The sequence below is a fragment of the Vulpes vulpes genome, chromosome 7 (genome assembly GCF_048418805.1).
Source record: "Vulpes vulpes isolate BD-2025 chromosome 7, VulVul3, whole genome shotgun sequence".
NCBI classification, from domain to species: domain Eukaryota; kingdom Metazoa; phylum Chordata; class Mammalia; order Carnivora; family Canidae; genus Vulpes; species Vulpes vulpes.
The window spans coordinates 108655924-108714735 of NC_132786.1; the positions used below are offsets into that span (position 1 = coordinate 108655924).

The 58812-nt window shown below is 54.6% G+C and overlaps 2 protein-coding genes and 1 pseudogene across 5 annotated transcripts; all 3 read left to right on the plus strand.

Annotated features, from left to right (window-relative positions):
• Positions 1–955: 955 nt before the first annotated feature.
• On the plus strand, positions 956–15912 carry AQP1 (aquaporin 1 (Colton blood group)). The gene is made up of 4 exons (XM_026019126.2): positions 956–2659; positions 12528–12692; positions 12947–13027; positions 13818–15912. The coding sequence occupies exons 1-4, from the start codon at positions 2270–2272 to the stop codon at positions 13995–13997; spliced, it is 816 nt and encodes a 271-aa protein (XP_025874911.1). The 5' UTR covers positions 956–2269; the 3' UTR covers positions 13998–15912.
• An 18614-nt stretch (positions 15913–34526) lies between these two features.
• Positions 34527–37512, plus strand: LOC112935399 (ribosome production factor 2 homolog pseudogene; annotated as a pseudogene).
• A 421-nt stretch (positions 37513–37933) lies between these two features.
• GHRHR (growth hormone releasing hormone receptor) lies at positions 37934–51951 on the plus strand. Of its 4 annotated transcripts, none has more exons than XM_026019125.2 (13): positions 37934–38108; positions 40252–40354; positions 40474–40581; positions 41136–41233; positions 42321–42418; positions 43114–43246; positions 44616–44769; positions 45005–45065; positions 45513–45582; positions 46261–46352; positions 46960–47089; positions 47738–47779; positions 49475–51951. In XM_026019125.2, the coding sequence occupies exons 1-13, from the start codon at positions 38052–38054 to the stop codon at positions 49598–49600; spliced, it is 1272 nt and encodes a 423-aa protein (XP_025874910.1). In that variant the 5' UTR covers positions 37934–38051; the 3' UTR covers positions 49601–51951. The 4 variants fall into 4 exon arrangements, with proteins under 4 accessions (XP_025874910.1, XP_072618829.1, XP_072618830.1 ...); XM_072762728.1 differs by having other exon boundaries at positions 47038–47089; XM_072762729.1 differs by lacking the exon at positions 37934–38108 and adding an exon at positions 38684–38905.
• The last annotated feature ends 6861 nt before the right edge of the window (positions 51952–58812 follow it).

The following is a 58812-nucleotide window of genomic DNA, read 5'->3' on the forward strand; positions in this document are numbered from 1 at the left end:
CCCCAGTGCTGAGAACAGGATGGCACAGGACACATGCTAAGTAAATATTTGGTGAATAAATTAGTACACCCCACGTGACTCTCATCCTTGTGCATAGTGGCACATCGAGCATCCTCAGCTTTGTGGGCCCTGACCTGGCGCGTGGACCCTGTCGCTGAAGCCGCAGTGTGCCCAGGCTCCTGTTGCCTCTGAGATGCCGTACCCCCCACGCTGGCCTGAGTCCCCTGGCCCTGTGGGTCTAGTGCCAGGCCTCCGCCTGCTGCCTCCAAGCTGAGTCCTCAACTCATCCCTGCACCAGCTGGAGGGCAGGGACAGACGTGGGCCCCATCGGGGCCAGGAAGCTCAGCGGACAGGATCCTGGACACTCTGAATGCCCAGGGCCAGGGCGTGAAGGAGACTCCTGGGGTGTGGACAGCGCAACAAGTGCTGCCCAGAAGAAAGGAAGTGGAGGAAGTTCTGGGAAGTGGCCCCGTCTGGCTGGGTCCCTCTCTTGGATGGTTAATAAGGCACACATGACCTCTGGCCACTGGGGCTTTGGGAGCACGCAGGGCTCACCGGCCACCGTACGGACTCCCTGCCTCGCATCCACTCCATCCTGTACTTACAGGCACTCAAGTGTACTTAAGTGGCCACAGCTACGCCACCTCCACCCCCGGTGGGCCTCCTGCTCCCAGCGAATCCCAGGCTGATCCCTGGTGGCTGCGGTGTGCACTGCAGGGTGTGCACTGCAGGTGGGCTCGGGAGGGAGCCGTAAGGGCCACAGGCTCATCCTGGCCCCGCCCCGGGCGCATGCAGAATTCAGGGATGTCCTTTCCTGGCTGGGCCTCGATCTGCCAGCTGTAAAATGGGGAGACGCCAACACAGCCGTGGGGGACCGGGGAGGCGGGCGGGAGGTGGGAGGAGAGGCCCAGAGAGGGCCGCTCCCTCCCGGGCCTGGCCTCGCCCCCCTCCCGGCCCCGCCTGGCTGCTCTTGCCCTCACTGCACACCGCCTGGGCAGGCCGCCGGCAGGAGCCCCCTGCCTGGGGGAGTCCGGGCGCCTGCACAGCTTACCGGCTGCTGTCGGGCCTCTGGCTGGCGGCGTGCAGGGCAGGGGCTGGGGGCAGGGGTCTGCGGGCCGGCCTCTTCCCCACCCACCCCACCTTTCCCCTCTTGCATCGTGCCTCTGCTGGTTCCAGTGGCGTCTCCTCTGTCAGGTTTGTCTCTTCCCGTCTCTGCTCCCTGGCTGTCTCTCCTCCTCAGCCTGGCCTGAGATCTCGCTCTGTCTCACTTGCCCTTTGACTCTGTCTCTCTGCCTCTCCCTTTGTCTTGTGTCCTCTCTCCTTCCCTCGTCTCTGCCTCCGTCTCCAGGCTAGCTGGCCATTCCTTCCCTCTCCCCTCTGTGGTCTGCCAGCATGCAGCCCTGGAGAGGAAAATCCTGAACTGCCTCTGTTTTCTCCACCTGCCCTGATTTCGTTGGTTCTAATTGCTCCAGAAGCAATGAGGGCTCCCAGAGTGGCTACTAGCCTATCTCGGGCCTGCCCTTGACCACAGAGTGCAGGGTGGGCCACTGACAAGCTCTCTGTGCCTCCTAATGCCTCTGTGTCCCCATCAACTGGGCCTGGCCAGTGGTACTGGGCCCCTGGGGCATCCCTAAGGTGACATCTGGTAGCCAGGCCTGGGCCAGGGTGTGGGAGACCCAGAATGCCCCTGGGGACCCCTGGACCTGTGCTGTCCAGACTAACGCCACTCCGGGATGGGATGGGATGCCGGGCCAGCAGGATCATGGTGCCCCACTTCTCGGGAAGGCAAAGTCCACCTGCGGAGTCCAGCCCACCCACCCTGCCCCATCCAGAGCTTCTGGCTCTGCCCGTGGACACCCCTGAGCTCTGCACATAGGGCGGGGACACCTGGATTTCTCTGGCCCCCTGAGTGGGGCCAACTTGGAGGAATTTCCCAAAGCCTATTAGAGCAGTGGCTGCCTCCCGCCTGCCTCCTGCCTCCTCGGGCTGGGCAGGGCTGAGGGCGGAGGGAGAGAGGGAGGGAGGGGGGAGAGGAGGGAGGGAAAAAAGTTGGCAGGCCGACAGCAGAGCTGTGTCTGCATCCATCGCTGAGAGGAGGCCCGTGCAGTGCGGGGCGGGCCAGGAGCAAGGAGAGGCCTTCCTCCCTTTGTGCTCCCCCCCCTCCTCTCCTCCCCCCGGGCCCTATAAATAGGCCCAGCCCGGGCTGTGGCTCAGCTCTCGGAGGGAGTCGAGCACCAGGCAGCGGTCTCAAGCCAAGCCCCCTGCCAGCATGGCCAGCGAGTTCAAGAAGAAGCTCTTCTGGAGGGCGGTGGTGGCCGAGTTCCTGGCCATGATCCTCTTCGTCTTCATCAGCATCGGTTCCGCCCTGGGCTTCAACTACCCGGTGAGGAACAACCAGACAGCAGGTGCGGCCCAGGATAACGTGAAGGTGTCACTGGCCTTCGGGCTGAGCATCGCCACCCTGGCCCAGAGCGTGGGCCACATTAGTGGCGCCCACCTCAACCCAGCTGTCACGCTGGGGCTGCTGCTCAGTTGCCAGATCAGCATCCTCAGGGCTGTCATGTACATCATCGCCCAGTGCGTGGGGGCCATCGTGGCCACTGCCATCCTCTCAGGCATCACCTCCTCCCTTCCGGACAACTCTCTCGGCCGAAACGAGGTATGTGGGGTGGCCCCAGGTGCTGGGCTCTGGAGCAGAGCACACGCGGCGTAGGTCTCATCCTCACCCATTGTGCAGATGGAGACACTGAGGAGCAGAGAGGGCACGAACTGGCTGGAGGTCATGAGGACTTGGGGCTGGAACTCAGCTACACCTGCAGCCCGGAGCCCGTTTCCTACCAGGCACCATGGGAAGCCGAGACCCAGAGAATTATAGTCCGGCCAGTGTCCCCTGCAGGCTTCTATCGTGGGGAATTAGCTCTGGAGGCAGCTACCATTTGGGGGGGCAGCAGCTCCTCACCCCTCGGCTGTAGCTTCTAGGTCCCCGCTCCGCCTGTCCGGGGAAGCCAGCTCCCTCTTCCTACAGCCTGGACTCTGGGGACACGCTGCCCGCTGTCCCCAGCCCCCCGAAGCCAGGTGCCTGGCACATTGGCGCGGGTCAGCAGCTGCATGAGCAGGACCCATGGGCGGCCACACGGACCCTCAGCCCACCCCACATTCACACAGGTCACCAAACAAACTGCCTTCAGGGAAAAAGCCCCTCCTGCTCCTTGGTCCCCGGAAGTTAGACGAAGCTGCGGGGTGGCGGGGGTGCGGTGGGGGCAGGTGAAAACACTCTCTGGCTGGTTTGCAGGTGGTTTTCCTGGATTACAGTAGGGGTGGTGGCCAGGGTGGGGACATCTCGCCTCCCGTCTGGGCTCCACTCTCTGTCGCCGGGCACCGTGAGGTGTGGCACGTGTGCTTGTGTGTGTGAACCGTGTGTGCACGTGGATGCTGGCATGGGTCTCCGGGCTTGTGTAAGCTGTGCGCTCCCGTGGGTGTCTGCGAGTCTTAGTGCAGCCGTGTGAGTGGGTGGCGGGGCGGGGGGTGCGTGTGTACCTGTGCATGCCCACTGCCCTTGGCCCCAATGGGGTCCGGGCCGGGGGCACTAATGGTGAGCAGATGTTGGTGAGTGGGTGGCAGGCTGCTGCAAAGAATTCCTCCCGGGCCGCTTAGCACAGCTAATTGGCCGTTGGCGGCAGTTGCCTGCTGTCGCAGACCTGGGCTTTTCCAGACCCTCGGCCAAGTGCAAACTCAGACCCAGCCCGGGCCACCGCACAGCAGGGGGAGGCTTGGCCTGAGAGAGGCTGAGGAAGGCTCGGAGGGTGCCTTCCCGGGACAGGGGAGCGGCGCACGAGCACACGGGAGGAACCAGATCTGCAGAATAGAGGCTGCCCTGCACATGGGCAGGGCAGGCGGGGGGGGGGGGGGGGGGGGGGGGGGGCGGGGAGGCAGGGTCCCAGAGACGGCGGCCCGGGATTATAGCGATTGTTGTCCCGCTTCCCAGCCAAAGTTCAGATCCTGGCGCTGCAGCTGCGGGGAGGCTTGGTAAGGCCTGGTGCAGAGGGCAGCTGGCGAGGCCTTGGCTCGGGGTAGGGGGGATTAGCACTTCTTGTGTCACAGTGACACCTTACCTGGCCCCCTCACGGAGCCAACCGCTGCTCAGCCCAAGATTGAAGATTAGCCCGCGGGCTGGAGTTTAGACTTTAGTCGGGGAAGAACGTGGTGGCCGAGGTGGGTGGAAGGGAGAGAGCTCCGGCAGGCTCTCCAGAGGGGCAGGGCCAGGTGACCCCGGGGAGTGCCCCCCGGGTGGGGTCAGGTTCAGCTGCGGCCGGCTTGGTGGGCAGGGCGGGCGGTGGCAAAAAGGTGCCCGTTGGGGAGGGGTTGAATGTCCGCAGGCCCCTGCCCTGTCTTGACCCTCCTTCTCCAGGGACAGGCAGGACAGGCATCTGTGGGCAGATGTCGAGTTCTGACTCGGGCATCACGGGTAGGTGCCGGGAGGGTGGCCGCCTACCGTGGCATCTTCGTCTGGCCACAGCCTGCTCCAGTGTCCCTTCCCTGCTCTGGCCTCCGTTTTGCAGAGTCGCCCAGATGCCTGGCTGGGCGGTTGGCAGCTGGGGGAGATAAAGGGACAGGCTCCTGCCAGGGACAAGCACGCAGGGCTCACGTCCTGTCTGCTGCTAACCTGTTGCGTTTCCCGGAGCTGAGGATCCTGAGACTCCAAGAAGGAGCCTAGGTCTTTATAGATAATTCCTGGCCCTGCCTAAGCCACCAGCAAGCTCACTCTGGGGACTTGTGTTTATCACCCTTCCCAGGAGGGTCTGGCTAAGAGGAGCCCACGGGGGGCCTCGCTGACCATAAGATTACTGAGTGTTGTGGTGGGGTGCAGGCACTGTCCTGTCTACACCAGGGAGGTTTGGGGTTCCAAAGTCTGGGCCTAGAAACAGAAAGCATCTCTCCCAGGGCTCCTGTCAGACACTGGACCTGCGATGTGAAGGCATCTGAAGTTCCTGGCAGGTGGCCCCGATGCCTCAAGAGAGGCAGAGACGGGTCTCTGCAGCAAGTGACACACTTTTTCCCCCAGGCTCAGAGGGAGGCTCCCACAGCCCCTTGGGCCCCGGGCCCCACCCTGGCCCAAATCTAGGTGGAGACCTTTGTTGGCATGGAGATTCCTCAGAAAAATAGGGAAAGAAGAGGCAGGAAGCGGTTGGGGTGAGTCAGGGGGTGTCCCCCGGGGCATGGTGGGGACAACTTTCTTCTCACTGAGTCAGGGCTTAGGATACGCCCTGGAGAGATCACGGGCCTCTGTCCAGCCTGGAGGATCCCGGGTGGTTCTAAGAGCCAAACCTCGATTTCGACCCAAAGTGAAGAGCGTCGGAGGCAGGGGTCGGTGGCCCCGTCTGACCCTGCCCTAGTCAGAGGCTGCCGCGCTTCATGCCAGCACCTAGCCTGTGTGGCCCAGTCCATCTGTGAAACAGGGACGGGCAGGGCGTGGCTGGGCGCTGGGAAATGAAAGACGCTCATAGCCAGCTCTTCTTATTCTTCTCCTGACTCCCTCACCCATGCTCCCTGTTAACCAGACTGGGGCCGATGGGGGCCCCCAGGGGCTGAGTCAACCAACCAGCTCCCTACCCCTGGACCGACCAAGGCCCCTGGCGGGGAAGATAAGCCCCACGCACAGCTGCCCACGATATGGGGCAGGAGGCAGGTGTGATAAGAGGTGTCAGGGCGGCAAGAGAACGTCTGCTTTTGAGCAATGAGGAGGGCCAGGAAGGCTTCAGGGAGGAGGTGCCACGGGAGCCTGAATGGGAGCCCAGGAAAGGGGCTTCCAGGCGGAGAAAGGGTGTGAGCACAGGCAAGGTGGCAATGGGAGGTCAGGGTGGCCGATGGGTGGGGGGACCCGTGGGAGGCTGCGGCTCTGGAGAGTGGAGGGCTGGGGTTCGGGCCAGGGTCTCCCTGTGTCCTAGAGGGGACTGGATGCCTGGCGGTCCCCCAGCCGGTGATTTCAGCACCCCCCTGGCAGGGGGGTGGGGCGGGCTCAGGCCTTCTCTCTTTGGGGTCTTCTCTCAGCCCTGCTGATTCTGGGCCTGAGCCTGGGGACCGCTTCTCTCTGCTACATCGGGGCCTGACCTCAGCCCTAAACTCTCCCCTTCCCCAGTTTCCTGAGGCTCGGTTTCCCCAACCACAGAGTGGGCGGGTCGTCCCTTCCCTGTTGGCCCCCGTCGCCTGCATGGGCCCCGAGTTCTTCCAGGGTTGAGGCCCCCCCGCCCCCCAACCTCTGCAGCCTCCTCCAGGGCTGGGGGTAGCTTAGGGAAAGGAAGGCCAGTTTTCAGATGGACGTGCCCGGAGAGGGGGCTGGGGGCTGGGTGGTGGTGCCATAGCCGGGACCTATAATTACTGTTTCCAGCCAGAACCAGATGAGGGGGAGGGCGTAGAGAGGCAGGAGCTTTGTGGTGGAGACTTCCCTCACCACGGAAAATTCTGAGGCAGTTTCCCCTGTGAGGGCCCTTGGAGCAGCCTCGCCAGCCCTATGCGGCCCACCCCAGAGCTCGGCCCTAACCAGGGCTCACTCCGGGAGCCCCTGCTCTGAAAGCGCAATGCCCTGCGAGGGACGTGCCCCGCTGGAGCGCTCAGTCTGCGGGGACTCGCCTTCCCCCCCGGCCCCCAGGGCACAGCCTCCTGCTCACACTGCTCAGTGCGGACAACTCCATGGAGCACCCCCACCCAACCTGAGCTCAGCCCGAGTGCTCCCCACTTTCTCTGGGGCCCCACCCAGTGGGGGTTCCTTCAGCATTAGCCACCAGGGCTTCCCCTAGGCAGGTCAAACCTGCCTCATGCCCACACTGTGGGGACTGGCTCAGGGAAGCTTTCCCGAAGAGCCCCCGTTCTTGCTGGCGGTGCCTCCCTGGGGGCCGTGGTCCCTGCCCTCTGGAGGCACCAGTGGGTCTGGGGGCTCCTGAATGGCCAGGTCTGAGTCAACACGCTTGCAGGTGTGGGGAGGAAAATGTCATGGCCATTGTCCCCCCCAGCCAGGGCTCCTCCCCAGAATGGTGTTGGGGGGGCTCTCCTTGCCCCACACTGGTGCTCAGGGGGATAAGCAAGGGACTGTCTTCATATAACCAAGGAGCTGCAGTCCTGTGGAGTTAAAACCCCCAACTCAAAAGATGGCCAAAAAGACTAGAAAATGCCCCATTCCCATGAGCAGCTCCTCTCAGGGCCTGAAATCCCACCCCTTGGGCAACTGGAGAGGAACAGATGTCTGCTCGGTGCAAGGAGCAGTTTGTATCTGGGGAGGGGCCACAGAGGGCCCACAGGCTCCCTGTCCCTGGGGGGGCGCACAGGTGACCTATATGCCGCTGGCCGCTCTGGGAGGGAGGACCTGTGACAGGCTGTGGGCCACACTGAGAGCCCGGTTCAGATGGCTCTGCGGAGACCCTGGCTGGGAGGGCGACAGCAGGTCCTGGGGACTGGGGGGCATCCTGGGTTACCGTGCGGGCCAACGCTTCCATTTTACTGATAAGGACACAGAGGCCACCGGGGCACTGAGATTGTGCGGTTGCATGGCAGATCAGGGCAGGGCAGGCCCATGCCCCCAGCCTGCCGCCCGGCCCTAGCTTCTACACAGGCGCGCTCTCTCTCTCTCTCTCTCTCTCTCTCACACACACACACACATGCACGGCACCTGGGCACACACACAGGTCCCCGTAGAGCCACTCAGCCCTGCGGTCCTAGGAGGGTGGTGGTAGGTGCTCCTCAGTGGAGCCTCTTCCTTTCCCTGGCAGGAAGATGGGGTCTGCCCTGGAGCAAGGAAAAGAAGGAGGGAGGGAAGGAGAAGCCATTGCTTTGTGTATTATTCCTTGTCAGGAAGATGAAGTAGCTTCTGGGAGCCAATGAGGGCCCTTTGAGACCTGCAGCTGGCTGGCTGTCCCTCAAGGGGACCTCCTTCCCTTCCCTCCCCCGCCCCTCTCTGCAGGCAGTGGTGGCACCTGTGTGTAACTGTGCGATGCCAAGGGACAGGATGGCACACCCAGAAGTGCCACCCAACACGCAACACGGTCAGGCAGGGCCACATTCCACACAGAGACACCCCCTCCCAACCCTGACACACTGAGCCCACCGTGGTAAGAGACGGCACCTGTGTGATCGGGATTCTCAGAGACAGGTGGGCCACCAGGGCCCATACACGACTAGCTTGTCTGGGTGTCCACATGGGCCAAGAGAGAGAGCAGATATTCTCGAATTTGGGGTGCAGGGCTTTACTTATTTTCCTTACATCAAGCTTGGTAGTCAGGTGGCTCAAATCCTCCCTGTTGGCGCTCTTTATATTGTCTGACTGCTTTAGTCTATCTGTTTCTAAGAGAGGGGTCGGTAAACTCTTTCGTGCTGGTGGAGGATTGATCAGATTCGCCTTAAAACTGTCAATTTTTGTCATTTGGGGGAGGCTGTCTTGTTCGGTGCTTATAGGTTTAGAATTCATGCAGCTCTTTGATAGACTTTTCGTTCAATTATGATGCAATAAGCCTCTTAATGTCTAATGAAAAAGAAAAAGAGAGCATCCCACCTGGACCCATAGGATCAGCCCCAGATCCTGCAGATACCAATCTACAAAGATCCACAGAGGCGGGCAAGGGCATGGCTACCCAGAGGTACCTGCGCACAGGAACACCTAGGAAGGGGTGACACGAGGGACCCACTAAGGTCCCCCTCGCTGTGAGTGCTGAGTCCTGGAGGCAGTGGGCGAGCAGGGCAGGCTTCAATGTCTCCCTTCCCCTGTTCTTCAAAACTGGATGCTCAGAGTGCAGCCAGGCTTGGTTCTGGAACCTGCTGTTGTTCCCCAAGGGTGGGACACCAGGGTGCCCAGGTTCTGAGTGGGGGCCCTGGGCCTAGGGAGCTACCTTGGTCATTCTGTCCACGGGCAGCAGGGATGGGTCGAGGCGTACTGTCTAGAGAGGTTGGCCCTGCCATGTACACAGCCCCTGCCCCTGTCATGCTGGAGCCTGAGTCACACTGGCAGCTATAGGGCCATCTTCCACTCGCTCCTCAGTCCCAGCTAGGAATAGCCAGGTCCCTTGGCTGGACCTGTAGATAGTCAGGATCCTTGACTGGGACAAGGATCCTGGCTTGCTTTCCTTTTTTTTTTTAAATTTATTTATTCATGAGAAACCCAGAGAGGGAGAGAGAGAGAGAGAGAGAGAGAGAGGCAGAGACACAGGCAGAGGGAGAAACAGGCTCCATGCAGGGAGCCTGATGTGGGACTGGATCCTGGGACTCCAGGATCATGCCCTGGGCCGAAGGCAGGTGCTAAACTGCTGAGCCACCCAGGGATCCCCGGATCCTGGCTTTCTTAATTCCTCCTGGGGACTCAGCCTCCTCATCCATTATCTCACAGAGGCTTGCACGGGCTGCCCCATAAGACCCACAAAAACTAATGACGGCCTGTGGCCTCCCAGCCAAAAAGCAAGTAAACCAGCCCTGAACCCAGAAAGCTTCCTCTAAACAGGCTGCCTCTAAACAGGGTGGAAGTTCTAGAAAATTAGCATTATCTACTACTTCGGTCACTACCCAGCTAGTATCCCCTCTGAGGTCTAGGCAGCGAGACAGGAAGGTCTGTCCTCGCCAAGCTTCCAGGCCGGGGGTCCGAGGTACCCACAGAAAAGGCAGGAGGCTTACTTCCCTGCAAGAGTTGCAGGCAGTTCAGGGACAGTGTGATGACATAGCCGCAGAAAGTTCCAGCCAGGGGCCGGAGGAAGCTTCTTGGAGTTGGTGGGGTTTGAAATGGGCCTTGGGCATGAGCTTACATGGGTAGGATGTGAAAATGGAGGCCTTGCTTCTTTCTGATGCTTCAGGTTCCATGTGGGGATTATCCTGTGGTTCACACTTGTATTCATAAAACTGATTGTTTTGTTTTTTTAATTTTTTTAAAATTTATTTATGATAGTCAGAGAGGGAGAGAGAGAGAGAGAGAGAGAGAGAGAGGCAGAGACACAGGCAGAGGGAGAAGCAGGCTCCATGCACCGGGAGCCTGACGTGGGATTCCATCCCAGGTCTCCAGGATCGCGCCCTGGGCCAAAGGCAGGCACCAAACCGCTGCGCCACCCAGGGATCCCCTGTTTTGGGTTTTTTTTTGAAGGGGGCTTAAGTAGTGACCTATAAGGCCTAGGCTGGGCAAAACGCCCTGGGGATGTGCAAACATATACATATATATTTTAATAATAAGTGACCACAACTGAGATTAGCCCTATTTAAGCAATTGCTTCAAATTTAATGGATTATGCACAGTAACATGTTTTGAATTTTTACCTGCTTTTTCCTGGACGTCAAGTGTCAACAGACCCCTAACTATCCCTCTCAGTTCTGAATTATCAAGTCTGGCCAGATGTAAGTCACACAAGTGCATTGGTGGTCAGAAGAGAAGCGGTCGGTAGACGCTGAAGCAATCGGGGAGGCTTCCTAGTGGTGGTGGTGGTGGTGAGGGGTTTTAGGAGAGGAAGTTCGCCAACTCCATGTGGTTCTGAGCTAAAGGCTCTGGGTGGTCAGGAAGGGGTTATAACCCAGGGTTCCCCGGGGAAGGTGGAACCCTCTCCGCTTCCTGTGGACTCAGAGTGCTGGCCATGGCATTGGCCCCCTTGTTCTGCTCACTTTGCATGAAAACCTGTGCCTTTGGGCAAAGCAGGGGCCGGGGTACTCAGACTTGGTTAAGAACTGAGGGAGGAGATGAGCTTGCCTAGGCCACGTCTGTGAGATGGTGGCGATGGGGGAGGAGAGGCGGTAGGAGCCACGTAGAACCAGGGCTGGTTTCAGGACTCCCACCCGCGAGCAATGAGGCTGAGCCTGGGGAGCAGAGGAGAGGGAGCAAGAAGAGGAGTGTGCGGCAGGTGTGAGCGTGACGGGCATCTGTACAAGTCGGCCCTGTCTCACCGGCCTCTCCTCCACAGCCCGTCCTCGCTCCAGGCAGGCCTCACTCGGGTCTCCACAACCCTACGCAGGGTCCTTCCCCTTCTGGTTGTCCGTCCCCCCCCCCCCCCCCCATCCTGGGAATAAGGTGAGAAAGAATCAGAACAAAGCCACAACTGTCCTGGTCCCTCCCACCTCTGCAGCCCTTCCCAAACGCCCCAAGACCCTCCCCACCCCCACTGCCTTTGAAACTCCAGCCATTCTGGAAAGTGGGTGGGGGAAAAGCTATTTTACAGATGGGGGAAACTGAGGATCAGAAAGGCCATGGCTGTGGCATCAGCAAGTCGGAGAGTCAGGACCTGAACACAGGGCTTCTGCCCCTATCACCCAACCTTGGGATGGGAAGAGAACTGGGCATTGCCCAGAGGGCTGGCCGGGCTGGGGGGGGTCACAGCTCTGGGGTCCGCCAGGAAAGGCCTAGAGCTAGGGCTGCCTCACAGGGGAGGGGATGTGAGTCACTTTCCCTGTGGCCCAGGACTGCAGACAAAAGCGGGAAGAGAATTGTTCTTATAAGATGGCCTCAGGGTGGGGCTGAGAAAGCTCGGGGGTGGGGGAGTGGGGCCGAGGAAGGCCCCCCACCTAGGGTTTTATAAAATGCCCTCTGGCTTTGGAGGACCCCCTCCTTCCCCCTTTGCCCCTGGGATGAGACTTCAAGCTCAGGCTCCTTGGGACATAGCAGCTCTGCCTGGGCAAGGCGGCCTACGTGGCCGCATCCGGGCATCTCTGCCAGTGGGTCTCTGCCCATGCAGAGCAGCTCCCCTGTGCGGGTGCACCTGGCCCCTGAGACCCCCCCAAAGGGGAGGGCGAGGGGGCTCCCTGGCGAGGGGTCTCCCTGGCGCAGCTGCAGGGGGAGGAGGGCTCGGGTGACCTCACAGCAGCTCCCATTCCCTTCTTTTTCCATGAGTCATGTTTCTAAAAGTGGCCCAAGAGCAAGTGGCAGCCAGACGGTAGTGGCGGGGCCGATGTGGCCAGGGAGAAGGAGGGGGCTGGTCCAGGAGGGAGAGGGAGGGGAAGACGGGGAGGGCAGAGAAGAAATGGGAGAGACGCAGAACCAGGGGAGGTGGGGTGAGAGGCAGAGGGCCGGAGAGCAAGGGAGAGAGGCCCAAGGAGAGAGGGGAGGGGATTTCAGATGAGCAGGGAATGGGGTGGAATGTTCTGGACTTTTGGGGTGTGAAGCAATGTGTCCAGGTGGACCCTCCCACCCATGTGCTCCGCTCCCATGAGCATCCCTGCCCGTGTCCTCCCACGCGTGGGGCTCGCCCCTTGCCTGGGCACTCTGCTACCCCGAGGTCCTCGGGCCGGCTGGAGCCGGACTCAGATGCCCGGCCTCATCCCAGGCTCCCCTCGCCTCTGGGCAGAGCTGCAGGTGCAGGCAGGTACCAGAGCTGAGTGGCACCTCCTCAAAGGTGTGGACGGGGACAGAGCCTGGTGTTGGCTGCCAGCAGCATGTGCTTAGGTGGGCCTGGCCCCCTCTGCGCCCACCGGGGGCTGATGTGATGGGCTCTGAGGGCACTGAGGTGCCTGGGCCTGGGGGGCCTGGGACACTGTCCCCACCCCGCCTGCTCACGGAACCTTGCTGTTTCCCTTCCCTACAGCTGGCCCCTGGTGTGAACTCCGGTCAGGGCTTGGGCATCGAGATCATTGGCACCCTGCAGCTGGTGCTGTGCGTGCTGGCCACCACGGACAGGAGGCGGCGTGACCTCGGGGGCTCGGGTCCCCTGGCCATCGGCCTCTCTGTGGCCTTGGGACACCTGCTGGCGGTGAGTGTGGGGTCTTCCCGGGTGGGGATGGGGAGAACAGGGCCAGGCACCCTGTCATGGGCAGGGGTGCGGGGGACAGGGTCCTGCTCTGAGAGGGCAGCGCAGGGACCTCCTGACCATCTTTCTGGGTCAGTGTGCCCCCCTCTTTCGGGGTCTGATTGTCACCTCCTTGTCTTCTCCCTGTGTGTCTCTGTGTCTCCTCTTCCTGTCTCTGCTTCTCTGCCCCCTCTGGCCTCCTGCCCTTGCCCTTGCAGATCGACTACACAGGCTGCGGTATCAACCCCGCCCGGTCCTTCGGCTCCTCGGTGATCACACATAACTTCAAGGACCACTGGGTAAGGGGGCGCAGGGATGTCCCCTGGACGTGGTGGGAAGGTTTGGTGCTGAATGGCAGTTCCAACTCCACCCTGCGGCGTCCTCTCCCATCACAGAGGCTCTGGGAGACAGACAAGGCCTGGAAATGGGGACAGCAAGGCCTGACATGGGGATGGTGGGGGGTCACACCTCAGGCCGGGAGGTTGCCTGCCCACATCCCAGCAGCGTGGCCATGAGAGCGAGGCCGGACCGTGGCTCTGCCGCTTTCCCACTCGGTGTGACGTGGGCAGGCTGCTGGCCCTCCTGGTGCCTGCATTCCCTGAGCGGCAAAGTGGGGTGTCGTGGCGCCTCCCTCCCTCCCGGGTGGCCTCTGGGACAAACTGCCTCACCACCTGTAGGTTGAGCTTAGCGCAGAGTCAGTGCTCGATGGATGTAGCGTCCTTAACTGCCGAGGTTTCTTTTTCAGGCCATACTCTATCGAACCAGACACTCCTGTGGCCCTTCTGAAGCTGAGGAGGTTGGGGCAGGGGCCACCCTCAAGAAGGGGCTGGTCTAGTCACACCAGGCCCCCTGGGCTGGGGCACACAGAGGCAAGGAGCGGCCCACTACCAGAGCCCTGGCTTGGGCCAGCTCTGGGGTCACTGGCATCAGGACACTGGGGTTTGGCACTGCCTGCCCTAACCCCAGGTGTGGGCGGGAGGGAGCCCGTGCAACAAGGTGGGGCGTGGGGGGCGCCGGTCGTCAGGGCAGGTGTCCCAGGAGAGGAGGCCTTCCGTGGATGCCCTCTGAGCAGGCCTGCTCTGTTCCTAGATTTTCTGGGTCGGGCCGTTCATCGGGGGAGCCCTCGCAGTGCTCATCTACGACTTCATCCTGGCCCCCCGCAGCAGCGACCTCACGGACCGCGTGAAGGTGTGGACCAGCGGCCAGGTGGAGGAGTATGAGCTGGACGGCGACGACATCAACTCCCGGGTGGAGATGAAGCCCAAGTAGAGAGGCCCTGGCCCGGGCACCCACGCGGGGGTGGGCAGGGGCGGGCGGAGGGCGGGAGGGGTGCAATCACGTCCTAGACACTCTGACAAGCTGGCCAACGTCACTTCCCAACCAGTTCCCTCCGGAACTGCGTGGTCAAGCCTGGTTTGGGGCTGTTTCTATCACTTTCTTTCTCTTTCTCTGTTTCCTGGCCTCTGGGCTTCCTGGGAACCAACATTTACCGATCACTCACTCCCTTGAAGTCACAGAGGAAGTGAAAGAGAGGGACCCACCCTGCTAAGCTGTCCCCTCAGAGTGTGACGGAAGGTGTGCCAGAAAGTCCTTCTCATCCCAGAGTTGCTCAACAGCTCACCTGCTCCAGGTGTCTCGGGCCCCACTGTTACTGCTTTGTGCCTCTGGCCGCGGCCCTCCTTCTTCTCGAACATGCACTCTGCACCCAAGGGTGCTTAGAGGGGAGGAGCCCCCGGGAGGTGCAGTGGTAGGGGGCAAGGGGCAGATGGGCTTCATTCTTGCAGGCTGGCCTCCAGCCCCAGCTCCACGCCCAGACTTGCTGCCTGATCTTGGGATCATCCGTTATCTCGGGGACCCCAGTGACGTCATCTGTAGAGTGGCAGGGACAGGAGAGCTCTACGGGCCCGAGGCCTCTCTATTCTGTAAGCGTAGATACTCCATGCGTTCTAGAAGATGTAGTACGGACCAGCACCTCTTCTTCCACTTGCCCTGGTTCTTTCCCAAGTGCAGAGCCTTGGTTTACGTCTGTGTGAACACACGGCCATATGCATACATGTTTCAAAGCAGAGATCAACAGACGGTCCAGGCCATGAGAGGCCCCTGTTGCCAGGAAAGCAAGGCTGACCCCTATGCCGCAGGGACAGGGTTGGCTCTCGCAGAATAATCCAGAGGGAGCCCGAAGGAGGAGCACCCATGTTCCTTCATGGGGTTTTAGTTGGCCTTTCCCACGTATCATTGCATCATCTCGATCATCATTTCATTCTCTACTTCCTCCTGCCAGTGTAGACCCCGGTCACGCTCATGCAAGTGTGTGTTGGTTATCTGAAGCCCCAAGCCCAAGGACAGATGACCACGATGCGGATCAGCCCACAGAGGCAAATGTCCCTTGCTGGACCCTTAGCCGGGGGACGTGGTTTCTAAGCCCCCAGCTGATGCTGAGAGGCGAGGAGGAGCAGATTCCCCCCTTATTGCTGAACTCCTGGCTGGAGGCATGTGGGGCAGGGGGGTGACCTGCCCAGGCTCCCCGTGTGACCCCAGGCCACAGCCTTCCCTTCTCGTTTGCCTGGATGGGACATTCAGCCTTGGCCTGATGAAGTAGCTACCAATACAGCCCACGGACCCCTCAGAGGACAGAGTCTGCTTTGGGGGCAGCTGTCTAGATGGTCTGTTCAATCCCATCAGGGCCAGAGCAGGTCTCCCAGCATGCCTGTCGCCATGATGGTGACAAAACCCAAGTAACTCCATCTGCAGATTATCTGGAAGCAGCAGGACAACCAGGTAACACTTAATGGTCACCGACCCGTCATGACATCGACACACTCTCTTCTCCATTCCCTAGCAGGGACTTCTAGCTCATTTAACAGATAAGGAAACTGAGGTCCAATGTCCCACAGTGAGGTAACGACTTGGCCAGGCCTAGCAACCAAGGCCATGTCTCTGGCTACTCCCTGGACCACGAGACTGACCCCTCTTACTCCCAGCTGCTCGGTTTCTGCCTGCGTGGTGGTCAGGAGCCAGAAGGGGCGAGGCTTGTGCTGGAGGGGAGAGGGGGGCAGACCCGCTTCCTGCCTGGTTCTGGCTGCTGCGTGCCAGACCTTGCATCTGTCTCTCTGCATATATGTCTCTTTGGAATCAAAATTTCATTATATGTTAAGAAAATAAAGGAAAATGACTTATAATGTCATCTAGGCCTCCAGTAATTTTTCCTCTTTGGGTACCGCGTTCCTACAAAGGATCTCTGGGTTGGAGGGGAGATTGGTACCATTCTAGGGACCCCCACCTCTTGCCCTAAGGATTCCTGGTTTCAGTGGGTGGACACAGCCTCACCCCAGACCTCCACTTGAGCAACACGGAGTCCTGACCCTAACAGGGACCCTGTGAAAGAGTGTGAAAGACATGGGGGAAAGCAGGATGCAAATGTGACAGCCGCATCAACCCCTCTGTCCTCCTCAGAGCATGGCCCAGGGAGCACCAGGGGCTGCTCGGGGGTCTGTCCCTGTGTCTCTCCACTCCCAGTTCCGACCCACCCACATCTGTTTTGGGTAATGGGACCCAAAGTTTGGGCAGGAGTTCACCTCTCAGAACTGAGTGGGGTTATGTTGGGCACAGGTGACACTTAACTGGCTGGCGAAGGGTGACCTGTGGTAGCTAAGTGAGGAAGAGCAACTTAGTCCCTTGAGACCTTGTGCCACCTCCCTCCCCCCACCCCCCCCCCCCGCCCACCTCCCACTCCTGGAAGCAGGTACCACACCTCGAAAGGGTGTGTACTCTCCTGTGGAGAAGGAGTCTGTGGCTGCCCAGGGCAGAAGGGAAGAGAGGTCACAGCGGGCTGGCCTCTGCTTCGAGGGTGCAAAGTGCAAAGACCACTCTGCACCTGCTTTTCCATCTGTCCTCATGGTGTCTGGAGGCTGGTGGGGGCTGAATAAGACTCTGTCCAGCCCTCTTGATCTCACATAAACCCTTCCCACTCGTGGCCTCCCTCAGTGTTGGCCTAGCTGGTGTGGTTGTCCACATTTGACAGAAAGGGAGATGGATACCCGAACTCACGGGACAAGTCTGTCAGGCTGAGACTTGCACGTAGGGCCCTGATACCCACCTCCCTGCCCACTGCATGCACACTTACGGCTGGTTTCTCAAAGCAGGGACAACCACATTGGGAAACTGAGTGCCCCATAACAGGGAACAGGCTCTACTCTCATTAGCGGGCCTGTCCCTTCCACAGAGGCCTAGAATCTGGGGGGCTCTGAGAACCACCAGCCATCTAGAAATCTCTTCAGGCCACAGGTGCAGCTATCAACACAGGTGTGGGCTGATCAGGGAAGGGGTGTCTGGGAGGGTCCTGGTATCCCATCACTGCTCCTGGGAAACACATGGTTCCTGCCTCCCTCTGGTGGAGGCCGGCTGTTGGGAATGCAGAGGCACCCGGCAGGGCCAGGGGCTAGGTCACCCCAGTGAAGGCTGTGAAGGCTGCGTCAGTGCTGTTGCGATAGGCTCTCTGCCTCCAGGATCCACCGGGTCCCCGTGAGAGGCAGCTCTGCTGTGTCCGCCCGTGCAAAGTGCCCCTCCACCTCCCAGGCTGAGGGCCGGCTGGCATGAGTGCAAAGTGATGTAGCTACACCCTGGGAACAGGATCCGGGCTAGCCCACTGCAGCCCAGGCCCGCCCGGGACAGTGAGCCAAGGCTCTCTCGCGCAGCCCTTCTTTGCTTATCTCCTTCTCTTGACCTCGTCCTCCCCAGTGTGGAGCCATCTCAGTCCCCACTATGGGCCCTGGCCACCCCCACCTCAATCCTTGCCCTTCCTTCGCCACCCCTGGCCATCCAGGACAGAGCCTTTCTTGCGGATTATTTAGTTATAACTTCCAGAACCCTAGTGACAAGAGGCAGGACAGAAAGAAGAGATCAGGGAACCGGTGTTTCTTGAGCACTTACTTTGTATGAGACACTTCCCCGGGTCGTCACATACAGACCTTCCGATCTTTGCAACATCCTTGGAAGGTAGAGGTAGATGACTGCCCCCATTTACAGAGGACACCGAGGCCCCTGAAGCTGAAATGATTTGCCCAAGGCCACACAGCAGGGTGGTGGCAGAAGTGGGATTTGAACCCCCTCAGCTTGGCTTCGGGGACTGGGCTCCTTCCACTATGCGGTGCGGGCCTGTTTTGTCATGACCTCCACGAAGCTCGGCTCTGGGCCAGCCCGGCAGTTGGTCTTCCTCGGCCCAGAGGGTGTCCGGAGGGAGAGGGAGCAGGAAGGGGAATGGATGGCGGGCTGGGAGGGCAGGCCTCCTGCACCAGGAGTGCATCTCATGCCGGGGCAAGCTGGACTCAGTGTCTGCTTGAGAAGCACAGGCCCCACCTGACCCCGGGCAGCTCCCCGGGGTGGCCCCACACCAGCCACCCGAGGCCCTTGAGGCCTGACTGCTCCTCCGTCTGGAGGAGGATCCATCCGGAGGAGGATGTCTGATAAACCTGCGTACCCCGAAGTTGCCCCCTCCCATCGGAGTAGGGTGAGAAGGGGATGGGCCATGCAGCACCGAGGGAAGATGATGGAGGATGCAGGAGCCTCAGATGCCCTTTGAGGCCTGGGGGCATCGACTCCGGGGTGAGGCTGCCCCAGACTTCCTCCCATCTCCCTGTCGGCAGGGTTCAGTGCTTCTGGCACCCCAGCTCCCCGAGGTCAGCCCCACTCTGCTCCTGTTTTGTCCAGCCTAGCACAGAGAAGAAGTTTGGGGGTTGGGTTGGTGGGGTAGGAAACTGGAACTGGAGCGAGGCTAGTGGAGCAACCAGAGCCCTTGTCTATTTTCTTCATCAAACTTTAACGGAGACAGTCAATTTCCTGGAAGATTCCATGACTCAGCCTTTGTCCCCTGGCTGCCAAGCATTCAGGTGACTCCACACGTGAAGTGCTTTGGGGGGGAGCGCCCATCACACCGTTGCAGCTGGGTCCTTGCTGGGACTCCCCCCTCCTGTCCCCCGTGGTCCAACAGAGATCTGCTCGCAGAGGTGGCTCCACGGGTCCGGAAGGCGGTGCCCTCTACAGTCGGCCCAGGGGGAAGCAGGATGTAATCTAGCAGCCATTGGATCCTAGAACATTCTCCCTTCATGAAACTCATAGGAGCAAAACGTTGTGTTTCCACAATTGTCCCACGGGTTCTGAGACCGAGGATCCCTGGCCCAGATTGCATGCTTTTCCAAAGCCCTTCTGAGGGAGCGTCTTCCAGAGGCCTGTGAGGATGCCCAGATCAACCTGAGGTTGCCTGTATGCCACACATACGTATGACCTCATGCACTGGGTCACTCCGTTCTGGGTTTCTGAATATCCAGGAATCTGGGATCCTTGGACGCCCATAGTTTCCTTTTCATAGTTCCCTTTCTCTTCCAGGATTGAAAGGATTCTTCTTTCCAGACCCTTGAGGGGTGTTGAGTAGTCTATGGGAGAATTGATCCTTGAAGCTACCCTGGATTGGGGTCACCAGCAACTGCTCAGACATAAGTGCCATGAAGCCTCCATGGGGCTCCTGGTCTGTAACTGGCCACGATCCCAGCATCATTATCCATCTCAAGAGCTCACGTGGGCTCAAAGAGGGCCCAGATGAAAGGGTGTGGAGGTCTTGAGGCAGCCATTTGACACTTGGCCCCAAAGACCATGGTGTCTCTCAGGGAATTGGCAGCTGCAAGGAGGGTTCTCTCCCTTTGGGGGTTCCCGGGCTGATCCTCAGCATCCTTGGAACCAAAGCCAGGAGCTGATCTGGAAAAGCACTGGAGGAACTGGTGCCAGGGGCCCCTGTCCTTGAGGTGGCCCGGCCACGTGCTGACCCATTGGGATTTTTCCATCACTCCTGGAGGTCACACCTTCACTGGTCAGGAGCCTCTCAAGGAGGGGGATAGTGATTAATGTTTTATGGACCAGCTGCTGGGCAGGACGCCTTGTTTTCTTTAGGTTTAGAATACAATGAAGACGATGAATGGAATTTGCTGTGAGCTGGGGGCCAGGGTGGGGTGATTCTTAGGGGCCCGAGGACCCGCAGGCGGTGATGACCACTGTCCTTCCCTCAGTGCTGAAGAGGGGGCAATTCGGGAGGTAGGAAAGGCTGCAGACGATGCAGACGATGCCGGCGAGGCTTTTGCTTTCGGGGCCTGCATGCCCGGCCCTCAAGTGACAGTTGGCTCCCATCGCTCCCACCTTCGCCTTGGGCCCTGGTGTGCCGGAGAACCCCTGGGAAAGTGTCCCCAGAAATGTTAATGAGCTCCTCCTGCTCAGGTGACTCTCCTTCATTCCACTGAAATCGCTTTCTCTGCATATAGGATTCTGCTCATTTTTCTGTTCTTTCCAGCGTATTGAAGGGGGACGAGGTGAGGACAGAGCTGACCGTCAGCCACGTGGGTCAGTAGCATCTCAGCACTCCTGAGCGACTCAAGTGCCCCTCCCCACAGCTGGCCTCCCTGGCTCCCCTGGGCCTAGCCCCCCTCGGACCTCTCCGATCTCCAGCACTTAAAGGTCAACGCTGTCATCCGCACGGGGCCTCACAGATCCTATTCAGGCCTGAAGTCTTGGGGTACTGCTGGTGGGTTGCCACACGTGGCTGCTTTATATTTTGCATATCACCACTAGTTGGGAGAGAAAATATGCAATTCATATATATATATATATATATATATATATGATATATCTCCAAGGTCTAAGAAAGTGTGTGTGTGTGTGTGTGTGAGTGAGAGAGAGAGAGGGAGAGAGGGGGGGGGGGGGGGAGAGAGAGAGAGAGAGAGAGTCTTCACTCCTGCAATACTACTATATTTGGAGTCCTCCTCTGATCTGTCCTGAGAACCTCTGCGGCAATCCTCCGTCCCGAGAGAGCCATGGCACAGCTTTGTCTAAGTACCCAGCACTGTGCCAGCTCTTGCAGCCTGGCCCACGACCCATCCCTGCAGCATAGGGGATGGAGGGAGGAACGTCCTCTGCCCACAGTCATGTTGTTACTTAGAGGTGTCACCACCTGGTGCTATGCTTGGTTTGCCGAAAGCCAGCCTGCCCCCACGTAGAATATTGGCTCAAAAAGGCTGGCCTGGCTTCTGTTCATCAAGGGGGAACCTGCAAATATTTTTCTACAAGCCACTGAGTAAGCGAATGGCCTTATAATTTGGAAGGAGAAAAGTGTTGTCTTTGGGGAGAAAAATGAAAGGGATGGAGGGAAGAAGAGAAGGGAGAGAGAGAGATTCTCAAAGAAATCGATATATGAGTCCAATTCCCCCTTCCCTGCCGAAAGCAAACTCAAGAATTCAGAAAGAGGCAAAAGTTCTCAGGGCTGGGAGCAATCTTGCTCCTTCTAAAAGTGGCCAATGTGTTGCTGGCAACTCATTTAACACAAGCTTCATTTTTAAACTTAGTTTATGTTTTTCATATAATGCAATGTAAATAGGAGTAACTTGTCTTTAAGGAACTCAGCCACAAAACCCAAACACATTGAACCTATAATACCAAGAAACTTAATTTTATTTTTATTCTTTTTAAGAGTTTATTTATTTATTCATGAGACACACACAGAGAGAGAGAGAGAGGCGCAGAGACACAGGCAGAGGGAGAAGCAGGCTCCATGCAGGGAGCCCATTGTGGGACTCGACCCCGGGACCCCAGGATCACACCCTGGGCCGAAGACAGGCGCTAAACCGCTGAGCCACCGGGGATCCCCCAGACACTTAGTTTTAATAACCTAAATTTGAAGGTGCCAACCGAGGTGTTAACATATTTTGACTATCACTTTGGTGTGCGTGGGGTGGGGGATGCTGATGCAAAGCCCGTGAAGGAGGAGTCAGTGAGGTCTGAGTTGCCTGAAGAACTCGCACGGGCCTTCTGGACTGTGCAGGCTACAACGCGTGAGATGACGTGCCCAACGCACGACTTTTTGTTACTTGTTTGATCTCCAAGGAAACTTCCCTGGAATGGATGAGTTCTTGAATGATACGAGGGCACTTTACACAGGCCTGCGGAGAGGACAGGCACCTGCTGCATTCCCAGCAGTGGCTGTTGAACTGCCTGCTGGGAAAAACAAGTCCCTGGGAGTAGGGTGGAGGCCAGGCACCCCTCTTCTCCCTCCCCCAATCAGGTCTGCTTGCTTGCTTGCTTGGATAGATTACACAGGAGGGACTGTAGTGTTTGTGTGTGTTTTGGGTTTTTTTTTTTTTTTTGTCAGTGAGAATTTTTTTGCAGTGAGTAATGCATAATAATTTATACATTTGATAAAAATACTTGCCCCTCTATTTTCACGTATCATTCTTTCTCAGCTGACATTCCTGGGGAAGCCAGGCACTGGGAGGTGAGTTCCACATTGAAAAAGGTGTGGTGAGGGTGGAGCTGGGTTCATGTCTCGCTGGCTCAGGTCATTGACCCAGGCTGGCATTGGAGGTGGCCTCTCCTGTAGTCACAGGGCACACGGCTCCTTAAGTCTCAGCTGGCCACCTGGCGTGTGCCAGCTGCCAAGCGGACACCTGCTACCCTGGAAGAAGCATTGTGGGCATTCACCTTCATTTCTAGGTCCCAGCAAAGACATGGACATGCAGGCATTTCCTGGTCCCCTGGACACCCGGATCGTTTGTTTCCTGCCTTACTTTACTCCTCTCTCCCGTTGGCTTCTCTGCAGACCTGAAGAGGTGTCTCTGCTCCACACCCCACAAGAAGATTCCTGGGCTCTAGGGAGAGAATGGCTCTGTTCAACTGTTCGTGAAGTTCTAGGAGTCACTGATGCGCCTGGATCGTGACTGATGAGCCGGTGGCACCTTCCATCCGAGACGAACTCCAAGAATTTCCGCTGCTGGCAGTGACCTCCCGGGCTGGGAGGAGCAGCTGCATCTGCCTCCAGGAATGTGGGGCCCGGAGACACCTAGCCTAGGAATGCCTCCATGGAGTCCGAAGCTTTAGTTCTAGAAAATTCTGAGGGCTCCCAACTCCCTGCCCATTTCCCTCCTTCTTCCTAAGTAGGAAGTCACCTCAGGCTGCCCTTGAGATGTTCTGGAAATGGAAAATGACAAATCCTAGAGAGTTAAATTTGAAACAGACTTTAGCAGCCGTGGGGATTTCACCAGCCAGTGTCAACCTGCCTGGCCAAGGCCTGGAGTACGTGGGTCACCTGAGCTTAGGTGAGTCCCCTGCTCCCCGTGGTCCTCACAGAGTGAGAACCCCAGCTCCTGGAGCTGTTGACTGGTTTTCACAGGTGATGAGGTTAAGTTTGGAAACCATCTCACCCTCTGATGGGTGGGGAGGACCTTCCTGCCCAGGGTGAGTCTTCCTCTGGCCCATCACTGATTAATCCTCACCTGCCTTGTCCTGCTGCCCTGGGGAGCTTGTATGGGAGCCAGTGGCAGGTGCCTGGGTACAGCCAGAGAAGACCTCCAGGAAAGGAGCTTCCATAAATCATTGACTGGCCTTCCATTGTGCTGGAACCAGCTGGTGCTGGTTGCCATGCCAAGCTCCTGGAGCTGTGGGCAAAGGTGGCACAGGCTAGGGGTGAGGCCAAGCTGAGCCAGCTCTCCATCCAGAGCCTCCAGAAACAGGTCAATCTAGGGCTATCAGGATGGGCTCAGCACACTGGGGGGTGGCTTCCAGCCAGAGCAGGGCAGCAGGACCTCAGATGATTCCCTTCCTCTTTCTGTGCCTCAGTGTCCCCATCTATACCATGGGGATTGCATTTGAGAGTCCCGAGAAGCCCTCCCCAGTCTAGGCTTTTGCTCAAAATCCTTTAAAACCTTGCACCTGGAAGCCTCTTCCCATGTGTTGGCTTTGAGGTCTTATTCATGCCCCAGCTCATATCTCTGCAGCTGTGCCCTGATGCCACCTGGGCTCTGTGCTTGCTTAGCTCTCCTGCGGGGACACACAGGGACAGAGGCCTTGGGCCTGTCCTCAGAAGCTCCAGGATGCTTGGGGAGACCCCACATCCCCTGCGGCTGGCCAGGATCTGGTCTGTCTGCCTCTGGAAGGTGCTGAAGGTGGGCAACGGCCTGCACCTGCTGCTTGTCCTCCTCATTTGCCGGTGTCCCTGCCGTGCTGTGGGACCCTGGGCTCCCCTCCCCCACTGCAGTGTCATAGCTCAGTGCTGGGAGGAAGGCCCATGGTGGATGGCTCCTTTTAGGGGCCCACTGAGGCCACCATTCCTACCCCTCCATGCCCTGCTTCCACTAGCCAAGATGCAGTCCCGACTGCCTGGCCAAGGAAGGAGGAGGTCCACACACCCTGGGGTTTATCCAAGTGGAAGCACCATGTAGTCGTCTCAACCTGACTCTTGGGGGAAGCCAGAGAAGCCCTTTCCCAGGGCTGAGCACCCCCAGGGGGACTGTTTTCAAAACCCCGTGACATCATCAGCCCCATCTTCTCTGGTGGACCCTCCCTGGCAGCTTTTGGAGCCTGATGGAGTGAGGAGGGGGCAGGGAGGGGGCATTGGGCTCCTTAGCAGGTCCGTCTGGGAGCCCTGGGACAGAAGTTACCACCCATGGAGACCGTGGGTCCCCAGGTGCGATGATGCCAGGAAGCCAGAATGGCTGGGGGTGACAGGGAATCAACCCAATCCCCCACACCTACACCCTCATCCCCATTAAAGAGCTGGGAACTCTGAGGCCAGAGAGAAGGAGACTTCACAAAGTCCCCTGGGGGTGTCTTCTTAGCTGCGGCCAGAGCTCTTCCTGCTGCTCCGAGCCTGCTCGGGCCCTCATCTCCGGCTGCCTTTTACTGAGGCCATTTCATATTTGGGCCTTTCCCTGGCCCTGCGAGGTGGTCCTAACCATCTCAGCCCTCAGAGCTGCCCCCAGCATAGTAGCTGCCCGAGGAGGGCCGCCAGGCTCACCTGCTACCTGCCCTGATCCCAGCACCCTCCGCTGGCCCACCTGTGTACCTCCACTGGTTACGGGGGAGGACAACATTTCCTGAGCAAAGGACAAGAGAGGACTGAGATGTCCAAGGGACGAGGCCTTGCAGGCTGGACCCCAAGGGGCAGCCAGGGGCACTGTTTCCCCAGGCGGCAGGCAGAGGATTGGAGAGAACGTGCTGGAGGGGCTGCAGAGGAGGCTGGCCTGGGGCGCTGAGCGGACTCCTTAGGCTGGGGCTCTTGGGGTCTGAGAATTTCGGGCTGGATCTAGGCTTTGGAGATTGAGATCCTGGGCTGGGGTGAGAAGGGAGGTGGGAGCCCTCAGAGTGATCGGTGAAGAGGCCAAGGGAACACCATTTGTACTGTCCTGCTGTGTGCTTGGCACTGGACGGGAACTTCGCCTCTGTGGCTTTGCTTGGTCCTCAAAAATGAGCTGAGAGGTTGGGATTCACTTGTTCATTTGCCTGAGAAATAGGTCCTGAGTTCCTACTATGTGCAAAGCACTATTCTGGGTCCCGACTGTTGAACAAAACAGACAATGGTTACATTTCATGGATGAAGAAACTATAAGTCAGAGAGGTGAGGCAGCCAATTCTAAGTTGCCCAGCTGGGGACGCCTGGGTGGCCCAGTGGTGGGGCGTCTGCCTTCGGCTCAGGGCATGATCCTGGGGTCCTGGGATCGAGTCCTACATCTTGCTCCCCATGGGGAGCCTGCTTCTCCCTCTGCCTGTGTCTCTGCCTCTCTCTCTCTCTCTCTCATGTGTCTCTCATGAATAAATAAACAAAATCTTAAAAAACAACAACAACAACAACAAAAAACCAAAGTTGCACAGCTAGGAAGGGCAGAGCCAGGATTCTGAGCCTGCTCTAGCCCCAAGTTCTCTCCCTTTCTCTTTACTACCTGGGTGGAAAGGTGGTGTGGTGAAGTAGAGGGAAGTTCAAACTGCCTTGCTGTGGGAGAGTGGGCCAGTGACCTCCCATTCTGGGCCTAAACTTCCTCAGTTGGCTTTGAGGGGTTTGGCCAAGAAGTCTGGAACTGCTCCTGGGGCGTAACAGTGGAAATTAATCTTTAAAATGGGGTCAGCTACCAATTTTTGAACGAGTTCTATGCATCAAGCCCTGAGACGGCCCTGAAACTTCCTGAGCAGAGGGAGGGGCCCGGCTGAGCATCCCTGAACTCTACTTGCCCTGGGCTCCTCCCAGTTGTCCAGGACCTCTGGTCCTTGGGTTATCAGGGGAAGCAGCTGAAGCCTTTGGACAAACAGGGGCAGGCAAGGACACGGGGACATATGGTTTATAAATAAGGGGTCTGGGTGGGGCCAAGCTGATTTGGGTGGGGAGGGTGAGGATCGAGCTGCAGAGAGGCCAGAGGGAAGCCTTGGGGGACCCAGTCTTTGCCTTCCCCATCCTCTCTTACCGCAAGGGCAGGCTCCCCTCAGATCATAACTGAGCATCAGCACCTCCTGTACTAGCCCACGGCCCAGCAACTCCGAAGGAGGCCGGAGGAGCCGGGGACCAGAGCTGCTTCCTCCCTGTGTCTTCCAGGCTCAGCCCTGCTGCGAACCCATCACATTCACTTGCACACCAGGTCACCCGGGTGTGCAAATGAAAGCACAGGATCATCAGTGCTAGGTGCCCAGAGAAGAGGGGTGGATGACTGAAGAGGTGGAGGCGAGGGGCGAGAAGAGGGGAGGGGAGGGGATGGGGAGAGGGATTTTACCCCGGGAGGGAAGGGGAGAGCAGGTGGGGACATCTCCCTTTCCCACCTCTCCCAGGACACTAAACTTCTAGTTACACCAAAAGTAACCTAGTTACACGATAATATACGCAGCTTGGTGGAGGGGTTCAGACCACGGGCTTTGCAGTCAGACAGCCCGGGTTAGAATCCGGAGCCTCATATCTCCAACAGGTCACTGGGTCCTGTTTCCTCATCTGGAGAAAGGGGACCCACCCCACGGAGCTGTCATGAGCTTTAAACGAGCTCCCGTACGTGGTATGCTTGTTAAAGCGTCTGCACTCAGTGGGCTCTGAGGAAATAGGTATTATTAGAGAGGTGAATGATCAAGTTTAATAATGCAATAGACCCGGACCAGCCTGTCTCTCACGCCAAGAACTAGAATTTTTCCAGTAATTCGCATCTAGCGGTGAGCACGTGCCCTATTCCAGAAGATCCCTGAGAGGCACGTGCCATCCTGCATTTTCTGTTTATTATTTCTTTGCCTAAAAAAAAAAGTTTTATTTTTTAAAATCATGCATGCCTAGATGCCTAATTAATCTACTGTTTAAAGCTCCTCTTTTTGAGCTTTATAATGATGGTAGCATGTCGTAGGTAATTTTCTGGGATGTTCCCTCCATCTTTGCCTCTGTGGCAGGAGTTCGAATGTAGGGCACTCGCCACCATCGGTTTCTGCCCGGCCACCGTCGCCGCCTCCTGACACCGGCCACCCCGCAGCCAGGCAGATCCCAAGCACCGCGGTGGGCCCGACCTCTGGCCCCTGACTCCTGTCCCCTCAGCCCTGCACTCCCCCTCCTCACCCCCCAGCCCTGCCATCCCAGCTTTGTCCCCTCCCGGTCCAGGGTCCCATGTCATAGGCACAGTCCCTTCTCCTGTTGCTCTGGGAAGAGTGAGTGGCTTGCCATGGGGCACCCCACTTTGCGTCTGACAGGCTGTGTGACCCTGGGTAGGTCCCCTGCCCTCTTCGGGCCTTGGTCTCCCCACCTGTGAGGAGAGGGGGTGGGGAGGATTGGGCGACCCTTCCTCTGCCTGAAGGCGGGGCTTTGCCTCATCCGGAAAGTCCAGGGAGTGGGTGCAAGGTGAGGCAGCGTGTGTGGGGTGCAGCCTTGCTCTGCTCCGTCCTGGACCCCTTTCCCCAAGATGCTCTCACAGAGATCGGGGGCTCTGCTCCCAGCACCTTCATGTGTGCCATGACCTCCTCAACACCAAAATAAGCCACCAAAAATTTGAATCAGAATCTTATGGTGGGGACGCCTGGGTGGCTCAGCGGTTGAGCACCTGCCTCCAGCTCAAGGCACAATCCTGGGATCCTGGGATTGAGTCCCGCATGGGACTCCCCGCAGGGAGCCTGCTTCTCCCTCTGACTGTATCTCTGCCTATCTCTCTGCATCTCTCATGAATAAATAAATAAATCTTTTAAAAAAAGAATTTAATGGTGCATTTTGGTATGTAACTTGGGGGCATGGACAGAACCTGGGCCTGGACACCAGGAGACCTAGATCCCAGCCCCAGCTCAGAAATCAATTTCCTGTGCCACCTTGGCACCTTGGGCACCAGTTTCCCCTTCTGCAAACTAAGGACAATTATCCATGCCGAGTGCGTGCCAGGGACAGCTGGGTCTGTAGCCCCACAGCTCCTCTCGTCAGGCCTGGCTAAGGGAAGCCTGCCTGAGGAGAAGGAGGGCAAAGTCTGTGGTGAAGTTTAAAGTTTACAAAGAAATGAGTTATCCATGCACAAATCAAAGCACCTTCTTTGGTTGGAGGAAAACAAAGTGTCACATTGTTCTCATGCTGCCTGGCTGAAGGCCAGAGCTCCTCCTGCACCCCGGCCAGTCCACACCTCGCCCTGTCCCACTCCACCCTGCCCCCCATCTAGAAGGTGCTCCTGCGGGGCCGTGCTTTCTATTTGGCAGAAAAACCACTTGGGGATCGTGAGATTGACCTAAAAGCCTTAGAACAGAAATGGATTTGCCATTCAGAGCCCAAAGAATCTAAGCATCATTATTAGTGGTACTCCAAGAATCCTCAGCCCTGGTTTTCTTACTGACCGGACCAGAGACTGAGCCCTGACCCAGCCCCAAACCCAGCTCTGACCTTGACCCCTCCATCTGAGCCTCACCCCTGGTCTAGCCTAGACGGCAAATAAATGGCAGGCTGAGCTCTGACATGGGCCCCATGCAGAACCGGGGCACAGGCCCTGGTGGGAGCAGCTGATGGCTCCAGGGGCCAGAGCCCCTGCAGAGCTCCAGTTAGGTGAAGCCCCCTCTCAGGGGGCCGAGGATGGGGCTTCTGTCTATAGGGATCCATTCTGAGGCCCCAGGGCCCCAGCTTCTGTGCTTGATTGTGCCTGTCCCTGAGGGAACCGGGAAAGGGGGTGAAAACTTGGGCAGAAATAGGGCTCACTCTGGCCTAGCTCTGATACCCTCTGCTTATAGCATGCCCCTTGCCCCCATAAAGGAGCTCAGTGCCAAATATCCAAATACAGCTGGTCCCTGGGGCCCATCCATCAGCTATAAGGCCCCCCATCTCAGCTGTGGGCATGTCCCCGGCCACCCTGAGACTTGGAAGAGGCAGTGATTGCTCAGCATCACCACCAGAGGGCACCAGACAGGGGCGACAGAAAAGTCTCTGCGCCTCTGAATCTGGACCTGGTGCTGGGGGCCAGGGGGGCAGTCCTAGAAGAACAGGTCCGCCCCCACCCTCAAGAAACCCACCTGCTTTGTGGAGCCGGCAGACCCACTAGGTGACAGAAAAAACCCCTAAACACTACCTGCTGTGACCTTCTAAGTTTAGTTTTAATAGTATAAGTCAAGCCCGAAAAAATGTCCTTAAACACTAGAATATTGGAGTTAATGCAAATATTCCCTTTGACCACGCCCCCATTCCACCCCTATGAATCTATGAACGTTTGGGTTCAAGACTTTGTGTGAACATATGTTTTTATTTCTCTTGGACACTTAGAAGTAAAATTATTGGGTCGTATACGTGTATGTTTAACTTTATATGCAACTGCCAAATTCTTTTCTAGAGAGGCTGTACCATTTCACATTCCTGCCAGCAATGTCTGAGAGCCCCAGCTGCTCCATATACTTCTCCAAACCCATATTGTCAGTTTATTTACTTGTTAGTCTAGTGGGTGTGTAGTGGAGCCCATGGCGACATATACACCTTGGTAATGGCTAATGTTATCCAGCATCTTTGAATGTTCCTGCTTGTCACTCACACGACCATTCAAATCTTAACCATTCTTTGAAAATCACGTTGTTTTCTATGAAGTGGTCAGAATTCTTTGAAACCCCCACTAGGTACGAGTTCTTTATAAGATAGATACTCTAGAAATATTTTCTCTCAGTGGCTTGCCTTTTCATTTTCTTAATTTTATTGGGTCTCTTTTTAACTTTATATTTAAAAAATACTTTTAGGCACACAGGACAATTGCAAAGGTAGTAGAGAGAGTTCCTCTAATTTTAGCATCTTATATAACTGTGGTACAATTATTGAAAATAGGAAATGAGCATTAATACAAAGCCATCACTAATCTGCAGACTTTATTCAGATTCCATTAATGTCCTTTTTCTGTTCCAGGATCCAATACAGGATGACACCGGGTCCTCTCATTGAATGGAGCTAGAAAATATATAAACATATATTCACCCGTGCATGTTTATATGTACATGTATGTACGCATCCACCTATCTACGTACCTACCTTTGTTCCTATCTCTATATATCTGTCTCTTCAAAGAAAATATGATTTTATTCTAATACCTGTGACTCCGATTCAGCACCATGTATTTATTCTGGCATTTTTTTTCTTTATTTATTTGTAACCTCTCTGGCTTTTATTGACTACAGTATCTTTATTTACATCCTATTACTTATAATATATTTATTTATTTGTCCCACCCTACTATACGTGCAACATATTTCCAGGATTATTAACTCATATCTTTGTGAAAAACAAATTTACCAAAAATGGTACAGAATTTGTGTACAGTTCTTTTTATCTTTAGTCCCACAGTATCCAGGCAAAACATTTAGGTCAATCTCTTTTTTTCCCACTCCCTAGAATGTGGTTATGTATATATGTGTAATATAGTCAGATTCATTTGTTATAGTCTGCACGACATCCTGAACACCCAGGACATCTTGTTGATGTTTTTCAAGCAAGCCCCCCAAAATCAAGCCCCAACAAGGGGCTTGAACTCATGACCCTGAGATCAAAACCTGAGATGAGATCAAGAGTTGGATGCTTAACCGACTAAATTACCCAGGCATGTCCATCCTGGTTGATTTAAGAAACTATTTTCATATAGTAAAATTCACTCCTTGAGATGTACAGTTCAATGGGTTCTGACATGCGTAGAATCATATATCCCACATTATAATTCCTTATAGTTCCTTGATTCCCCCCAAATTCCCTCATGCTGCCCCTCTGTAGTCAGATCCTTCTCTCACCCCCAACCCTTGGGAATTACAGATTGCTTTCTGGCCCTATAGTTTCTCTTTCCTAGTATGTCATGTAAATGGAATAATGGAGTGTGTAACCTTTTGGATTTGGCTTCTTTCTTTCACCCATTAAAATCAATTTAAGATTCATCCATAATGTTGCATGAATCAATAGCCTGTCCCGTTTTATTGATGAGTAATGTCCTACTGTGTGAATATACCATAGTTTGTTTACCACTATCTGTTGCAGGATATCTGGGTCATTTCCATTTTTGGATGATTATGAGTAAAGTGCTATCCAATTTGTGTACAGGTGGACATAAGTGTTCAGTTCACTTGGATAAATGCCTAGGGTAGGGTTGATGGTTAAGCGCATACTTAACTTTAAAAGAAACTGCTAAGCTGTTTTTCAAAGTGGTTGTACTATTTTGCATTCTTCCCGGCAACACGCAAAAGTTCCAGTTGTTCTGCATGTTTGTCCGCACTTGGTCTTGTCGGTCTTTAAATTTTAACTATCCTAATACATGCGTGGTTTGTGGTTTCCTTTGTTTATCTTTCAACCGATCAGGGCTTTATCTTTAAAATGAGTTTCTTGGGGCACCAGGGTGGCTCAGTTGGTTGCGCGTTCAACTCTTGATCTCAGCTTCATGGTTGTGAGTTCAGGTCCCATACTGGGCTCCATGCTGGATGTGGAGCCTACTTAAAATAAAATAAATAGTTTCTTGCAGGTATATAGCTGGGTCTTCATTTTTCTTTCAATTTGATGATCTCTTTAATTGGGGTGATTAGTCCATTGATATTAAATTTATTTATTCATATTGTTGGATTTACCTCTACAGTTCTTCTATGCTCTGTTTGTCTTATCTGCTCTTTGTTTCATTGTTCTTCCTTTCCTTTTCTTCTTCTTTCTTTGATTGACTAGTTTTTATATGATTGATTTTATCTCTGGTATTGGCTGGTTAACTATCTCTGTTTTATTGTTTGATGTGGAAGCTCAAGCATTTCCAATGTATATCTTTAATTTATGACAGTTTACCCTTAAACTATATTACACTGTTTCACATAGCATAGAAACTGTATAAACATATACTTCTGCTTTCTTCTACTTTCATTTTTGCTGTTGTTTTCATGCTTTTTACTTCTATATGTGCCATAGACCCCTCAATGTTTCACTATTACTTTTGCTTTAACCAATTATTTTTTTTCACTCTAAAAATTGTGGTAAAATACACACAACATAAAACTTACAATTTTAGCCATTTTAGATGCACAATTCAGTGGCTTAGGTACTGAAGTATTAGGTATTCACAATGTTGCGCAAGCATCATTACTATTTATTTCCAGAATTCTGAATCATCCCAAATAGAAACTCTGTACCCATGAAGTAGCAACTCCTCATTTCCCCATTACCCCAAAGCCTGATAACCTCTATTCTATTTTCTGTGTCTATGAATTTAACTACTCTAGATCTCTTATCTAAGTGAAATTATGCAGCCTTTGTCTTTTTGTGTCTGACTTCTTTCACTTAGCAGAATATGTTTAAGGATCATCCATGATGGAGCATATGTCACGACTTCATTCCTTTGTATGGCTGAGTAATAGTCTGTTTAAGGTATGAACCACGTTGTGTTTATCCGTTCATCTGTTGATGGACACCTGGGTTGTTTCCACCTTTTGTCTATGGTGAATAATACTCCTATGAGCCTTGGTCTACAAGTATTGTTGGAGTCTCTGCTTTCAGGATATGTGCCTAGGAGTAGAATTGTTTAACCTTTTGAGAAACTGCCAAACTGTCTCCCACAGCCGCTGGACCGTTTTCCATTTCCACCAGCAGGGCTGGAAGGCTGATCTCTCCATATCCTTAACAACATGTATTATTTTCCATAATTTAAAATAATAGCAATCTAGTGGGTGTGAGGTTGTATCTCATTGTGGTTTTGACTTGTATTTCCTGAATGATTAATGATGCTGAGCTTTTTTTCAATGTGTCTATCATCTTCGAAGAAAGCTTATTCAAGTCTCTTGCCCATTTTTGAATCGTTTTTTTTTTGTTTTTTGTTTTTGTTTTCTTGCTGTTGAGTTGTAAGAGCTTACATATTTTTTGAATATTGATTCCTCATCAGTATATGACCTGCAGATATTTTCTCCCATTCTGTGAGGTTTTTTTTTTTTTTTTCATTTTTTGTGGTGCCCTTTGCTGGACAAAGCTTTTTGATTTCTGTGACATCCAATTTTTTCGACTTTTCTCTTGTTCCCTGTGTTTTTAGTGTCATATTCAAGAAGTCATTGTGAAATCGAAGGTAATGAAAATTTTCTCTTCTGTCTTCCACTAAGAGTTTTATAGTTTTAGCTCTTGAATTTAGGTCTTTATCTATTTGAGTTAATTTTTGCATATGGTGTAAGGGTCCAACTTCGTGTTTTGCATGTGGATATCTAGTTTTCCCAGTAGTGTTTGTGGAAAAGACTGTCCTTTCCCCATTGAATGGTCTTGGCAGCATTGCCAAAATCAATGGAGCATATATGTGTCAGGGGTTATTCTCTCCTACTCCATTGGTCTATATGTATATTTATGCCAGCACCACATTGTTTTGATTCCTGTAGCTTTGCAGTAAGTTTTGAAATTAGGGAATGTGAGGTCTCTGATATTTCCCCTCTAATATTGTTTTGAATTTTCAGAGTCCCCTGAAATTCCATATGAATTTTAATATAGATTTTTCTATTTCTGAAAAAAATGCCATTAGGATTTATATACGGATTTCATTGAACCTATGTTTTACTCTGGGTAGTATTGTCATCTTAACAAACTAAGTCTTCTAATCGATGAACCAAGTCATATTTTCCTTTCTTTAGATATTTGATTTCTTTTGTAATGTTTTGTATGTTTTGTTTTGTTGTCTTGTTTTTTTGTAAAAGTTACCTCCTTGGTTAAATTTATTCCAAAGCATTTTATTCTTTTTGATGCTATTGCAAATGGGTGGAAAGGTTTTCTTAATTTTCTTTTTTTAGATTGTTTAATTTTTTTGATTGTTTAATTTTTAGTGTATTAAAAAAACAACAGATTTTTGCATGTCAATTTTGTTGAATTGTTTATTAATGTTAATTGTGCGTGCGTGTGTGTGTGTGTGTGTGTGTGTGTATTCTTTAGGGTTTTCTGCAAATAAGATCATGTCATCTGCAAACAGAGATAATTTTATTTTTTTCTTTCTGATTTGGGTGTCTTTTATTTCTTTTCTTACCTCATCATTCTGGCTAGACCTTCTAGTAAGTACTACATTGAATAGAAGTGGCAAAAGCAGACATCTGTCTTGTTCCTCATCTTAGGGAAAAAGCTCAGTCTTCATCACTGAGCATGATATTCATTGTGAGTTTTTCATTTATGGCCTTTATCATGTTAGGGAAGCTCCCTTCTACTCTTAGTATATTAAGTGTTCCTGTCTTGAAAGAGTGTTCACATTTGTCGCATGCTTTTTCTGCATCAATTGTGATGATTGTGTGTGCTTTTCTTTCTTCATCTATTAAAACCTAAAATTTTGTATATTTTGTTCAGATTTCCTGTCATTACGGTGGGAGGAAAATAAGTCAGTCCCTGCTACTCTGTCTTGGCTGGAAGCAGAAATTCCTCACATACATTAAACAAATCTTTTCATGTGTGGCCGTAGCCATGGACGCTCTGGACTGAGTTGTAAAGCCCAAAACGAAAAGAGCAAAGAGATTCCTTGAGAAGAGAGAACCGAAACTCAGTGAAAATATTAAAAATGCAATGTTGATTAAAGGGGGAAATGCGAATTCAATGGTGACACAGTACTTAGAGATGTGTATGCACTGAAAAAACCATATGGTGTTCTGTATAAAAAGAAAAACATTACAAGACCATTTGAGGATCAGACATCATTGGAATTCTTTTCAAAGAAGTCCGATTGTTCTTTATTTATGTTTGGCTCCCATAATAAGAAGCGGCCAAATAATCTAGTAATAGGTCGTATGTATGATTACCATGTGCTGGATATGATTGAATTAGGTATCGAGAAGTTTGTCTCTCTAAAAGAGGTTAAGAATAGTAAATGTCCCGAGGGAACAAAAGCCATGTTAATATTTGCTGGTGATGATTTTGATGTAACAGAAGACTATAGAAGGCTGAAAAATCTTCTTATTGATTTCTTCAGAGGCCCCACAGTATCAAATATCTGTCTGGCTGGTTTAGAGTATGTTCTGCACTTCACTGAACTGAATGGGAAAATTTACTTCCGAAGCTAGAAGTTGCTGCTGAAGAAATCCGGTTGTAGAACACCAAGGATTGAATTGGAAGAGATGAGGCCCTCGTTGGATCTGGTTCTGAGGAGGACACGTCTGGCTTCAGATGATCTTTATAAATTATCTATGAAAATGCCAAAAGCCCTCAAGCCAAAGAAGAAGAAAAATGTCTCCCATGATACTTTTGGTACAACTTATGGAAGGAGTCATATGCAGAAGCAAGACCTAAGCAAACTACAAACCAGGAAAATGAAGGGGTTGAAGAAGCGACCTGCAGAAAGGATAACAGAAGACCAGGAGAAAAAATCAAAGAGAATTAAAAAAATTGATAGAATTAGCCAAAAAAAATATTTTCATGTTAATACAAACAGATTTAGTTCTTCATTCTTTTAATAGTATTTTAATAGTATCTAATGGTACATTCGATAGTATTCCACTGTATGAACATACCACATTTAATTTAGCTATTTCATTATCATTGGGCTTTTGTGTTGTTTTCTGTTTTTTTTACTACGTAATACTTTTCTCTGGGGCAAATATTCAGAAATGGAGCTTCTGGTTTTTGAGTATGTTCGTGTATAGATTTAAAAGATCACGTCAGGGCTGCTTGGGTGGCTCAGTCGGTGAAACTTCTGCCTTTAGCTCAGTCATGGTCCCCGGGTCCTGGGATCAAGCCCCACACCAATAAAATGTAGGGCCACTGCACCGATGAGGGGATGCTCAATATCACTAATACTAAAGAAAATGAAACTAATAATGAGCTAATCCTTTTTCATCGATCACATTGCCTAAAATTTTCATGGCTAATAATATGAGATTTGGAAAATAATGTGGGAAAGTGGTACTTTTCTACTTTGCAGATGGGAGCGAACATTGGTACACCCAGTTTGAAAAGCAGTTTGATATGATCTCTCTTTTAAAGATTTTATTTATTTGAGAAAGAAAGAGAGCATGAGGTGAGAGGAGGGGCAGAGAGGGAGGGACAAGCAGACTCCCCGCTGAGCAGGGAGCCGGTCTCACACAGCTGGCAAGCCCTGGAGGCAGAATTTGAGCTTGAGTAGATACAGAGGTACTTAGAGATGGGTGTTCAGTGACTCTGGTCTATTCAGAAGGACAATGGGCCTGGAAGACCCTTGGATCCAGGTTTCTCAACCTTAGTTCCTTCGACCTTTTAAACTGGGTAATTCTTTACTGGCTGTGGGGGCCGTCCTGTGCATCATAGGACGTTCAACAGCTTCTTTGGTTTCAATCCATTTTCTACCAGTAGCACCTTGTCACCACCGCTCCTTGCCCCCCTTGACCCCTGGCTGTGATACTGAAAACTGTCTCTAGGCATCGCCAAATATTCCCTGGGGGATGAAATTGCTCCCTGTTAAGAGCCACTAATTTAGATAATAATTATTATTAAGTGTCAATATTGATTATTAACCTTCATTAATGCTAATGACATTGATACTGATTGCCAACAGTGATTAACTGTAATATGCATCCTTGCGCTGTTGCTTATTTGTAGCTGATGGATGGAAGGTTCTAGCTTTCCCTTTAGATCACACCTTCTCAGTGTTCTGCTGTCCCACCTGTGAGTCCTCACTCGGCCTGTCCCTCCAGGAGCTCTGCTTCATTCTGAAGATGAGGTGAACTGTGCGAGCACGCCCGTCCACGCTGTTTTTACGGCGAAGCACAGGAGAACCTTTGGGCAAGGGCAAGGGGGGTGTGGGGCTTGGGGTGGTTCGTGTTTTCTTTTCAAAATGTTTTTCTTCAACACTTTGTCAGCGATGAATACAAACGGAAAAATAAAGCCCTGCTGATGTAAAATGATTCCTCACTCTACACGAGGTAGGGGTGAGGAGCCTTCATCATTCATGATTCGTGCCAGGCTGTAAACATGCCTGTTGTCACCAGCATCCAGCCCAGCAAGCTCTGGGAATGCAGATCTGCACACAAACGTCAGGCCCCACCAGGGACAGTGGCATCCAGGGCCCTGGAAGTTACAAGGTGCTTCCGAATCCCCAAGTGCTGTGCGAGAGCCAGGGTAGCTTAGAACGCTGTCTTTAGCTTGGCCAACTGGGATTCCATATTTTAAAGTCTAAAACTATAATGAAAATGCCCAGGTAACAAATGTGCAAAATCATTTGAGCAGCTACGTTAAGACCTCTAGTTTTTGCTGCTGATAACAGTTGTCTTGCTTCATTCCGGGTGGTCTAGCTCCATGAATCCCCTTGCAAACCTCCCATTTTGGCTCATTCCCCTCTGTTGCTGTGAAGACTTCTGGAGACTCTGATAAGCCCCCGTGTGAAGTCCAGAGCCTTGACATCTGCACATTCCACCTTGCCTTCCAGGCTGGAGTCCTTGCAGGGAAAGAAGCAAGGTCCTACTGATATGACGCTTCTTGGCCAGCCCATGCAGGGGCTTCAGAATGATCTTGCTTCTTTTTCTAAGCTCATCCCTACTCTGCAACCCCCACTGACACCCTACCCCCATCCCTGCTGTGTCCCCACAGCCTTAAGCCCACCTGCAGCCTTGTGGATGAGGCTTGGGTGACTAACCAAACTGGGAGCTCCTGACGGTGGGCCCAGGTCGTCTTCTTCCTCTTCTCTGAATCTCCTTCATTTGGGGGAGGGGTCTCTCTCTACTGTGGGCCAGCAGAAGGCTGGGCTCCGAGAGGGAGATGGTAAAGAATGTTGGCCTGCCAGGGCAAGGGGTGTCCTATGGCTATCACCTCTCTGGGCCCTTGCAGTCAGCTCAGGACAGGGACACAGCAGACTTACAGATGGAGTGGAAGGGGGTGGAGTGCTCAGCCCCTCCCTGTTGGGGACATAGAGGCCCACTTTGGGGCTGGGGCTGAGTTGGGCATGATGTCCTGCAATCCTGTGAATATTTAGCTGGTTCTGTCCCCTTTGCTGGCTCCTGCCTATGCAAATAGTCACCAGAGTAGGGGTGACGGCGGCGGCAGCAGCAACCACAGGGGACCACGGGGAGGGAAGAGGGCCGAGGCTCACCCTGAGGACAAGGACGCTGACTGGGGCAGCCACTTCGAGCCCCACCATGGACAGCAGGGTGTGGGGTGCCTGCATCTTCTGCTTGCTGAGCCCACTGCCAGTTGTGAGTAGCCAACACAGACCCTCCTGCCTCTCCTGCTGGGCTCCGAATCTGGGAGCCACAAGGCCATAAGGGGGGCTCTAGCTGGAGTCTGGTGGGTCCCCACTGCTCTTCCTCAGCACAGGAGTTTCTACTAAGCAGGCTACTGGCCATGGCTCAGAGAACTCCTCTCCCCCTCCCCTCCCCTTCCATCCCCTCCCCTCCTCCCCATCTTCCTCCTTCACTTCCCTCCTCCCCCTCCCCCTCCCCCCTCCCTTTCCTTTTGCCCTCTTCCCTTCCCTCCCCTCCCCTTCCCTTCCCTCCCTCCTCTCCCCTTCCCTTGCAGCTGCTTGTCTCTAGGTAGCTCTGACTAGGAAAACCTGGCTGAGCTGAGGGCCTGCCTGGGCCTTCCAGGGGTGACAGAGACCCTGTATGCCTGAGATATGACTCTGAATCAGGGGGGCAGTTAGGGCCTTCCCATCTCATGTCCCTAATTCTTCCACAGAATCTCCAGGCCCCTCCCTATCCCTAGTGTCCCCGAGCCACACTCCCTTTGGGTTGCTCCCTCTTAAAAGGGTGTGGCCAAGGACCAGGGTCCTGCGCAGTAGATGGAGAACAGCTGCTCCCCTCCCATATTTGGGAGACTGTTCCTCTCTTGATACACCTCGGGCTGGAGAAGATTTGGCAAACTTATGTACTGGAGAGTAGGGTGGTGGGAGTGGGGTGCTGGACAGGGGCCCTCCCTGATTGTGCTGTGATTTCCCAGCATGTTTTCTAGGAGTTACTGCAAGTGACACAGGGACCAGGACAGGACATACAAGGTACTGGGTGGGAAGCTCAGCACTCATGGACTGAGGTCTCCTCTTCCCCTGCTGGCTTGTGTGTGAGCGTGAGAGTGTGTGTGTGTGCTCAGGCACGAGTGTGCAGGGGCCACCGCACCTCCCAAGCACCCGCCCCCAGGTGCACAGCCCTTGGGCTGGAATCCTGGCACCCTGAAACTAGCTGTGTGGCCTAGGCAAGTTCCCCACACTTCCTGAGCCTCACTTGTATCTTTTGTTAAAAAGGAGATGATATCTGTTCGCCGGGGCTGTTGTGCATTGAGTGGGGTCTGATTTGTCAGGGCTGGGCACAGGGTGCAAAACAGGTCGCTGCTTCTTCTTCTTCTTCTTCTTCTTCTTCTTCTTCTTCTTCTTTTTTTGGTAATTGAAGTAGCCTGGACACACCTTGTTACATTAGTTTCAGGTGTACCACACGGGGATTCGACAAGTTTCTATGTTATGCTGTGCTCACCACAAGCGTAGCTGCCATCTGGCACCGTGCGGCACTATTACAAGATCGTTGACTTCATTCCCTGTGCTGTGCCTTATTCATTCCATACCTGGAAGGTTTTGCCCCTCCCCTGCCCTTTTAAATTTTTTGTTGTTGCTGTTGTTATACGGGGAGTCTCTTTCCTCTCATCTGTGTGCACCCCACAAAACCATGGGTGCTCTCTTTCACGTCCCCTCCATCCCCCCACCTCCTCCCCTCTGCTTCCTTCACATCTCCTTATCTGACTCTGACATTCTCCCTCTTATAAGAACCTCATGTCCGTCCAGATAATCCCAGATAATCTCCCCATCCAAAGATCATTAATTTAATCCCAGCTGCAGAATTTCTTTGGCCGGGCCAGGTAGTGTATATTCGGTTTTCGGGGATTAGGAGGCAGACGTTGTTGTGTGAATGAGGGCATTGTTCTGCCTACCAAGGTACTTTGTGCAGAATTGCATCCAGGGAGCAGGGGGGAGGAGAGTGGGGAGAGACGGAGGAAAGGCCCTGCACAGAGTTGTTGACTCAGTCCCCTCCAGGAGGTCTTCGGAAGTCTTGTGTTCAATGCATCTCAGAACTTGCTCCCATGAGATGAAACTGGGAAGCATCTGTCCAGACTTCCATCTTCCTTTCCTTCCTCCCTCCTCTCTTCCTCCTCCCCCCACTTCCTCCCTCCCTGCCTTCCTTCTTCTGTTCCATCTCCTCCAAGAGCACTTGAAAGTGCGGGGAGCCAGGCCCTGTGCTTAGGAACAGGGCCTGGGAAGTGAATCAGGCTTTGTCTCTGTCCTAAGGTCATTTGGACCAGAGAACCCAGAGGGAGCACCCGTTTGGCTTGGCTCATCCCATTGCCTTCTTCCTGCAGGTATGGGGTCATGTGCACCCAGAGTGTGACTTCATCACCCAGTTGAGAGAGGATGAGAGGTCATGTCTGCAAGCAGTGGAAGGGATGCCCAACACCACGCTGGGTATGGCGCTTGGGAGGGAGGGGGTGGCTTCTCAGCTCTTCTATCTCCTCCAGCCTCATCACTCTGAATGCTGCCTGGCCTGTCCCCTGAGTCTGCTCTGCTCCCATCTCTCTATCTAGGCTGCCCGAGGACGTGGGATGGGCTGCTGTGCTGGCCGATGGCGGGCTCTGGCGAGTGGGTCACTCTCTCTTGTCCAGATTTCTTCTCTCACTTCAGCTCAGAGCCAGGTGAGGGTTCCGGGTGTGGTGGTGAGTGGGGAGATGAGGTGGTTTCACCTGGTGGTGTCAGCATAGGGCAGGCACATCCCTGGCTTTGGGGGCAGTAGATCTGGATGTGAACACCAACTTCCCATCTTCCTGTGTGACCTTGGGCAAGTGAGCCAACCTCCTGACCCTCAGCTTCCTGACCTGTGACCTGGGGAAACCAAGAACATTAACCTCCCAGGGGGGAGGATTGGTGAGCAGAGCATAGAGGTGCTGGGCCCAGGGCCAGACCCCAAGCAAATGTTCTGTGAATGTCGGCAGGGGGGCTGGCCTGGAGGTGGCGGGGAGCAGAGCCTGTCTGACTACTCAGATGCCACCACTGCCTAGTGGGGGGAGTGTGGAAAGGCTGGACCTGGAACCCAGGCCCCTTGGGGAAAGGCCACCCTTTCTCTGCCATTGAGAAGAGCTGTCTGCAGACCCAGCCAGGGTCACCGGATGATCCACGACTCCCCTTCTGTCCTGGAGAGAGAGAACGAGTTATAACCTGCTCTCTGTTCCCACCTCTGCATGCTTCGCAGGGGCCGTGAAGCGGGATTGCACCATCACGGGCTGGTCTGAGCCCTTCCCACCTTACCCTGTGGCCTGCCCTGTGCCGCTAGAGCTGCTGTCTGAGGAGGTAAGAGGCTCCTGGCATCTTGGAGGAAGGGTTGCCGTGGGTGGTTGTAGGGATGGTGGACTGCACAACTGGAGGGGCTGCCATTTCCGCTGTAGCCAGTGGGTGGGAGTATTTATTACAGTGGTTTCAGAAGATGGCAGTGTCTGCAAGAGAGACGGCTCTGGTCTTTGGCTAATTGCTCAGGGTGACACGTGGCCACGGTGCTGGGAGAAAGGGGAGGCGGAGGACAGGGTGGGAGATGTGCTGGCTCCCCTCTCCTTGGCTGCCCTCTCTGTGCCCAGGCCTCTGGGGCAGGAGCTTTGAGTGGTTCTGGGGAAACAAAGGCTCCTGGTGGTCCTGGGCAAGCTGCCTCCCTCCTCTGGTCCAGGTCCATGGAGTGGTGTGCACGCCCCACACATCCAAATTGAGCAGGGCCTTTGCGAGGTGCTTCCTTACCCCCAACCCCTTACCTCTTTCCCCTCAGCCCTGCAGGGGAAGGCATGAGTCTGACCATTTTTCAAATGAAAAGACAGATATGGGTGCTGGTTGCTTGCATCCCCCAGGGGTCCCTGGTCCCCTCCCTTGGCCTGCACCCTCCACCTCCATCTCGGGGTGGGGAGAGGGTGGTGTCCAGGCTGGACTTTGATGGATCCAAACACTTGGTCATAGAAAGACCTTCTCCCCGTGGCTGTCCCTGGCTCCCCCTTTCTTTGGGGTTGGGGGGAACATATGTGCCCAAGATGGTGAGGAAGTAGGATGTCAATAAACCAGTCCCGTTTCCTCTCGAGCTTTTGTCGTTCCTCGGTGAATGACAAAATCTACCAATGAGTGAGTGAAGCTGTAGCTTCTCTGCCGCCTGTCTCGGTCCCACCCCACCTAACAGTGAGAGTCAACATGTCACTCCCTGCTGCCCCCCCCCCCCACTGCCCACCAGCAGGTCAGGTGCAAGACAGGCTGTAAAGAAATGCCTCTGTTATGGGAGCTTGCCACGGGCACCCTGCCCCCAGATGGGGGTTCTAGAACCGAGAGCCTTCACCTGCATGGTCCTCAAGCCCCTCCTTCCCAGAAAGTGCAGCTGCTGAAACTTTCTCCATCTCTACTCTCCCAGAAATCCTACTTCTCCACCGTGAAGATCATCTACACCCTGGGCCATAGCATCTCCATCGTGGCCCTCTTCGTGGCCATTGCCATCCTGGTTGCTCTCAGGTTTGCTGTCCTCTTAGCCTGCTCCAGAACCTTTGCTGCCTCCCTGTGGTCCTCGGGTCCAAGCCTGAGTCCTTGCCTGGACACTCAGGAGGTTGCTGGATCTAGGCCCCGTGACCCTTCCTGGCTTTCCCTTCCGTTCCCCGGTGTGTTCCCTTTCCAGCCCTCGCACTCCAGGACTCACCGCAGTCTCGACACCTCTGCTCACGTGGAACTTCCTCTGTTTGCTTGGAATGCCCACTTCCTGTGTTCTTGATGTGTTTCCATCTGTCAAACTTCAAAGCCCAGATCCCACCTGCTTTAAGAATCCTTTTGGCCTCCCGCATGGAGCCTTTCTTGACTGCTCCAACCCTTTGACCTTTGCTCCCCTTGAGTACCCCCCCAACTTTAGAGTCTGATCCCCCCAACATGGCTAATGCCATTCTCTGTCTCCTGGGGATGTGCCTTATCTCTCTGAGCACCCAGGGGGCTCCCCTGCCCAGTACCCTGCCACCTATGCCTCTGTCCCCCAGACTCTGAGCTCCCCAAAGGCAAGGACCGGTCCCCTCCGTCCTCTCACCTCTGCTGAGCCTCAGGGCGGTGGTTGGTCGGCTGTCCTGCATGGCTAACCCTGAAGCTCCAAGTCCAGCCTGGTCTGACTCGAATCAGTTCAGTTGTGCTCCCCCTGTGCTCCCCCTCATGCCTCCCTGCTCTTCCAGGAGGCTCCACTGTCCCCGGAACTACATCCACACCCAGCTGTTTGTGACCTTCATCCTCAAGGCGGGAGCTGTGTTCCTGAAGGACGCCGCCCTCTTCCACGGGGAGAACACAGACCACTGCAGCTTCTCCACTGTAACAGCTGCGGCTGGAGGGTCCCGGGGTGGGTGGGGGGAAGGAAGGCAGCGTTAGGGACCTAGAGGAGCCCCCCGACTGTGGGCTGATACCCTAAGGCTCTGTGATTGCCAATTCCAGAATAGGAAACACCCTCTCCCTTCCCTTCCCTTCCCTTCCCTTCCCTTCCCTTCCCTTCCCTTCCCTTCTCTTCCCACCCCTCCCCAGAATCAGATCCTAAATCCCCATGGCATTTCTTAGACCCTGGAGCCGATCCATATCCTTTCCCATATTCTGCGTCCCCCCTTCCATTCCTTATTGCATACTCCAACCTAGCCCATGCCTCACCCCAGCGGCCTTTGCATTTTGTACCTCCCCCCGAACACCCCTGCCTGTCTGTGTCCGGGTGCGGGTGTGTGCCGGGCAAGGTGCCCCTGGGTCCCTCCCCCCAGAAGCATCCACAGGGCCTAGGGGACAGAATGCACCAGCTACTGGGACCACTGAGTGGGGGATGGGTGTTGAGAGCTGGGCTTCAGGGAGGAGACAGCTTGGGGCTGGGAGGGGGGCGGAGGGGAGACAGGGCACGTTAGATGGAGGGACCGGGTGAACAGGGTCTCACAGACAGGAAAACGTGAAGCATGTCCAAGAACCAGGGAAGTCACACGGGGGCAGGGAGCCGAGGCGGGAGAAGCAGAGGGAATGAACGTAACAGGCAGTGGGGGCCGGCGTGGAGGCAAAGCTGGGCTAGCAGTAGCCAGACACACAGACAGACAAACCAACAGTGACCTTAGTGAACGAATGAAAGAAATAGTAATGGTAGGTGTACTGAGCACCGCTGTGGAGGCGCTGCGCTAAATGCTTTGCATGTATTTCCACCTTTTAGTTCCTCCATATAGTTTCGTTTTAGTCCCATTTGTACGGGAGTGGGCCTGGGGCCAAGCTCGGGCCACCTGGGCTCCGAGGCAGTGCTCCTCACCCCTGACGGATGAGCAAGTCCTGCGGTGAATGAGCGAGTGTTTGCTCGTGTGTTTGCAGCGATGGACGGTGCTCCACACCCACAGCTCTGGGGATGGACGTGGGGTCAGGAAGGACCGAAGGAAAGTGAAAAATAGCAATTCCCACGCAGAGTTTCCATCTGGTCCTCAGGACAAAGCCACGGGATAGGCAGCGGAAGTATTTCCCCTTACAGATGAAAAGCTGAGGCAGGGGGAGGTTCCCCAGCGAATGCATTGGTAAACGTGAACCCAGGTCCCAAATCTGCGCTCTCAGCCTCCACATTATCCTACCACATCCCCTCTGGGGCAGCTCAAGGTGGAGGTGGAGGGGCCTGCCTGGGGGAGGGGCTCCAGGGGTTGTCCAGCCCTGAAGAACCCAGACCCCCGGCCCACAGGTTCTCTGCAAAGTCTCTGTGGCCACCTCCCATTTCGCCACCATGACCAACTTCAGCTGGCTGTTGGTGGAAGCTGTGTACCTGACCTGCCTCTTGGCCTCCAAGTCGCCCAGCACAAGGAGAGCCTTCTGGCGGCTGGTTCTTGCTGGCTGGGGTGAGCTCCAAGGCCGGCTAAGGCAGCATGGGGCTAGTGGAGGGCGGGGAATTCGCAGGGAGCTCACCCAAAGGTCCCTTCAGCTCACTTGATGGTGACCCAAGGGACAATCTGTAGTCCTACAGCTCCCTGGTCCCCCCTTCCCGGTGCCTTGTGAGGCTGGCAGTGGTGGTGGCAGGTGGGGGCAAGCCCCTGAGCCGAGACACCCCTTACTCGTGTCTCTGTATCCCCACAGGGCTTCCCCTGCTCTTCACTGGTATGTGGGTGTGCTGCAAGGTGGCCTTTGAGGATGTTGCGTGAGTCTGGGTGGCCACCTCATCACAGGGCGCTGGGTACCCCTGGGGTGAGGGCTGGACAGTAAGGCAGTGTGGCTGTTCTCTATGCTGGGGAGAGGAGCAGGAGACCCCAGTCCTGCCTTCAGGGAACTCCCAGGGCCCGGGCGCAAGATGGGAAGGCTGTTGTGGGTGGTGTGCAAGGGGCATGACCTGGGGTGGGAGGGGACCTCAGATTCTCAGGGTGTTGGGCTCAAGGGGAGGTGGGGGCTGGGGACAGGGTAAATAGGGGCTTCCTGGAACAGGGAAAGTTTTGGGGCCAGCAAGAAGCAGCCAGGTGGAGAGAGGAGGGAGAGGTAAGCCCAGCACGGATTGATCCCTTTGGAAGGGAGCCTACCTGGCTGAGAGAGGAGAGAAGGCTGGGAGGGCAGTTTTGGTGCTCCCCTCAGTCCTGGCCTGTCCTCTCTCTAGGTGCTGGGACCTGGATGACAGCTCCCCTTACTGGTGGATCATCAAAGGGCCCATCGTCCTCTCTGTTGGGGTCAGTCTCCGGGGCCAGCGCCTCTGCTTTATTCTCCTTGGATCTGCCGAGGGGGCTGTACCGCAGGAAAGGTGACTCCAGGCTGGGGGAGAGGGTACCTGGGTCCTGCAGCCAGGCTCTGCGAGATTCTCTGCGGACCTCAGTGTGGCATCGGTAAAACTAGGAGGTGGTCTCCACCATCGCTCAGGCTCCTTCTAGCTCTGGGTTGGGATGAATTTGGCGCCCTGGCTGTAGAGCATCTCCTACTGCAGGGGGGCTGCGGTGCAGGAGAGGAAGGCGGGCTGTGGCTGAACCGCCCCCCGGCTCCCATGCTGAAAACGGGACAACGGGGCTGGTTTACGTGGCCTTGGTGAATGTGTGCATCTCCCCCAGTTTTATCAAAAGTGAGGGACACCTGCTTTGTGTCAGAGTAGATAGACCCTGGGAGGCGCTAGAGGTAGGATGACAAGGCCTGGCCCCCCACCCTTTATCCTGGGGCTGTAGAGGGACCCTGCGCTCCATGTGGGACCTCCCAGTCTCCAGGACACAAGTTCTAGAGCAATGACCTGTACATCTATCTGCCTGCACATCCCTGTGTCTCAAGGATTTAGGGTTTGTAATTCCCAAAGAGGCCCCGTCCCAGGCTACCAGGGCCACTCCTGACTCTTGCCTTTTACCTTCCTGCACCTCTATTTCCAGGTGAACTTTGGGCTTTTTCTCAATATTATCCGCATCCTGCTGAGGAAACTGGAGCCAGCTCAGGGCAGCCTCCACACCGAGCCTCAGTACTGGTAATGTGTGTGCACGTGCGTGTGCATTCGGGGATGCTGGGAGCATGACTGGACTGGGAGTCGGTGTGGTTCTGTTTTATTCACTATCTTGGACCATGATCCTCCCTAAGCTTCTAGAGAGATGATAGATCTGGTCCCTGCTGTCTAGGAGGTCACAATGTGTGTGTGTGGGGGGGGGGCGGGTAGGGATGGAAGCTCCAAATATCCAGTTCCCAGGACAAATGGACTGATGAGTGCTGGGGTCCATTTCTATGGGAAGGATCCTGTGGAAGGAGAACTTTTCTAGATGGGGGTGAGGTGGGGGTGAGGTATGGTTAGGGAAGACTTCCTGGAGGAGGTGGTCTTTGAACTAGACTTCGATGCATAGACATCGACTGGAATAAATTGAGACAAGAACATTTGGCAGCGAGAATAGCAAGACCTGTGGTCCCCAAAGTAAGGAAGCCCTGCATTGTACCACACTGCATGTTTGAGGGGGATGGAGTTCTCCAGGGTCCCTGGTGCACAGAGTCTGTATGGAGAATAGATGGGAATTGGGAGTGAGCAGGGGGCATGTGGGAGTTACTAATTCCAGCCTTGGGTGCCTAGGGCTTGTCTTCTCCTGCAGGCGTCTCTCTAAATCAACGCTTCTTCTCATCCCGCTGTTTGGAATTCACTATGTCATCTTCAACTTTCTGCCCGACAGTGCTGGCCTGGGCATCCGCCTCCCCCTGGAATTGGGCCTGGGCTCTTTCCAGGTGAGGGGCCCCACAGGGACCCTTCCCACCAAGTCCTTGGGCAATAGGGAGGCGGTGCAGCCCACAGGTTTAGTTGAGTTCACTGTAGGTTAAGGGTTACCGGGCTGGTTATCCTTTTTTTTTTAATCCACCTATCTCTATTCATTCAGCTTCCCCCGAACCAGCCTACTTGTCCATTTACCCGTCCATCTACCCATCATCCATCCATCAATCCATCTACCTACCTACTTACCCATGCATTTATCATCCAGTTATCTGTCTATCCAGCCATTCATCTATCCAACGTTTACTGAGCACCTATTATGTACCAGGATCTGTGCTCAATGCTGGGGGAGGGATGCAGAAATAAAGAAAATCAGAGAAACAAGATCAACAGTACAGCCTTGGCAGGCTTGCTATGAGGATTTCATGAGATAGTGTGCCCGGTGCATAGTAAGAGATGAGTGCACCTCCTTCTTTTTCCCCAAATACATGCCCAGGCCACAGCCTGGGGGCGGGTGGAGAAAAAGGTGGCAGGCAGGTTGTAGGTAGTAAGGGGTAGATGAGTAGTAGGTAGTGGGTAGTGGAAGAAAAGATAGGTCAAGACTGTGGACATCTTGAGGCCAGGCCATAGGATCCTGATGTGTTCCTTTCTCTTTGGCCCCACAGGGCTTCATCGTTGCCATCCTGTATTGCTTCCTCAACCAAGAGGTAGGTAACTCTGCAGGATATCCTTAGCCATTGAGTCTTACCTCCCACCAGACCTAAGGCCACTTCTCTTCTTCCCAGACCCTGTAAATCCCAGCTCGAGCCAAACCTTGACTCCTGTGATCCTTTGGGAAGCTATGTCTGTCCTGAGCCTCTAGATCAAGCTGAACCTGATTGCTTCCTATAAACGTCCTTTATCCATCCCTCCTCTAGCCTGGACCAAATATACTCTCCATTCAGGACTGGGGATGGTCTAAAAGGATCCCCCAATTCTGTGTTCCTAAAATTGAACAAAAGGGAGAGTGGATGAGGGAATAAGCCAGCTCTGGGAGAGGCAGAGGAACTGAAAAAGTCAGCAGCAGACAGAAAGGGAACTAGGAAAATAGAGTCAGGTGCAGCAGGAGGGAGGACGATGGGGAAGAGCCAGGGATACCGAGAGAAAGCACCTGAAGAGAGGGACCACAGAGGAGGGCACACTCATGTCTAGACACATAGTGACGACAGACTTGTAGAAATGTGGAAAGATGGCAGAGGGAGGAAAAGTAAAATGTCCCACCCAGAAGGCAGCTTGCATCCGTCCCTTAGGATACACTTGCTTTGTGGGAGAATTTAGCTCCTGCCCTAGACAGCCAGGCCCTGCTGCCTTGAGCACCGGCAGGGCTCCCTCTGGCGGCCTGGACTGGCCGTGGGCTCGGAGCTGCCCCGAGGCCTGGGTGCACACGCCATCCGCCAGCTGGGGGACCCCGCTCGCTCCTCCCCTGCCACCTCCGTCCCCGACTGCCTCCCGCCCCCTCTGCCTCTGTACTCCCACACCAGCCTTATTGGGTGTCTGGCTGCTGACACAGGACGGCAGTGTCTGTTTGTAGTGGCTCTTGGGTCCTGCGGACGTCGACAGGGGTGGGGGACAGCCTCGGCTGAGGCCGGTGGGACCTGGGAAAGACGCTTCCATGAGAGCTGGGAGGGGATCTGTCCCGGGAAATCACGCTGGAGACCAGATGGTGACATACCTCTGGTGATGGGGAGCTTACTACTCACAGAACAGCCCTTCTGTTGTTAGGCCCCTGTGGGGAAGCTCACCCTTACACTGAATAGAAATCTGTCTCCCTCTGTCTTTCACTGCAGCCCTAGTTCAGCTCTGTCGGGTGGTCACAGCCTCTCAGCAACCTGTGACCCCAAGAGCCCTTTGAAGACATGACAATTCAGATTCCCCGGTCCCCACCCCTGCCTCCCTGTACCCAGCTGCTTTTCTTTCAGGAATCCTAGGCTCCTCATCTGCAGCTCCTTAGATAGGGGTCTGTGTTTTCTCCCTTTGGGGCATCGGCTCTGGACAGGTTCCCAGTGGCTATAGCTCAGTTCAGCGGGCAGGGCCGGACTGAATCCCAGAGCAGGGGCCGGGCTAAGATGCTCAGGGAGGCCAGAAATTGAAGAAAGCATCCAAGGGAATGTTTTTAACGGGACCCACCCAAAGGCCCTCCTAGAAGTTAGAGCAGAGCTAAAGGGAATGGTCAGAAATACCCACAGGAGGGAGGAAGTAGTATCACGCAGAGGTATACTCGGTAGTGGCTGCGGCCCATCTCCTCCCCAGGAGCCCAGGCCTCCCTTCCTCCTGCAGGGTCCTCCCTATACCCCCAGCCCCACCGCGGTGGAGCACGGGAGGAGCCGCGGCCCTCCCTGACATCCTCTCCCTTGTCCCCCGAGGTGAGGACTGAGATCTCACGGAGGTGGCACGGCCACAACCCTGAGCTGCTGCCGGCCCGGAGGGCCCTCACCAAGTGGACGGTGCCTTCCCGCTCCGGGGTGAAGGTGTTGACATCTGTGTGCTAGGCTGGCCACGCCGAGCTTGGACAGCTACCCTCTGCCGGAGCAAGAGGGACCCGCGCCCCATGGAGCCCGCAGGCCACGCCTCCGCCCACCTGCTGCCCTACCTGCCGCCCCACCTGCCGCCCCACTTGCTGCCCCACCTGCCGCCCGGTCTGGCAGGTGCAGCGCTTTCGCCCCGCCCTACACCCGACCCTGGGTCGCTGCGGGTGGACCACTTGGGTTCCTCGGGCTCTGTTCTCCTGTCCCTCCTCCCTGGGCCCCAGGCCACGGCCAGAGGAGCCAATAAACTTGTAAGTGAATAGATAATGAGCTTGAGTGGAGACAGAGGGACCCTCGGCCTTCGTCACCCCTCTCTCGTGTTCGGTCCCCAATTCGAGTCTGCGCAAGAATCCTCCTGTGTAATTTATTCTTAAAACTTATTCTCTCTTGTCTCTATCTCCACTCCCATCCCTCTTCTCCCGCAGGCAAGCATCCCGACGTGTGTAATGTGAATATTTGTGTTTCTGTGTGTTCTTGCAAAATAAGTACTATTTTGTGTGTGTGTGTGTGTTTGTACTTCTGATTTACATAAGTTTTGTCCGTTATGTGCTTCATCCCGCTTCTAACATTTTCCCCTGAGCACTCTGCTTTTAAGACATCCACCCGTGTTGCCGTGTGCTCATCTGGTCTCTTGTTGTGACTGCCATATGGTGCTACATGGTGTCATCGCCCACGTATGACCCGTCCTGTCTCCCCCCTCGCCCTTGCAGATAAATATTCACACGCTTGTCCCCTCGTGCACCTGTACAAGTGAGCCTTTCTCCGGGACACGTACCCAGGAGCGAAAGTGCCAGGTCATCACTTATGCCTTTTCTGATGTGATGAAGTACTGCCAGATTGCGCTCCAGAATGCTTGCAAAATCTACACTCCCACCGGCAGCTCCACCAACACTTGGCATTACCCAGCTTTTTAATGTTTGCAAGTCAAATGGGTGTAAAGCAACATCTCATTGTTGTTTCAATTTGCATTTCTCTGATAACTAATGAGTGTGAGCATCTCTTTCAGTGCCTGTTAGCCTTTTGGGTTTGTTCTTCTGGAAATTGCTTGGGTCCCTTTCCTTGTTTTTCTCCGGCGTGGAGATTTCTCAATTCTAGGTCTTTCCCTTGTGGTCTGTCCGTTGTGTGCCTTCCCGTGTCCATAGCCTGCTGCCTGCTGTTCCCCTGCTCAAGTGAGGCCCCCTGATGTAATGCATCATCACAGTCAGTCAGTCCTTCCCCACCCCATTGCTTGGCGGGAGAGAGGAGGATGAGAAGTGGGTGCTGTCCTAGGGAATGTGTTTGTAGACTCTTTGAGTAGAGCAAACAGGCAGAAATGGACCTGGCAGGTCAGGATGAAGTCGCTCCCGTTCTTGGTCAGCCCACTGCAGGTCTGTTGTGTAAAACTCAGCTCCATTCCCTGGCCTCCAGGAAGCCTTCCAGTCTTCCCTGCCATTCTTGCTCTGATGCAGGCACTCCTCCCTCACAGTCATGAGGGTTCCAGTGAAAGGAGACTCAGCCAGATGGAACCCAAGGTCACATTGTTGGCCATGACGCCTAACTACCCAACACCTTCTTGGTCGGACAAATGTCACGGTGTGACTCCAGCCTAAGAAAACCCTACTGTGCATTCCTTCCTTTAGTCTCAGATCATAAAAGTAATTCATATTCATTGCAGGGTGTTCAGAGATATAGACAGGATTAAAAAAGGAAATGAAAATCAGCCATAATCTCATTACCCAAAGATAGTCAGTCACTGTTGATATTTTGGTATGTTTCCTGAAAGACTTTTTTTCCTCTGCATTTCTGAACCATCTTGAGATCATACTGTATTTATAAATTTGTATTTCTTATACTTAAAATGAGCACACACCCTATAAAAATGGCCAATAGGCACATAAAAAATGCCGACTGTCATTAGTCTTCGGGAAACTGCAAATCAAAACCACAATGAGCTTGTTTCCCACCCAGGAGGACCACTGAAATGAAAACAAAAATGGGCAACAAGCATTGGCCAGGTTGTGGTGAAATTGGAATTCTTCTACATTGCCGGTGGGAGTGTAAAATGGTACAGTTGCTTTGGCAAAAAGGCTGATGATTCCTCAGAAAGTCCAATGTTGAGTTGCCATACAACCCAGCAAATCCACCCCATAGCACATAGGCAAGAAAATGGAAAAGCTACATCTATACAAAAACTGGCATATGAGTCCTCATAGCAGCGGTATGCCTCCCTGCCTACAGACGGAAACCATGTCCATCAACTGGTGAATAAAGAATCAAAATGATGTATATCCATACAATGGAATATTGTTCTGTAATAAAAAGGAATAAGGGACTGACATGTGCTATGTCGATGAACCCTAAGACACTGTGCTCAGTGAAAGAAGCCAGGCACAAAGACCACATGTGGTAGGCTTCCATATGTGTGAAATGTCCAGAATTCTGTCTCTGTAGAGACAGAAAAGGTTCTAGGTTGTCAGGGGCTGGGGGAGGGTAAAAAGGAGACTGCTGGTGGCTATGGGGTTTCTTCCGGGGTGACGGAATGTTCCAGAACTTGCTAGTGGTGACGGTTTTACCCTCTGTGACTGGAACCACTGAATTGTGCAGATGCAAAGGGTGGCATTTATGACATGTGAATTATTATCTCTCGATGATTGCTACACAACACCTGTAAAACTTTTTTCGGCCACATAATTTGGGAGGCCTATCCGATATTCTCTGTTGAGCCGATAATTGCTTGACAAATCTTCTGTCGGGGCAAGTTGCTCCCAATTTTGAAAAATCAATAGTTGTGATGGCCAACTTCCTTGCAGACAAGGCTTCATGCACATCTCAAAAAGAGAAGAAGCTTCAGAACAAACTCCTGGACCTGGAATGTTCGACCCAATGCAATGCAGATGAGGAGTCTTTTGAGTCCTATTGGCAGTCGTCTCGCAGAACAGCTGGCCCGGTGCATTGTGGCGCAGGTGGAGTGTAGGGGACGGTCTCTCGGCCTCATTATTATCATCCATAGCTTGGTCAGCCTGAGAGTCAGGTGGGGTCTCTCGGAGTTTTGAGGGTGTTAGCAGTTAGTGTTAGCAGTTGGTTCATGGCTGGCGTGAGTGGTTAGTTAGTGGTGTCAGTCGTCAGTTAGCAGTTACTTTGGGGGTGGTAGCCGTGGTGGCGTGGAAGCTCCTCTGAATTGTCTGTCCCTTTGCTGGAGGCCTCATTCATGGCTGGAAGTCTACGCCTTGCTCCCAGTTTCAACAGGAACCTCAAACCCCTGCCACTTTTTCTAGTCTCATCCACCAAGGGACCTGGACTGGGACCACAGTGATGGTTCCTGGACTGGCAAAGCCTTCCCTTCTCGGGGCTCAGCATGCACATCTGCAGGGGGATGGAAGGAGTCAGGGGGCGACCTCCGAGGGCTCAGAAGGGACAGGGAAGGAGGGCGGTGGAGAAGAGCAATGCTCAACGCGGCCACCAGGTGGCAAAATAACTGCGGCCAAGTGCCCGGGTGGCGCAGCCTTGGTGCCCAGCTGGGACCTCCGGAGCAGGGCGCGGGACCCTGGGCCTGGGGCACCCTGAGCCTGTGGCGCTGCTGGAAGAAGTGGCTTCCGGTGTGCAGAGGACAGCTCCGGTTTTGCTTTTTGTTTTTCTTAAAAGACTATTTATTCATGAGAGACCCAGAGAAAGAGAGAGGCAGAGACACAGGCAGAGGGAGAAGCAGGCTCCCTGCAGGGGGCCCGATGCGGGACTCGATCCAGGGGGCCGAGGCGTCCCAGGATGGCTCCAGTTTTGAGGTGGGCCAAGCTGGGGAGAGGAGGGAGTGCTGGAGAGACCGGAGAACTGGTGTTCGTTGGAGTCTCTGTGCGGAGATCAGAGCAGAAGGGGGTTGCCCTGGGCCCCTGGTTTTGTGCAGGGTGGGAGAGCAGGATTTGTCATTTCCCACACTGCTCTTCCTTCCAGAAGGCTGCTCCTCAGACCCTAAAGGGAAGGAAGAGGGATCCCTGGGTGGCGCAGCGGTTTAGCGCCTGCCTTTGGCCCAGGGCGCGATCCTAGAGACCTGGGATCGAGTCCCACGTCGGGCTCCTGGTGCATGGAGCCTGCTTCTCCCTCTGCCTGTGTCTCTGCCTCTCTCTCTCTCTCTCTCTCTCTCTGTGACTATCATAAATAAATAAAAATAAAAATAAAAAAAGGGAAGGAAGAAATTGGGAGATGCCTCTCCTCCTGTGGTCAGCCCGTGCTCCTTTACAGCATAGGGCAGAGGCAAGGATAAAAATGAGGGGCCCATACGCTGCCCCCAGGGAGCCCCCAGGGATGTTGGGGTGAGCCCTAGCCTGGATGTGAGTAAGAACAGGCATGTGAGACTCAGAGTCTCTGGGCTGTGGGAGCACAGAGGACAGAGTGTGGGTGAGGGCAGGAGCAGTCAGGGAAGGCTTCCTGGGGGAGGGCACTTGGGTTGGTTGGATAGACCTTGGAAGTCACAAGGCCAAGTGTCACCATCTGCTGGGCAGGAAGCAGGAATGTGGCTGATTTCAGCTCAGGCGGCGATGCTTAGAGGAAGGGTCTGGCAGGACAGGAATGTGGGCATCACACCCAGGCTTTGTTTTCCCCAGGGTTGTTCATGGGCATTCTTGTTAGGGCTCTGGGCCCTGCTGGGCTGCCTGTTCATTCACTTGCTAAGGATCCCTGAAGCGCTTGCTTAGGCAGCAGGCACTTTGCGAGAGCCCAGAAACAGGGGCAAACAGCTCCAGAATGTTCCTACTCAGGAGACTTCAGGTCAGGCTCAGATATGGCTTTATCCATTCATCTGTTGATGGACACCGAGGCTCTTTCCACAGTTTGGCTATCGTGGACATTGCTGCTATCAACATTGGGGTGCAGGTGTCTCGGTCCTTCACTGCATCTGTATCTTTGGGGTGAATCCCCAGCAGTGCAATTGCTAGGTCATAGGGTAGCTCCATTTTTAACTCTTATAAAGAAGATGTGGTCTCTGTATACGATGGAATATTCCTCAGCCATTAGAAAGGAAAAATACCCACGATTTGCTTCGATGTGGATGGAACTGGAGGGTATTATGCTGAGTGAAGTAAGTCAATCGGAGAAGGACAAACATTATATGGCCTCATTCATATGGGAAATATAAAAATTAGTGAAAGGGATCATAGGGGTAAGGAGAGAAAATGGGTGGGAAATATCAGAGAGGGAGACAGAACTTGAGAGACTCCTAACTCTGGGAAACGAACAAGGGGTAGTGGAAGGGGAGGTGGGCGGGGGCATAGGGTGCTGGGCACTAAGGGGGGCACATGACCGGATGAGCACTGGGTGTTATGCTATATGTTGGCAAATCGAACTCCAATTAAAAAAATATACAAAAAAAAAAAAAAAAGAAGAAAGAAAAGAGAGAGAGAGAGAGAAGATATGGCTTAGGGCTGTCTTGCAAACAACAGGACCTCTCAGGCTGGGTCACACAGAAACACGATCGATTCAGGGACGTAGGGAGCTCACCTTATGCGCTCCAGGAGTGCAGCCAGTAGCAGCGCCCACCTCACACCAGGGGACCACTGTGACAGATTCCCCACGGCACCACTTTTGGTAGCAGACACAGCTGCCCACCCCAGTAATACTGTGGACAGAAGGCCAGACACACACAGGGCTGTCCTGAAAAGCCAGACTCCTGCACTGCCATGCTTGCTAAAAACTTGATTCCATCTGGCTCTGGCTTCCTCTTGATGCTCTCTTCCAAACCTAAGTCTACACACTTGGTCCTGACCCTGCCCACTGGCCGCACAGTAGGGAGGCTTGGACAGCCAGCTCTGCCTTCTGCCTTTGGAGAGGGGCCTGCAGACTGTGGCAAGCTCCTCAGTCGTAGGAAGGGCGTTCAGAATATGCTGGCTGGCCGCAAACATGACAGATGCCCAGTGCTGGGAGGCAATCATGCCATTCAAACAATTGCAAAATCATGGTTGCAGGTATGCCCGGAGAAATAGAGTACCATGAGAACAAATACCTGGGAGCACCTAGGTGTCTCAGTGGTTGAGCTCAGGTCGTGATCCCAGAGTCCTGGGATCGAGACCCACGTCAGGCTCCCTGCATGGAGCCTGCTTCTCCCTCTGCCTATGTCTCTGCCTCTCTCTGTGTGTCTCTCATGAATAAGTAAAAATAAATTTTTTTTTTTTTAAAGAATAAATACCTGAAGGGCCAAATCGAGTCTGGGAGTATTAAAAAATAATGCTTCCTGGGGAAGTGACATCTAAGCTGAGATTAAAACCATGAGTATGAGTTGACCAGTTGAAGAAGTGGATAAAAATGCACTTTCCTGGCAGAGGAACGAGAATGTGCAAAGGCCCTGAGGTAGGAAGGAGTATGGCTTTTGGGGGGAGCTGAAAGTTAGCTACTGTGGCCAGATTACAGTGAGAAAAGGACCTGAGATGGGATGGGTGGGTGGCACCCAGCTCACATACGGTCAGGAAAGCTGTGTTAAGGAAGTTCTATCCCCAAGAGCTGTTGGAAGTATGTGGTATAGAACAAGACTTATGTTTTTAAAATGGATCCCTTTGACTTGCATATGAGGGCTGGATTTCAGGCAGATACTTCTGCTGGAAGCAGGGAGAGTGAAAATGGAGTCTGGGTGGGATGGTGGTGGGAAAGATTAGGGCAGCTTCAAAAGCTGTTTGAGTAATGAGTGAATGTGTGCAATGTAGAGAGGGGAGGTTTCTAGGATGGTTCTGGAATGGTCAGTGGTGGAAGGGAGCACGTTTCAGCGGGCAGAGTCGGAGCTCAGGGCAGGCACACTGGGTTTGGGGTGCACACGAGACATGCAGTTGGGGGCCAAGGAGCCGGCTGGGGCTGAGAAGGGAGCTGGGTTGGAAGTGGCATGAGAGTAGCTGCGGTGCTGCACCACTGAGGGGGTGCGGCGCCCGGGTGGGACAGGCAGGGGCCCAGGAGGAGCGGCCTGAGGGCTGGGGGTGGAGGAGCGGCCTGAGGGCTGGGAGGTCATCAGGATGAAAGCAGAAGACGGACTCCCATCCCAGACCAGATAGTGCTGGAAAGTGGAGGCAGGACAGACAGGTAGACACATCCTTTCTCCAGGCTGGTCTGGGAGTGGAGGGATGTGAGCTTTCAGGGGGACTTGGGTGTTTCGTTTTACTGAGAGGAGGACCTGGACAGCTGGGGAGTCAGGAAGGGTCGGGGGGCAGGTGGCAAATCACGGAGCAAAGTCACTGGGAAGGAGTGAGAAGGTGGGCCCGGAACCCCAGTGCGGGCAGCTTGGCCAGGTAAAGGGGTGTCAGCTGGCTGCGCATGCACATGGGGGCCAGGGGGCTTGCTGGGGGGCAGGGAGGGAAGGGAGGGGGTCTTGAGGAGAATGAAGAAGGCTGGAAAGAGCAGCGGCAGGAGGCGGCAGCGCCAGCTGGTGAGAAACATGTGCAGCTGTCGCCAGTGTTGATGGCCCGGCCCCAGCCCAAGGGCGGGGTTTGGAGTGACACCACTTGCCCTGGGGGCGCCGTGCAGCAGGGAGAAGGCAAGTGGAGCTTGTCCAGGTGGGGTTTTGCCCGGAAGACGTTCCTGTATTTGCAAACAAGGGCCTGTGCCCGTGGGTCAGGGTGTGGAAGCGGCCACAGCTTGGGTGAGGGGGTGAGGGAGACATGGGGCAGGATGGGTGGCCCCGTCGGAGGGGAGGAGTGTGGCTGCTGGCTCGCTGTCTAGGCCAGGGACAGGCTCCCACTAGAGCGGGAGGCAACGCTGCTAGGAGTGCGGGAGAAGGGCCCTGGAGGGGACCACAGGAGGGGCTGCATCGCCCAGGGAGTTGGGGGTCCCCCAGGGTGAGGGCTGGTGATGACAGAAGGGGCCCAGGCAGGGGTGGGGTGACTCTGAGCGGGGAGGACAGGGCAAGCCGGACAGACATCCAAGGTGAAGCCGCAGGTGCACAGGGCCCCGGGCGGGTGGCAGGGGTCACGAAAAGTCCCAGGCACTGCCCCCTCCCTCTGGACGCCCGATGTGTGCGGCCTGGGAGTCCGGGATGGCCTCACCCTCCCAACTTGGGGACTGTCAGCTACCTGGGCCCTGGGAACCATCAGGAACAAGGCTGCCTGCGGAGGGAGAGCCAGACTTTGGAAACCACGAAATCACAAACCCAGGTGGTGTTTGGGACTTTGGTTGTTTGAGAGTCTGCTCTGTCTCGGGGCTCGTGGGCGTGTGTCGTGTGGCTGCTTCTCCTCCAGAGCGCGCCCAGTCCGTCGGCGCCTCGGCCCCTAGCCCACGTCCTCTCTCCCTTTCTGTCTCTCTGTCTGTCTGTCTCTGTTTCCTTCTCTCTCTTTCTCTGAGCAGGGCCCCAGCGTCCAGCTGTGAGAAGTGACGAACGGCGCATGGGGCGGCTGGCCTGTCTCTAGGATCCTGGATGGCTGGGCCCCGGGCCGGCCGGAGGTGGCTGGGGCTTCTGCTTGAATCCAGATGGCCAGCTGCCTGCATCTGGTCCCCTCTGCCCAGCCCCCACAACCGCTTTCTCCTTTTCTCCCCGTCTTCCTTCCAGATCTTTCTAACCCCTGTGTGCCTTCCAGAGCTGGGGTGCTCTGTGTGTGTGTGTGTGTGTGTGTGTGTGTATGGGGGCCGTGGGGAGTGACAGGTGGGATGACACAGGCCAAGCTCATGGACCCTCCCTGCGGGTGTCCCCAAGAGCAGGTCGGGCCGGCGGGGCTGATGGGCAGTGGTTCCCCTGCCCCCGAAGCACTGCGTGAGTGGCGCAGCCCAGCGCACATTCCCATGGTTACGGGGCTGGGAAAGGCTGGCAGCGGTGGCATCGCCATGGCACCGGTGTGGCCCACAGCTCCGCTGGGCGCAGTGCTGGCACGGAACGGCTCTGGGCTCCCACCGGGCAGATCGCCTCCCACCCCGGGCAGCCTGTGGCCGGGGGAGCCAGGTGGGAGGCAAAGCGTCCCTGCGCAGCCTCTGGGAAGGCCGGAGGCCAGCTCAGCCTCTCAGCCCAGCGGGCCAGGGCTCTGCGGGGGGGCGGGCAGGGGGGTGGATGACCGTGGGAATGGATGCCTTGCGCACCAGCTGGCTCAGCGCAGACCTGACTCTGAGTCCTGGCCAAGCCCTGACTGTCCCAAGCCCAGATCCTTTCTGCAGCCCCTTCCTCGGTCCGCACCAGGCCCACCCGGAGCCCTCACCAAACGCAGCCTCAGCCCTCCCCCTGGGCCCTGCTGAAATCTTGATCTTGA

Bases quoted from the DNA above. Each gene is read 5' to 3' on its own strand.
- GHRHR (XM_026019125.2), top strand. From the start codon at position 38,052: ATGGACAGCAGGGTGTGGGGTGCCTGCATCTTCTGCTTGCTGAGCCCA. The intron at 40,355-40,473 runs GTATGGCGCTTG...CTCTCTATCTAG, and splicing joins GATGCCCAACACCACGCTGG to GCTGCCCGAGGACGTGGGAT. The intron at 47,780-49,474 runs GTAGGTAACTCT...TTGTCCCCCGAG, and splicing joins ATTGCTTCCTCAACCAAGAG to GTGAGGACTGAGATCTCACG.
- AQP1 (XM_026019126.2), top strand. From the start codon at position 2,270: ATGGCCAGCGAGTTCAAGAAGAAGCTCTTCTGGAGGGCGGTGGTGGCC. The intron at 2,660-12,527 runs GTATGTGGGGTG...CCTTCCCTACAG, and splicing joins ACTCTCTCGGCCGAAACGAG to CTGGCCCCTGGTGTGAACTC. The intron at 13,028-13,817 runs GTAAGGGGGCGC...CTCTGTTCCTAG, and splicing joins ATAACTTCAAGGACCACTGG to ATTTTCTGGGTCGGGCCGTT.